The sequence below is a fragment of the Pygocentrus nattereri genome, chromosome 4 (assembly GCF_015220715.1).
Source record: "Pygocentrus nattereri isolate fPygNat1 chromosome 4, fPygNat1.pri, whole genome shotgun sequence".
Taxonomy (NCBI): domain Eukaryota; kingdom Metazoa; phylum Chordata; class Actinopteri; order Characiformes; family Serrasalmidae; genus Pygocentrus; species Pygocentrus nattereri.
This window is the reverse complement of record NC_051214.1, coordinates 50,208,613-50,278,090: the sequence shown is the minus strand read 5'-3', so window position 1 is coordinate 50,278,090 and position 69,478 is coordinate 50,208,613. Positions and strand designations below refer to the sequence as shown.

General features: G+C 43.5%; 5 protein-coding genes across 7 annotated transcripts; all 5 read right to left on the bottom strand.

Moving 5' to 3' along the window:
* Nucleotides 1-1,867: 1,867 nt before the first annotated feature.
* On the bottom strand, nucleotides 1,868-9,078 carry LOC108417426 (alpha-1-antitrypsin homolog). Its single transcript, XM_037537692.1, has 5 exons — nucleotides 9,010-9,078; nucleotides 7,436-8,110; nucleotides 7,066-7,336; nucleotides 2,302-2,449; nucleotides 1,868-2,164 (listed from the first exon to the last, which is right to left on the bottom strand). Exons 2-5 carry the CDS (start codon nucleotides 8,100-8,102, stop codon nucleotides 1,976-1,978), a joined length of 1,275 nt encoding a protein of 424 aa, XP_037393589.1. The 5' UTR covers nucleotides 8,103-8,110; nucleotides 9,010-9,078; the 3' UTR covers nucleotides 1,868-1,975.
* Nucleotides 9,079-18,519: 9,441 nt separating this feature from the next.
* LOC119263215 (alpha-1-antitrypsin homolog) lies at nucleotides 18,520-25,695 on the bottom strand. Its single transcript, XM_037537695.1, has 5 exons — nucleotides 25,627-25,695; nucleotides 24,054-24,728; nucleotides 23,684-23,954; nucleotides 18,954-19,101; nucleotides 18,520-18,816 (listed from the first exon to the last, which is right to left on the bottom strand). The coding sequence occupies exons 2-5, from the start codon at nucleotides 24,718-24,720 to the stop codon at nucleotides 18,628-18,630; spliced, it is 1,275 nt and encodes a 424-aa protein (XP_037393592.1). The 5' UTR covers nucleotides 24,721-24,728; nucleotides 25,627-25,695; the 3' UTR covers nucleotides 18,520-18,627.
* A 9,210-nt stretch (nucleotides 25,696-34,905) lies between these two features.
* LOC108417373 (alpha-1-antitrypsin homolog) lies at nucleotides 34,906-42,241 on the bottom strand. Its single transcript, XM_037537699.1, has 5 exons — nucleotides 42,149-42,241; nucleotides 40,740-41,414; nucleotides 40,370-40,640; nucleotides 35,340-35,487; nucleotides 34,906-35,202 (listed from the first exon to the last, which is right to left on the bottom strand). The coding sequence occupies exons 2-5, from the start codon at nucleotides 41,404-41,406 to the stop codon at nucleotides 35,014-35,016; spliced, it is 1,275 nt and encodes a 424-aa protein (XP_037393596.1). The 5' UTR covers nucleotides 41,407-41,414; nucleotides 42,149-42,241; the 3' UTR covers nucleotides 34,906-35,013.
* A 1,085-nt stretch (nucleotides 42,242-43,326) lies between these two features.
* On the bottom strand, nucleotides 43,327-62,966 carry LOC108417369 (alpha-1-antitrypsin homolog). 3 transcript variants are annotated; one of them, XM_037538244.1, is made up of 5 exons: nucleotides 62,953-62,966; nucleotides 46,675-47,349; nucleotides 46,305-46,575; nucleotides 43,765-43,912; nucleotides 43,327-43,624 (listed from the first exon to the last, which is right to left on the bottom strand). In XM_037538244.1, exons 2-5 carry the CDS (start codon nucleotides 47,339-47,341, stop codon nucleotides 43,436-43,438), a joined length of 1,275 nt encoding a protein of 424 aa, XP_037394141.1. In that variant the 5' UTR covers nucleotides 47,342-47,349; nucleotides 62,953-62,966; the 3' UTR covers nucleotides 43,327-43,435. The 3 variants fall into 3 exon arrangements, with proteins under 3 accessions (XP_037394141.1, XP_037394140.1, XP_037394142.1); XM_037538243.1 differs by lacking the exon at nucleotides 62,953-62,966 and adding an exon at nucleotides 48,242-48,288; XM_037538245.1 differs by lacking the exons at nucleotides 43,327-43,624; nucleotides 62,953-62,966 and adding an exon at nucleotides 43,650-43,672 and having other exon boundaries at nucleotides 46,675-47,356.
* On the bottom strand, nucleotides 56,229-63,029 carry LOC108418935 (alpha-1-antitrypsin homolog). Its single transcript, XM_037538246.1, has 5 exons — nucleotides 62,953-63,029; nucleotides 61,784-62,410; nucleotides 61,414-61,684; nucleotides 56,663-56,810; nucleotides 56,229-56,525 (listed from the first exon to the last, which is right to left on the bottom strand). The coding sequence occupies exons 2-5, from the start codon at nucleotides 62,400-62,402 to the stop codon at nucleotides 56,337-56,339; spliced, it is 1,227 nt and encodes a 408-aa protein (XP_037394143.1). The 5' UTR covers nucleotides 62,403-62,410; nucleotides 62,953-63,029; the 3' UTR covers nucleotides 56,229-56,336.
* Nucleotides 63,030-69,478: the final 6,449 nt, after the last annotated feature.

The following is a 69,478-nucleotide window of genomic DNA, read 5'->3' as shown; positions in this document are numbered from 1 at the left end:
TTTACCCAAGAACCATATTTCCTAGGCGAGTGGTAATAAAACATCAACCACAGGGCTCCTCAACACTGTGTGCTCCTCCCTGAACTCTGTTCTTCTTATACCAGTAACTGCAGGTTACCGTAGGTACAGCACTAACTGGGCTCCTATGAAATACAGTCTGTGACCTGATGCAACTTTAACAGTTTGGAGCTCAATAATCTTTATAAATGCTTGAATGTACCCGGACGTGTGTGTAATTGATTGCTTTACATGCAAAGCTGGATGTTGTTGGGGGGGGGTGTGAAGAAAATATCCTTGAACCCTATTTAATAAAAGTTTTGTAACAATCATTAGGTTGGAAAAGATTAAAAATAGAGTTATAAACACTAAACTGAGACAGACAGGCCTATAAGCATTTAACTGAGGCAGGCAGACAGGGACCGGAAAAAGCAGGCCCGATATTTCCATATATGGGATAGCATGAACTCTACTCTGGACACAAAGCAGAAAGGGTCAGAAAGAGTGAGAAACACTGCCTTTACAGTAGAAGTTAGCTGGGAATGGGAAGCCTAGCTGATAAGGGTTGGTAAGAACCGGTCTTTGAACCAAATTAATAGGAAAGTGTTACAAACCACGGACACAGGGAGGACAGGGAGGCCTGACAAAACAAGGCAGAAAACAAGAAATAAGAAATAAGGGTTCATAAGAACCTGCGATGGACTGGCGACCTGTCCAGGGTGTTTCCTGCCTTCCGCCCGAAGACTGCTGGGATAGGCTCCAGCACCCCCCCGCGACCCTGACGGAGAAGCGGCTTAGAAAATAGATGGATGGATGGATGGATGGATGGGTTCATAAGAAGGCTAGAAAAAACAGTTCTACTGGTATCCAAGGTGATTTCAGGATGTATCAAAAATAGGTGTAGCGATGATCTCACCCCCGGGAGGGGTGATAAGGTCGCTCATCTTTGGGTATAAGATGTAATGTGTGTGTAGTGTCTGCACATTTTGGCTTTTGAGGGTCATTTTGTCACATTGGAACTAATAAAGACGCCTTTTCTCTCCTTCCAGCCGAACCTGCGGCTGGAGTTTGGTTTTTCATCTGACTTTGACTTTTTATGAGACTGACTCTTCACTTTTCTTTAACTTTTGCTTTTTTCTGAATTTCTACAAACACCATTTCATTTTATAGTAAATGAGTTTGGGCTGGTTTATGTTTATGAACAGACGCCTACAGATCAACATAGTAAAGGAGCTCATCTGTGATCCTGAGTTTAAAGCCAGTTTTTATTCAACTTAAACTTGGAACTAAGTTGTAAATAAATCTGAAACTAAAACTTTGCTTGTGTGTAAAAAGTGATTTCAGAGCCACTCGGTTCTCCCTGATGGAAACTGTTTACCTTCGGTGTTTTGTGCTTCTGATCATTTTAATAGACGTCAGCGTCACTAATTAATGACGTTCTATTAAAAGACTGGTTTACCAAGAGAGACGCTGGAGGACTTTCACCTGAAATGAGTTCATGAAGCCAGTCTGGTCATAAAAATGATAACAGGACATCAGAGCCAGAATTACTCTTTTAGTACTTTTACTTTATACTTAAGTACATTTGAAGGGAAATACTTTAGTACTTTTACTCAAGTGGAGGTCTAAAGGGAGGAACTTTTAAGAGTGGAGCTAAATCGTACATATACATTACTGTAGCACGTACAAGATCATGATAGTGAAGCACAAACCTGAACACACTTAGAGAAAATAAACAGTAACAGCAGGCAGTTGTGGTTTCTAGAACAAAGCCTTAAATAATCTTGACGTGTCAATTATTAATCATTAATCATTTCTAGGCTGTTCTATTCTTTCATTTTTCAGAAAGTATTATTCAAGTACAACTTCATACACAGCCAGTTTGACTTTATTTGATTCTGTTTGTTGAAATGAAAGTGTTTCAATAGCATTTCAACAGTCATCTAGGTCTGCTGGTGTGGGTGGGACTTGGCTGCCTCTATGCAGTGGGATTGGTTATCTTGCCCATGAAGAGGATGCTCCTGGTGCTCTCCTCCACAATGAAGACCAGGAAGGGTCTGTTGAGGTTCACGGTGGGAGGGATTGAATAAGGTACCATCTCTATGGTGGTGGCAGCAGCAGCTTCTGTGCCCTTCTCATCAACTTTGAGGACGGCCTGATGGAGGACCTGTAGGGAAGTCATGAATCTGTGTGAGGTGAAGGATCTGTAGATCTGCAATGCATGTCACAAATGCACTGTACCTTCATCTAGGCTGCATTAAGTTTGCCTACAAGCTTATGATGAACATCTTTAGATTCCTCTACCTTGGAAGCCTTCAGGTTGGTCTCCTCACTGATCCCGGAGAAGTCTGCACTGTCTGAGAACGCACTGACTATTCCCATTTCCTCCAGAGTGTCCGCGAGTGAAAAGGAGGCAGAGATGGAGAACTTGGGCAGGAAGAGTTCCACATAACTGCACAGCAGAACAGAAGAATATTTCAAACTTCTTAAAAGTCACTTTATCACAGAACCATCATTTTGGGATTCTTGGCAACTAGACAAGTAATCTAAAGGTTAGAATTTGAAAATGACAGGATTTATTTTAATCTTGACTTACAAATGATCTACTCCTGAATGGCTGTCTGGCTCCCTGCACTACTTACTGGGAAGTGGTGGTGGGGGCACTGGAGCTTAGAACCTGCATGTTCTTAGCATGGTTTTATTAAAACAATGTGTTTGTTAAGATGCTACTCTAATAATTACATTACATTAAAAACTCAAGTGCTTCTCAAGTCTCTTCCCATTCGGTCCCCTCTAATGGCAAAGAACTCCTTATGGCATAAAACAAAAGCTCCTTATGAAGAGATTTTTGGGAGAGGTTTTGAGTGGTTAGAATCCCCCAGGTAAAACTGTTATGTGATAAATAATGAAGGCTCAGGTTCTCTACTAGAATTAAAAGCCAACACAGAGACTATTTTTGCATCATGTATAGTGAAAAGCAGATGTCTCTTAACTGGCTACAGATGGCTTGAAGCAAAGCTATTGAATAAAATCAATGGCTCATGAAATACTTGGATTTCAACCCTTCAAAATTTCTCTTAGTAGGCAGCCTTTAATTACGCCTTTACTGCTGCTGCAATATTGCCAACTCTCAGAAGTGACTGTACAAGATTTGTAATGTTATATGATCAGAATCAGAATCCTTTATTGATCCCAGAGGGCAATTGCAGTTGTTACAGTTGCAACCATTTATGTAAAAGAATAAACACTTTAATAATTTAAAACAAAGAGAAATTTGCAATATGTACACAAGATTTAAGTACTTATGAATATAGTAAAGTGGCGGTGACCGTGATGATAAATATTAAACATCTAATACAAAGCAGTTCAATTATTGTCCCTCTGAATTATTGCACACAATTATTATTATTATTATTACACATATGAACAGTTTGGTATTGAGTTTTGTGCAGATGATCCACACTGTGAATCACACACTGAGGGAGGAGTTATAGAGTTTGATGGCCACAGGTAAGAATGACCTCCTGTGGTGCTCTGCGGTCATTTCGGTAGAGTGAGTCTTGCACTGAATGAGCTCCTGTGTCTCATCACCGTGTCGTAGAGTGGGTGGGAGCCATGTAGAGGGTGTCAGTGTTCTTAGCCCAGTCCAGTCCTCAGGTCCACCACCAGTTCCTTTGTCTTTGTCACATTGAGCACACCATGCGACAAAGTCCTTCACTGTTGCCCTGAACTCATCCTCTTCACCCCTGCTGATACATCCAACTATTGCAGAGTCATCAGAAAACTTCTGAAGGTGGCAAGTCTCTGTGCAGTAGCTGAAGTCCGTGGTGTAGAGGGTGAAGAGGAAGGGAGAGAGGACAGTACCTTGTGGAACTCCAGTGTTGCTGACCACTCTGTCCGACACACAGTGCTGCAGGTGTACATACTGTGGTCTGCCTGTTAGGTAGTCAACAATCCAGGACACAAGGGGGGCATCTACCTGCATCACTGTGAGCTTATCACCCAGAAGACCAGGCCAGACGGTGTTAAATGCGCTGGAGAAGTCAAAAAACATGACCCTTACAGAGCTGGCTGGCTTATCCAGGTGAGCGTAGACTCGGTTGAGCAGGTAGATGATGGCGTCTTCAACTCCCAGGCGGGGCTGATAGGCAAACTGGAGGAGCTCCATAAAAGGCTAGACTATGGATTGGAGCTGATCCAACACGACCCTGTCCATGGTCTTCATGACATGAGATGTCAGTGCCACTGGCCTGTAGTCCTTGGTGTCACTGGGTTGCAGCGTCTTTGGAACAGGAACAATGCAGGACATCTTCCACATCATACTGACCCTCTGGAGACTCAGATGTTGAAGACATGTTGCAGTCCTCCACAAAGCTTAGGCTTTAAGCACCCTGGGGACCCCATCAGTAGCCTTGTTTGTGTGGAGTCTCTTCAGTTGTCTTCTCACCTGGTCAGCAGTGATACTCACTGTAGAGGTGACAGTTGGGGAGAAGGGTGTAGGTGGGAGATGGCCCATCACAGGAGGGGGCAGGCTATCGGGAGTGGGAGTGGAATAGGCTGCTAAGGACCGGCAGCAGAGGAGTCAAGATGGGGGAGGACAGATTAAGAGACCCTTATTAATCCCACAATGGAGAAATTTCACCTTCGCATTTAACCCATTCATGAAGTGAAACACAACATACACTCACGCATACCCAGGCACAGGCACAGGCACAGGCACAGGCACAGGCACAGGCACAGGCACAGGCACAGGCACAGGCACAGGCACCCCAATCCGCAGCACCCGGGGAGCAGTTGGGAGTTAGGTGTCTCAGTCATGTGCTGTCAGCTCTGGGGATTGAACCAGTGACCTTCCAGTCATGAGGCTGGTTCCCTAACCTCCAGCCCATGACTGCCCCCAAGAGCCTGCAGTGTCAAATCTGTTAAAGAACAGATTTAGCTTGTTGGCCCCGTCTACGCTGTCTGCTACTCCTCTGTTGTTGCTGGACCTGAAGCTGGTGATGGTCCTCATTCCTTTCCAGACCTTCCTCATGTTGTTCTGCAGGAGTTTCCACTCCAGCTTTCTCCTATATTTGTCCTTCGCCACCGTGATCACTGTCTTCAGTTCCCTTTGGATCGTTCTCACCTCCACCCTGTCTCCAGCTCTGAAGGCCCTCTTCTTCTTGTTGAGGAGAGCCTTAATGTCATTTGTTACCCAAAACTTGTTGTGTCCTTAACAGTAGCATACAGCAGGTCCCGTGTTCTTTCCTCTCTGGTGGGACAGTCCACATACTGAGTGAAGTTTGGTAGTGCCTTAGCCATATTGACGTGGTTAAAGTCGCCTGATATGGGAATAAAGGCACTCGGCTGTTGCGTTTGGAGATGCGCTATAGTTGAATAAATGAGGTCACACGCTGATGTCAGGATGGCAGAGGGGAGGATGTAAACAGTCACGATAATAGCATGTGAGTACTTGGGTGGCAAATAAAATGGCCCTGAGTCTAACAGCCAACAGCTCAATGTCCGGGCAACAGGTACGTTCCCTGGCCAGCCTGAACAGTCTGGAAGCCATCGATGGAAATGTTGTCGTCCAAGATAACCTGGTGTAGCCATTTATCTGAAAAGCACATTAAACTACACTCCCGGTACTCCCTCTGACTCCTGGCCAGTGCTGTCAGCTCGTCCATCTTAGCCAGCAACCTCACGTTGCCCATGACGACGGAGGGGAGACGCGGCTTATATCCCCTCTTCTCCATAAGCCTCCGCCATCTCCCCCTCACTTTCCCCGTGCGTTGGTTTATTCCCCATCCCCTGTGTGTCCGTCTACAAAGCTCTTCAGGGATGTTCATTGTCCTGGTCGCCATGCCGACCGGCTTCAGTGCGATCAGTTGATCCCAGGTGTAAACAAAGCAGCCATGTTGCTGTGCAGCAGTGCACCAGGAGAGTGAAAAAAGCACTTTCACGGCGAAAAAAACAGACCATATAAACAATCTATTAAAAAGATAAATAAAAGTTAAGAAGAAAAATGAAAAAACAAAAATGAGAGCTACTGTAACAGGCAGCATGCACACACGCCCATGCGCACTGTATATTTACTGCTTAGCTTGGTTTTTAGTGAACCTGTTGAGAACCTGTTGAAGCCTAACATAAAGCCTGAATATTACTGGAAAAGCCTGTTGGCCTGATAATAATCTCCTATGATGGTTGTTAAAAAACTATGTTACATCTTTATCCATAAAAATATTTGTTTTTTATTGTCTCTCTTATATAAGTACCCAAAAAAGTGAACAAATAAACATGCTAAATAAAACATACTGCTGAAAACAAACCAGTCAATTGCTCTTTTGCTACCATTCAATCAAAGTTTAATGCTGCCGTTTCCACATTTTGTGTTATGCTGATGCCACACTGGTGTTAGAAGTGGGATCGTACCCCCATGCGGTCTGGAGAGGAATGGAGTTTCCCCAAACTCAAAGACAAATGGTGGAAAAGACTGAACCTGGCAGAGGATGGTAGAAGACAAAGCAGCACAGAGAGGGCAGGGGAACACATCCCATGACAGAACACATCCCACAGCAGAGAGTTGGGGCTCCAACACACACAAGCAGCACCCTCACATGTTTATGGTGTGTTGGTTAACGGAGGAAACAGAAAGCAGCTGTGGAAGTGTAGAAGCTGCAGCTTGTTCCCAATAGCATAAGAATGGACCCTGCAAGCTGTGAGGTGTTCTGCCACAAGTGGGGAGGAAGTCTGAGTTCTGAGTCTCTTCATTGCTGGAGAAGGATACAGCCCTGAGAGCCGGACTGGGGGCCTTTGATCTTTTGTATTATTTATTTTGATATGAATATTTCCATTGTGCTTTTTTTTTCAGTAAATGAATTCATGGATTCTAATGTAAACAAAACAAATTTACTCTTGCTTCCAGCATGTCATACCCAATACAATTTTCCAATAAACAACGATAACATGATTTCCTTCAAATATATAAGCAATAAATTGACAAGAAATAAAATAGGAAATGAATGTTACTTGTAGGAAGTTTCTTTGTAACGTTCTTACTGAAATTAAAAGGCTGGTGACTGAGGTTACCTTCCATGTAATTTGTCATGCCAGTACTCGAGGTGTTCCTTGTTGATGTTCTTCTCCAGCTCCTGCATTTTTCCCTCATCAGGTAGAACAATCATCATGGAAGTGTTGCCTTTGTAGGGGACCATGATGATCGAAGTGAAATTCTTCCAGTCCCTGTAATGCTCGTAATAGCTTTCTTTATTCATCATGTCCACCGTCACTGTGGTGTTCTCATCCACATGGAACTCGGCTTTTTTAGTGTATTTTATGTTAAAAGGCTTTTTCCATTTACCTAAGAGGGCAGAATTCAAGGCATGTTATCTTATAGTAAAACATGATATAATTGAGAAGGACATTGATTTCTGATGGAATGTTTAGGTATCTACTGTACCTCTGAAATATATAAAGTTGATGAGCATCATCACAGTGTCTGGGTCCAGTTCCTTGACCATGTCAGTGATCATATCTTTGGTCTTCTTGGCGATGTACTTGTTGACTTCTTGCACAGCGACTTCAGGTTTGGAGAAGTCCACACTGAAGGCCTCTCCTTGGTAGTAATGCTGAGCATCCTTTAGAAACTTGTCTAGAGGTTTGAAGCCTTCTCGGACGGCTACAGCACTTCCTGCCTCCAGCAGCATGGTGTCCTGGCTGTGGCTCAGCATGTGAAGAAGGTGCTCATAACCTTCATTGACCTGATCAGGAGTGAGAGGGCTGTAGCCCAGGGTGCTGAAGATCTGTGAGTGGGTTTCACCTTTGGCTCCCAGGGCCAGCATGGACAGAGCCATGGAGATGCTCAGTGGAGAGAAGAAGATGTTCTTGCCTTGGTATTCTGGATGGGCGGCCAGCTTCTTGTAGAGGGAGAAGGTAAAGTCAGCATTGTGAGGGGCGAGTCTGCGGGACAAGTCGTCATCTCCATCGTGGCTGGGGTGAGGTTCATCCTTGCCATGGTGGAGATGTTTGTCGTGATCTGCTGAATGGTCCTCATGATCATGTGGGGCCGCCAAGGACACCATCAGCAGGAGGGAAACCAGGAGGCAGAAAGAGATCTTTCCACACATTTTATCTCCTGGACAGAGAGAAACACACTTATACTGTATTTGAACAATAGAGCAGGTTGAGGCTGTATTTTGGTACCAGATGCATCTTTACAGACTACAATGCAATGTAAACTTCTTTGCCTGTATGATTCCATAAAAATAACAATAACAATACTATCATCACTTTAGATGAAGGTAAAAATGCTATGAGTGAGAACAGCATTGCAGTAATCAGGTTGGGGCAGAAGGACTAGCCAGTAAGGTGATGTTCAAGTTTTCCACATTGGCACTAGTAAAATATGCTTTAGCTTGTAATGCACGCTCTTAAATATATGTATTATAATAGCAAAGTTCAATTGAATTACATTACAAAAATCAAGAACGTGATAACTTTGTTTTCTAAACAAAGTTCATCTCAGTGTTCACAGCAGTGATTAAGAAATATTCAATAAAAACTTTTTTTTTCTCAAAATGTTAGCTTTACAGGAGAAGAGAAGCATGCTTTTAAAATGTAAAGTGTAATTGTATAATTTCAAGTAATTTTATTCACTATTTTACTATTTATTTACTATAGAAATTTACTATTTCTGCTTGACCAATACAAAGGAATGCAGATTAAATGATACAGAAAAATAAAATGAAAATGAAAGGTTTTTGATTTTTATGGACAGTGATGATATGCTATGCTTTATATTTTTGTTGTTTCATATTTGATTCATTTGGTTCAAAGTCTTAACATTCTTTTCTGTGCCACTGAGTTCAAAAGATTAAGGTCAAATTAAAATATCCAGATCTAACACTGGCCTTAACATCTCAAGTACCTATTTACATGCTATGGAAAATGTAAAGTGCTGTTAATATAATGTAAGTTTAATGTAATATATTTTATATGTTTGTTGTTATTGTTTAGTGAAATAAGGCTACTTACATGCAAGGAACTCTCAGCACGACATCGACTGAAGTGGAGAAACTAATTGAAATCCTTTAAATATTAACCCATTCTAAACCCCAATGCCCCAACATCCACCCCCACCCTACTCCCCCACTCTCCACCCCTTATCGTAAATCAAACACTACTGTTTACTCATGGACTTCGAACAGTGATATAACATGTAACAGTTGCACAAAGTACGACATCTTCATAATTGTAATAATAATAATTTGTGTAGTATGTGTTTATTAGCTGAGAAAAGTGTTAATATTTCAATAAACAAAATGTATAGAATATAAATGTATTATATATATATATTATTACCTCTCCATGGATCACCACCTTATCGTGGTGGAGAGGTTTGTGTGCTTGAATGATCCTAGGAGCTATGTTGTCTGGAGCAAAAGCTCCTGGTAGGGTCTCCCATGGCAAACTGGTCCTAGGTGACAGGTCAGACAAAGTGTGATCCATAATCACCCCTATGAAAAGACAAAAACAGGACTTGTGCACCCTGCCCGGAACAGGGTTACCGGGGCCTCACCCTGGAGCCAGGCCTGGGGGAGGGGCTTGCCAGCGAGCGTCTGGTGGCCGGGCATTTACTCATGGTGCCCGGCCGGGCCCAGCCCGAAGGAGTTACATGAGTCCCCCCTCCCATCGACCCACCACCAATGGGAGGGGCAGTAATAGGGGTTTGGTGCTTTGTGGATCGGGCAGTATCCGAAGGCGTGGGCCTTGGCGTTCTGATCCTCGGTTGCTGAAACTGGCTTTTGGAACTTGGAACGTTACCTCACTGGCGGGGAAGGAGCCTGAGTTGGTGCGCGAGGTTGAGAGATACCGGCTAGATATAGTCGGGCTCACCTCAACACACAGCTTGGGCTCTGGGTCCAATCTCCTTGAGAGGGGCTGGACTTTATTCTTTTCTGGAGTTGCCCATGGTGAGAGGCGGCGGGCAGGTGTGGGCTTTCTCATAGCCCCTCGACTCGGTGCCTGTATGTTGGGGTTTTCTCCGGTGGACGAGAGGGTAGCTTCCCTACGCCTTCGGGTTGGGGAACCAGTCCTGGCTGCTGTCTGTGCTTATGCACCGAACAGCAGTTCAGAGTACCCAGCCTTCCTAGAGTCCTTGGGAAGGGTGCTTGAAAGTGCTCCTCCTGGAGACTCTATTGTCCTACTGGGGGACTTTAACGCTCACGTGGGCAATGACAGTGAGACCTGGAGGGGTGTGATTGGGAGGAATGGCCTCTCTGATCTGAACCCAAGTGGTGTTCAGTTTTTGGACTTCTGTGCAAACCACAGTTTGTCCATCACGAACGCCATGTTTGAACACAAGGATGTCCATAAGTGCACATGGCACCAGGACACCCTAGGCTGCAGCTCAATGATTGACTTTGTAGTCGTGTCATCGGACTTGCGGCCATGTGTTTTGGACACTCGGGTAAAGAGAGGAGCTGTGCTGTCAACTGATCACCACCTGGTGGTGAGTTGGATCAGGTGGTGGGGGAAGATGCCGGTCAGACCAGGCAAGCCCAAACGCATAGTGAGGGTTTGCTGGGAACGTCTAGCAGAAGAACCTGTCAGATCTTCAACTCACACCTCCGTCAGAACTTTGACCAGATATCGGGGGAGGTGGGGGACATTGACTCAGAATGGGCCATGTTCCGTTCCTCTATTGTTGAAGCGGCTGACTGTAGTTGTTGCTGTAAGGTAGTTGGTGCCTGTCGGGGCGGTAATCCTCAAACCTGGTGGTGGACACCCCGGGTGAGAGATGCCATCAAGCTGAAGAAGGAGTCTTACCAGGCATGGTTGGCCTGTTGGACACCAGAGGCAGCTGGCAGGTATCGACAGGCCAAGCGATCTGTGGCTTCAGTCATCGCCAAGGCAATAAACCATGTATGGGAGGAGTTTGGTGAGGCCTTGGAAAGTGACTTTAAGTCGGCTCCGAAAAGATTCTGGCAAACCGTCAGGCGACTCAGAAGGGGAAAGCAGTGTGCCATTAGCACTGTATATAGTGGAGATGGTGTGCTGCTGACTTCGACTGAAGACATCACTGGGCGGTGGAAGGAATACTTTGAGGACCTTCTCAATCCCACCGACACGTTCTCCAGTGAGGAGGCAGAGTCTTGGGACATGGGAATAGGCTTGTCCATTACTGAGGCCGAAGTCGCTAAGGTAGTCAAGAAGATCCTTGGTGGCAAGGCTCCAGGGGTGGATGAGATCCGCCCTGAGTTCCTCAAGGCTCTGGATGTTGTGGGACTGTCTTGGCTGACACGCCTTTTCAACATTGCGCGGACATCGGGGGCGGTGCCACTGGATTGGCAGACTGGGGTGGTGGTGCCTCTTTTTCCTCGGATCCAGGAGGAGCAGTGCGGGTTCCGCCCTGGTCTTGGAACACTGGACCAACTCTTCACCCTCTCCAGGATCCTGGAGGGTTCATGGGAGTTTGCCCAACCAGTCCACATGTGCTTTGTGGATCTGGAGAAGGCATTCGACTGTGTTCCCCGGGGTATTCTGTGGGAGGTGCTTCGGGAGTTCTCTTTGCTACGAGCCATTCAGGCCCTGTACAAACAAAGCTGGAGTTTGGTTCACATAGCCAGCAGTAAGTCAGACTCGTTCCCAGTGAGAGTTGGACTCCGTCAGGGCTGCCCTTTGTCACCGATTCTATTCATCATTTTTATGGATAGAATTTCTAGGCGCAGTCAGGGGATGGAGGGTGTCCGGTTTGGTGACCTCAGGGTCACATCGCTGCTGTTTGCAGATGATGTGGTCCTATTGGGGACATCAGGCCGCAAACTTCAGCTTTCGCCGGATCGGTTTGCAGCCGAATGTGAAGCGGCTGGAATGAGAATCAGTACCTCTAAATCCGAGACCATGGTTCTCAGGCGGAAAAGGATGGAGAGCCCTCTCTGGGTCAGGGATAGGCTCTTGCCTCAAGTGGAGGAGTTCAAGTATCTCGTGGTCTTGTTCACGAGTGATGGTACAAGGGAGCGGAAGATTGACAGGCGGATTGGTGCTGGGTCAGCAGTGATGCGGGCTCTTTACCGGTCTGTTGTGGTAAAGAAAGAGCTGAGCCATAAGGCAAGGCTCTCGATTTACCGGTCGATCTACGTTCCCACCCTCACCTATGGTCATGAGCTTTGGGTAATGACCAAAAGAACTAGATCGCGAATACAAGCGGCTGAAATGAGTTTCCTCTGCAGGGTGTCTGGACTCTCCCTTAGAGATAGAGTGAGAAGTTCGGTCATCCGGGAGGGACTCGGAGTAAAGCCGCTGCTTCTTCACGTCGAGAGGAGCCAGCTGAGGTGGTTCGGGCATCTGGTTAGGATGCCTCCTGGACGCCTCCCTCGGGAGGTGTCACAGGCAAGTCCACCTGGGAGGAGACCCCGGGGAAGACCCAGGACATGCTGGCGTGACTATATCGCCCAGCTGGCCTGGGAGCGCCTCGGAATCCCCCTTGGACAGCTAGTGGAAGTGGCTGGGGAAAGGGAGGTCTGGGCCTCATTGCTAAGGATGCTGCCCCCGCGACCCGGACCCCGGAGCAGTGGAAGATAATGGATGGATGGATGGATGGATATATATATATATATATATATATATATATATATATATATATATATATATACATACACTGTGTGCATCATTACTAGGCAAGTGAGTATTTTAACCATCTTATAATTTTTAGGCATATTTTCTAACTCCAAGCTGGATAAACTTGAATGCTTAATGGATTTAAGCATAGCAGGTGATGTGTATCTGTGTAATGAAGGTGTGTGGAGGGTGTGGCCTAAGGAGGTCAACACCCTAAATCAAGGTGTGTTTATAATTATTAGGCAGCTTTTCTTTTCAGGCAAAATGGGCCAAAAAAGAGATTGAACTGACTCTGAAAAGTTAAAAATTACCAAAAGTCTCTCAGAGGGATGCAGAACTCTTGAAATTGCTGAGATATTTGGGCGTGATCACAGAACCATCAAACGTTTTGTTGCAAATAGTCAACAGGGTCGCAAGAAACTTGCTGAGAAAAAAAGACGCAATTTAACTGCCAAGAATTTGAGAAGAATCAAGCGTGAAGCTACCAGGAATCCATTATCTTCCAGTTCTGTCATATTCCAGAACTGCAACCTAGCTGGAATATCAAGAAGTACAGGATGTTCAGCGCTCAGAGACGTGGCCAAGGTAAGGAAGGCTGAAACCCGACCACCACTGAACAAGACACAAGCTGAAGTGTCTAGACTGGTCCTAGAAATATCTGAAGACAGATTTTTCAGAGGTTTTATGGACTGATGAAATGAGAGGGACTCTTTACGGACCAGATGGATGAGCTCATGGCTGGATCAGTAACGGGACAGAACTCCACTTCGAGTCAGACGCCAAGAAAGGTGGAGGTGGGGTACTGGTATGGGCTGGTATTATTATAGATGAGCTGGTTGGACCTTTTCGGGTTGAAGATGGGCTCAAAATCAACTCCCAAGCCTACTGCCAGTTTTTAGAAGACACTTTCTTTAAGCAGTGGTCCAGGAAGAATCTGCATCTTTCAAAAAGACGATGATTTTTATGCAGGGCGATGCTCCATCACATGCATCCAAGTACTCCTCTGCATGGCTCGCCAGTAAAGGCATTAAAGATGAAAATCTTATGACATGGCCCCCTCTCTGAACAGGGTCTGGGAGGCTGCGGCTGCTGCTGTACAAATGAATGGAAGGCTTATCACTGTTATTGAAGAGAAGGGCGGCTATACTGGTCACTGATTTATTTTTTTATTTCTCAGAAATGTTCATTGGAAAGCTTTGAGTTGTTTGTTTATAATTCTCACTTGAACAGATGAAAATAAAGTGAGATGGGAAAACGTGTGTTTTTCATTTAGCTGCGTAATAATTCTGCACCATCATAGTTTCCCAATAAATGTGCACATATAGAAATTCTCCTTAGAAAGCCAAAACCTCACTTTTACTTTCTTAAACATTCATGTTTGAGGTTTATTAACAATTTGGATTAACCGAGAGCGCTGTAGCTGTTCAGTAATAAAAATAATCCTCAGAATAAGACTTGCCTAGTAATTGTGCACACAGTGTATATATAATGATTTTCTGGATGTTACCAGACATTTCCAAGCCTCTCCTCGAGGAAGTCCAGTATTATATGTAGTTAAAAATCAGCTCCTGGTTTGACCAATCAGTGCTCAGTAAATTAAGCTCATGATGTAATTGATGATATTAACGAGTCTCTGTGGCGGCTGTGAAGGTGTCCAGGAAAAATATGGACCTGAGAAATTCTTGTTACTTTTTATTGTTTTTCTGTTTGTTTGAATTATGAATACGACTTTATTCTAATGTATATTGTGATAAACTCACTGCTGAGGGAAACTGGTTAAACATTTGCTTAGATGCCTAAAACTTTCGCACAGTACTGTACATATATATATATAATTTGTTAGAGTGAATATACTTAAATATGTTGCACTGATAGGTGCCTATTTCTCCTAGCAGTCTTTGTTTGGTGAGCATGGCTGTCAGCGTTAGTCTAATCAAGTGGGGCAGTTAAAAACACTGTTTATGGTCAACATGCTATCAATAACTAGCCGGGGGAATGATCATGTTGGCCCCATGCTGAGAGTAACCAACAAAAAAATGATGCATTTACATTTATCAACATGTTTAGTAATGTCGTTTATGATGTGGGTGTTGCTAGTTTCTAATCAGCTGTTGTAGCCACTCTTGATTGCAAGGCAATATAATGAGTCAAGTCAAAAAAACGTAATAAAAGTTACATTTGGTACTATTAGAGCAGAAATTAGAGATTAAATGTTTGGCACGACACCAGCCAGAGGATTTTAACATCATTCAGTGTGGAAAGGACAAAATGAGGTTCAAGAGAAAAACATTTCTGCTTGCTTGCTGTGCTATCGCTTGAATTCATTCCATGGCTTGGTGGATTTTGAGAGATAAGTTTTTGAAAAGTTTGCCCAGATGAAAGATTGTCATGGCTCTTGTCTGTTTGAGCAGTGAAAGTCATTGGTGAGTCATTCTGCATTATTACCAGGCATGTTATTCCTAGTGCCTGGAAGGCGATGTATTTCCCTGCTCTGATATGTTAGAGTTGATATGTATTTACAGACCACAATGATCATACACTGCTGGATAACTTTGGATTTGTAATGCCATGCTGTATAACCAGGCTGTGAGATCTAATGTCATTATCATATCACTCTTGTTCTCCACTTCTATTCCTGCATTATGCTAATTTGTGGACTTTTGATTTCTTTGATGGAATTCAGAAATGAGAAATGAAGTATCTGTAGTCATTCTAAGTTACATTTTGTATAGGTAGAATTCATAATATGGTTACTCCTTAAATTTTTAGGAGAATACTTGGAATGCTTTTGGAATACTTTGGAATATCCAATGGAGACACCATCAGTGCTTGTTTATTTATTTATTTATATTTAAATAAGCATATGGCATATAGAACCTTTTTGAAAATGGTCTGTCTATATGAGGTCAAGCTTATATACTATATAACTACAGAACCATATACAACACAAGAACAATTTCAGGATGCAATGTTCTGTGTGTTCATGGTTTTATACAGAAGCAATGTCTTTACCCAAGAACCATATTTCCTAGGCGAGTGGTAATAAAACATCAACCACAGGGCTCCTCAACACTGTGTGCTCCTCCCTGAACTCTGTTCTTCTTATACCAGTAACTGCAGGTTACCGTAGGTACAGCACTAACTGGGCTCCTATGAAATACAGTCTGTGACCTGATGCAACTTTAACAGTTTGGAGCTCAATAATCTTTATAAATGCTTGAATGTACCCGGACGTGTGTGTAATTGATTGCTTTACATGCAAAGCTGGATGTTGTTGGGGGGGGGGTGTGAAGAAAATATCCTTGAACCCTATTTAATAAAAGTTTTGTAACAATCATTAGGTTGGAAAATATTAAAAATAGAGTTATAAACACTAAACTGAGACAGACAGGCCTATAAGCATTTAACTGAGGCAGGCAGACAGGGACCGGAAAAAGCAGGCCCGATATTTCCATATATGGGATAGCATGAACTCTACTCTGGACACAAAGCAGAAAGGGTCAGAAAGAGTGAGAAACACTGCCTTTACAGTAGAAGTTAGCTGGGAATGGGAAGCCTAGCTGATAAGGGTTGGTAAGAACCGGTCTTTGAACCAAATTAATAGGAAAGTGTTACAAACCACGGACACAGGGAGGACAGGGAGGCCTGACAAAACAAGGCAGAAAACAAGAAATAAGAAATAAGGGTTCATAAGAACCTGCGATGGACTGGCGACCTGTCCAGGGTGTTTCCTGCCTTCCGCCCGAAGACTGCTGGGATAGTCTCCAGCACCCCCCCGCGACCCTGACGGAGAAGCGGCTTAGAAAATAGATGGATGGATGGATGGATGGATGGATGGGTTCATAAGAAGGCTAGAAAAAACAGTTCTACTAGTATCCAAGGTGATTTCAGGATGTATCAAAAATAGGTGTAGCGATGATCTCACCCCCGGGAGGGGTGATAAGGTCGCTCATCTTTGGGTATAAGATGTAATGTGTGTGTATTGTCTGCACATTTTGGCTTTTGAGGGTCATTTTGTCACATTGGAACTAATAAAGACGCCTTTTCTCTCCTTCCAGCCGAACCTGCGGCTGGAGTTTGGTTTTTCATCTGACTTTGACTTTTTACGAGACTGACTCTTCACTTTTCTTTAACTTTTGCAAGAACGCGTTTTCAATCTTTTTAACTCGCTACCCACTTTTTACATTAGAGAACAGATTAAAACCAAAACTTTGATTTAACTTTAATTAATTAGTAACGTTTTTCCACATCGTCGTGAACTTCAGAGCGGGGACAGGGAGCTGTTTGGTCCCGACAAAGTGTAGCAAAGAGATGAAATGCCGCCACGGCTGTCTGGCACCTACCTCATCGCTCAGATCGCAGGGGTATCCCGGCTTGTTCAAAGCTTCATATACTGAAAAGCACAATGTACTTTGCTTTGTTTAGATTGCTTTGCCTTAGCAAGAGTTATTATAGAATATTCTGCCACCAAATGAATTGCAGTCTGGAGCCCTGTGATGAATAGGACCATGCGCTCTGATATGTTTGATTTCCCAACTGTTTTGAGTAACTGATGTAATTTTCCTGTAAATTTTATTATTATTATTATTATTATTAATGTATTTATTTCTGTTCACAACCTGCCTGATTTTATTTGGCTGACAAAACATTAACAATGTACAGGTTCAATAAAATGCAAATTTTATTTCCAGTTATAAAAGAAAGTGGATGAAGAAGCCCCCCCATATAGACAGGAGAGGACAGTAACTGAGTACCTGAGTATCTGAGTAAATGTAATTGGTTTCTGTACTTTAGTATTTTTGGTGTATCTGTACTGAAGTTTCTCCGTTCTGGGCGACTTTTTCCTTTCACTCCACTACATTTCAGAGTCTAATATCCGACTTTTTCCTCCTACATTTTGAGAAATCTGTCGTTCCTTTTGGTTTCTGTGTGTATAAAAACGTAACATGTCAAAACGAAAGAAGCGCAAAGCCAGAGCACCAATCAGGGCCCAGCGGTCACTTTGTTTAGAGCTGGTTTTGACCTGTTGGTCATACCGACCCAGTGCAGCACGCGGTTCAACGTCAGCGCAGCAGCGTAAAACTTTGGGAGAGTCTGTTCAACATAAATGATGAACTAACCTAACTTTGTGTAAATAGAGCACAATATAGAAATATGTCCACATATGCAGTCGAGACTGACGCGGCTTTTTTCTGAATTTCTACAAACACCATTTCATTTTATAGTAAATGAGTTTGGGCTGGTTTATGTTTATGAACAGACGCCTACAGATCAACATAGTAAAGGAGCTCATCTGTGATCCTGAGTTTAAAGCCAGTTTTTATTCAACTTAAACTTGGAACTAAGTTGTAAATAAATCTGAAACTGAAACTTTGCTTGTGTGTAAAAAGTGATTTCAGAGCCACTCGGTTCTCCCTGATGGAAACTGTTTACCTTCAGTGTTTTGTGCTTCTGATCATTTTAATAGACGTCAGCGTCACTAATTAATGACGTTCTATTAAAAGACTGGTTTACCAAGAGAGACGCTGGAGGACTTTCACCTGAAATGAGTTCATGAAGCCAGTCTGGTTATAAAAATGATAACAGGACATCAGAGCCAGAATTACTCTTTTAGTACTTTTACTTTATACTTAAGTACATTTGAAGGTAAATACTTTAGTACTTTTACTCAAGTGGAGGTCTAAAGGGAGGAACTTTTAAGAGTGGAGCTAAATCGTACATATACATTACTGTAGCACGTACAAGATCATGATAGTGAAGCACAAACCTGAACACACTTAGAGAAAATAAACAGTAACAGCAGGCAGTTGTGGTTTCTAGAACAAAGCCTTAAATAATCTTGACGTGTCAATTATTAATCATTAATCATTTCTAGGCTGTTCTATTCTTTCATTTTTCAGAAAGTATTACTCAAGTACAACTTCATACACAGCCAGTTTGACTTTATTTGATTCTGTTTGTTGAAATGAAAGCGTTTCAATAGCATTTCAACAGTCATCTCGGTCTGCTGGTGTGGGTGGGACTTGGCTGCCTCTATGCAGTGGGATTGGTTATCTTGCCCATGAAGAGGATGCTCCTGGTGCTCTCCTCCACAATGAAGACCAGGAAGGGTCTGTTGAGGTTCACGGTGGGAGGGATTGAATAAGGTACCATCTCTGTGGTGATGGCAGCAGCAGCTTCTGTGCCCTTCTCATCAACTTTGAGGACGGCCTGATGGAGGACCTGTGGGGAAGTCATGAATCTGTGTGAGGTGAAGGATCTCTAGATCTGCAATGCATGTCACAAATGCATTGTACCTTCATCTAGGCTGCATTAAGTTTGCCTACAAGCTTATGATGAACATCTTTAGATTCCTCTACCTTGGAAGCCTTCAGGTTGGTCTCCTCACTGATCCCGGAGAAGTCTGCACTGTCTGAGAACGCACTGACTATTCCCATTTCCTCCAGAGTGTCCGCGAGTGAAAAGGAGGCAGAGATGGAGAACTTGGGCAGGAAGAGTTCCACATAACTGCACAGCAGAACAGAAGAATATTTCAAACTTCTTAAAAGTCACTTTATCACAGAACCATCATTTTGGGATTCTTGGCAACTAGACAAGTAATCTAAAGGTTAGAATTTGAAAATGACAGGATTTATTTTAATCTTGACTTACAAATGATCTACTCCTGAATGGTTGTCTGGCTCCCTGCACTACTTACTGGGAAGTGGTGGTGGGGGCACTGGAGCTTAGAACCTGCATGTTCTTAGCATGGTTTTATTAAAACAATGTGTTTGTTAAGATGCTACTCTAATAATTACATTACATTAAAAACTCAAGTGCTTCTCAAGTCTCTTCCCATTCGGTCCCCTCTAATGGCAAAGAACTCCTTATGGCATAAAACAAAAGCTCCTTATGAAGAGATTTTTGGGAGAGGTTTTGAGTGGTTAGAATCCCCCAGGTAAAACTGTTATGTGATAAATAATGAAGGCTCAGGTTCTCTACTAGAATTACAAGCCAACACAGAGACTATTTTTGCATCATGTATAGTGAAAAGCAGATGTCTCTTAACTGGCTACAGATGGCTTGAAGCAAAGCTATTGAATAAAATCAATGGCTCATGAAATACTTGGATTTCAACCCTTCAAAATTTCTCTTAGTAGGCAGCCTTTAATTACGCCTTTACTGCTGCTGCAATATTGCCAACTCTCAGAAGTGACTGTACAAGATTTGTAATGTTATATGATCAGAATCAGAATCCTTTATTGATCCCAGAGGGCAATTGCAGTTGTTACAGTTGCAACCATTTATGTAAAAGAATAAACACTTTAATAATTTAAAACAAAGAGAAATTTGCAATATGTACACAAGATTTAAGTACTTATGAATATAGTAAAGTGGCGGTGACCGTGATGATAAATATTAAACATCTAATACAAAGCAGTTCAATTATTGTCCCTCTGAATTATTGCACACAATTATTATTATTATTATTACACATATGAACAGTTTGGTATTGAGTTTTGTGCAGATGATCCACACTGTGAATCACACACTGAGGGAGGAGTTATAGAGTTTGATGGCCACAAGTAAGAATGACCTCCTGTGGTGCTCTGCGGTCATTTCGGTAGAGTGAGTCTTGCACTGAATGAGCTCCTGTGTCTCATCACCGTGTCGTAGAGTGGGTGGGAGCCATGTAGAGGGTGTCAGTGTTCTTAGCCCAGTCCAGTCCTCAGGTCCACCACCAGTTCCTTTGTCTTTGTCACATTGAGCACACCATGCGACAAAGTCCTTCACTGTTGCCCTGAACTCATCCTCTTCACCCCTGCTGATACATCCAACTATTGCAGAGTCATCAGAAAACTTCTGAAGGTGGCAAGTCTCTGTGCAGTAGCTGAAGTCCGTGGTGTAGAGGGTGAAGAGGAAGGGAGAGAGGACAGTACCTTGTGGAACTCCAGTGTTGCTGACCACTCTGTCCGACACACAGTGCTGCATACTGTGGTCTGCCTGTTAGGTAGTCAACAATCCAGGACACAAGGGGGGCATCTACCTGCATCACTGTGAGCTTATCACCCAGAAGACCAGGCCAGACGGTGTTAAATGCGCTGGAGAAGTCAAAAAACATGACCCTTACAGAGCTGGCTGGCTTATCCAGGTGAGCGTAGACTCGGTTGAGCAGGTAGATGATGGCGTCTTCAACTCCCAGGCGGGGCTGATAGGCAAACTGGAGGAGCTCCATAAAAGGCTAGACTATGGATTGGAGCTGATCCAACACGACCCTGTCCATGGTCTTCATGACATGAGATGTCAGTGCCACTGGCCTGTAGTCCTTGGTGTCACTGGGTTGCAGCGTCTTTGGAACAGGAACAATGCAGGACATCTTCCACATCATACTGACCCTCTGGAGACTCAGATGTTGAAGACATGTTGCAGTCCTCCACAAAGCTTAGGCTTTAAGCACCCTGGGGACCCCATCAGTAGCCTTGTTTGTGTGGAGTCTCTTCAGTTGTCTTCTCACCTGGTCAGCAGTGAAACTCACTGTAGAGGTGACAGTTGGGGAGAAGGGTGTAGGTGGGAGATGGCCCATCACAGGAGGGGGCAGGCTATCGGGAGTGGGAGTGGAATAGGCTGCTAAGGACCGGCAGCAGAGGAGTCAAGATGGGGGAGGACAGATTAAGAGACCCTTATTAATCCCACAATGGAGAAATTTCACCTTCGCATTTAACCCATTCATGAAGTGAAACACAACATACACTCACGCATACCCAGGCACAGGCACAGGCACAGGCACAGGCACAGGCACAGGCACAGGCACCCCAATCCGCAGCACCCGGGGAGCAGTTGGGAGTTAGGTGTCTCAGTCATGTGCTGTCAGCTCTGGGGATTGAACCAGTGACCTTCCAGTCATGAGGCTGGTTCCCTAACCTCCAGCCCATGACTGCCCCCAAGAGCCTGCAGTGTCAAATCTGTTAAAGAACAGATTTAGCTTGTTGGCCCCGTCTACGCTGTCCGCTACTCCTCTGTTGTTGCTGGACCTGAAGCTGGTGATGGTCCTCATTCCTTTCCAGACCTTCCTCATGTTGTTCTGCAGGAGTTTCCACTCCAGCTTTCTCCTATATTTGTCCTTCGCCTCCGTGATCACTGTCTTCAGTTCCCTTTGGATCGTTCTCACCTCCACCCTGTCTCCAGCTCTGAAGGCCCTCTTCTTCTTGTTGAGGAGAGCCTTAATGTCATTTGTTACCCAAAACTTGTTGTGTCCTTAACAGTAGCATACAGCAGGTCCCGTGTTCTTTCCTCTCTGGTGGGACAGTCCACATACTGAGTGAAGTTTGGTAGTGCCTTAGCCATATTGACGTGGTTAAAGTCGCCTGATATGGGAATAAAGGCACTCGGCTGTTGCGTTTGGAGACGCGCCATAGTTGAATAAATGAGGTCACACGCTGATGTCAGGATGGCAGAGGGGAGGATGTAAACAGTCACGATAATAGCATGTGAGTACTTGGGTGGCAAATAAAATGGCCCTGAGTCTAACAGCCAACAGCTCAATGTCCGGGCAACAGGTACGTTCCCTGGCCAGCCTGAACAGTCTGGAAGCCATCGATGGAAATGTTGTCGTCCAAGATAACCTGGTGTAGCCATTTATCTGAAAAGCACATTAAACTACACTCCCGGTACTCCCTCTGACTCCTGGCCAGTGCTGTCAGCTCGTCCATCTTAGCCAGCAACCTCACGTTGCCCATGACGACGGAGGGGAGACGCGGCTTATATCCCCTCTTCTCCATAAGCCTCCGCCATCTCCCCCTCACTTTCCCCGTGCGTTGGTTTATTCCCCATCCCCTGTGTGTCCGTCTACAAAGCTCTTCAGGGATGTTCATTGTCCTGGTCGCCATGCCGACCGGCTTCAGTGCGATCATTTGATCCCAGGTGTAAACAAAGCAGCCATGTTGCTGTGCAGCAGTGCACCAGGAGAGTGAAAGAAGCACTTTCACGGCGAAAAAACAGACCATATAAACAATCTATTAAAAAGATAAATAAAAGTTAAGAAGAAAAATGAAAAAACAAAAATGAGAGCTACTGTAACAGGCAGCATGCACACACGCCCATGCGCACTGTATATTTACTGCTTAGCTTGGTTTTTAGTGAACCTGTTGAGAACCTGTTGAAGCCTAACATAAAGCCTGAATATTACTGGAAAAGCCTGTTGGCCTGATAATAATCTCCTATGATGGTTGTTAAAAAACTATGTTACATCTTTATCCATAAAAATATTTGTTTTTTATTGTCTCTCTTATATAAGTACCCAAAAAAGTGAACAAATAAACATGCTAAATAAAACATACTGCTGAAAACAAACCAGTCAATTGCTCTTTTGCTACCATTCAAGCAAAGTTTAATGCTGCCGTTTCCACATTTTGTGTTATGCTGATGCCACACTGGTGTTAGAAGTGGGATCGTACCCCCATGCGGTCTGGAGAGGAATGGAGTTTCCCCAAACTCAAAGACAAATGGTGTAAAAGACTGAACCTGGCAGAGGATGGTAGAAGACAAAGCAGCACAGAGAGGGCAGGGGAACACATCCCATGACAGAACACATCCCACAGCAGAGAGTTGGGGCTCCAACACACACAAGCAGCACCCTCACATGTTTATGGTGTGTTGGTTAACGGAGGAAACAGAAAGCAGCTGTGGAAGTGTAGAAGCTGTAGCTTGTTCCCAATAGCATAAGAATGGACCCTGCAAGCTGTGAGGTGTTCTGCCACAAGTGGGGAGGAAGTCTGAGTTCTGAGTCTCTTCATTGCTGGAGAAGGATACAGCCCTGAGAGCCGGACTGGGGGCCTTTGATCTTTTGTATTATTTATTTTGATATGAATATTTCCAGTGTGCTTTTTTTTCAGTAAATGAATTCATGGATTCTAATGTAAACAAAACAAATTTACTCTTGCTTCCAGCATGTCATACCCAATACAATTTTCCAATAAACAACGATAACATGATTTCCTTCAAATATATAAGCAATAAATTGACAAGAAATAAAATAGGAAATGAATGTTACTTGTAGGAAGTTTCTTTGTAACGTTCTTACTGAAATTAAAAGGCTGGTGACTGAGGTTACCTTCCATGTAATTTGTCATGCCAGTACTCGAGGTGTTCCTTGTTGATGTTCTTCTCCAGCTCCTGCATTTTTCCCTCATCAGGTAGAACAATCATCATGGAAGTGTTGCCTTTGTAGGGGACCATGATGATCGAAGTGAAATTCTTCCAGTCCCTGTAATGCTCGTAATAGCTTTCTTTACTCATCATGTCCACCGTCACTGTGGTGTTCTCATCCACATGGAACTCGGCTTTTTTAGTGTATTTTATGTTAAAAGGCTTTTTCCATTTACCTAAGAGGGCAGAATTCAAGGCATGTTATCTTATAGTAAAACATGATATAATTGAGAAGGACATTGATTTCTGATGGAATGTTTAGGTGTCTACTGTACCTCTGAAATATATAAAGTTGATGAGCATCATCACAGTGTCTGGGTCCAGTTCCTTGACCATGTCAGTGATCATATCTTTGGTCTTCTTGGCGATGTACTTGTTGACTTCTTGCACAGCGACTTCAGGTTTGGAGAAGTCCACACTGAAGGCCTCTCCTTGGTAGTAATGCTGAGCATCCTTTAGAAACTTGTCTAGAGGTTTGAAGCCTTCTCGGACGGCTACAGCACTTCCTGCCTCCAGCAGCATGGTGTCCTGGCTGTGGCTCAGCATGTGAAGAAGGTGCTCATAACCTTCATTGACCTGATCAGGAGTGAGAGGGCTGTAGCCCAGGGTGCTGAAGATCTGTGAGTGGGTTTCACCTTTGGCTCCCAGGGCCAGCATGGACAGAGCCATGGAGATGCTCAGTGGAGAGAAGAAGATGTTCTTGCCTTGGTATTCTGGATGGGCGGCCAGCTTCTTGTAGAGGGAGAAGGTAAAGTCAGCATTGTGAGGGGCGAGTCTGCGGGACAAGTCGTCATCTCCATCGTGGCTGGGGTGAGGTTCATCCTTGCCATGGTGGAGATGTTTGTCGTGATGTGCTGAATGGTCCTCATGATCATGTGGGGCCGCCAAGGACACCATCAGCAGGAGGGAAACCAGGAGGCAGAAAGAGATCTTTCCACACATTTTATCTCCTGGACAGAGAGAAACACACTTATACTGTATTTGAACAATAGAGCAGGTTGAGGCTGTATTTTGGTACCAGATGCATCTTTACAGACTACAATGCAATGTAAACTTCTTTGCCTGTATGATTCCATAAAAATAACAATAACAATACTATCATCACTTTAGATGAAGGTAAAAATGCCATGAGTGAGAACAGCATTGCAGTAATCAGGTTGGGGCAGAAGGACTAGCCAGTAAGGTGATGTTCAAGTTTTCCACATTGGCACTAGTAAAATATGCTTTAGCTTGTAATGCATGCTCTTAAATATATGTATTATAATAGCAAAGTTCAATTGAATTACATTACAAAAATCAAGAACGTGATAACTTTGTTTTCTAAACTTTGTTCATCTCAGTGTTCACAGCAGTGATTAAGAAATATTCAATAAAAACTTTTTTTTTCTCAAAATGTTAGCTTTACAGGAGAAGAGAAGCATGCTTTTAAAATGTAAGTGTAATTGTATAATTTCAAGTAATTTTATTTACTATTTTACTATTTATTTACTATAGAAATTTACTATTTCTGCTTGACCAATACAAAGGAATGCAGATTAAATGATACAGAAAAATAAAATGAAAATGAAAAGTTTTTGATTTTTCTGGACAGTGATGATATGCTATGCTTTATATTTTTGTTGTTTCATATTTGATTCATTTGGTTCAAAGTCATAACATTCTTTTCTGTGCCACTGAGTTCAAAAGATTAAGGTCAAATTAAAAAATCCAGATCTAACACTGGCCTTAACATCTCAAGTACCTATTTACATGCTATGGAAAATGTAAAGTGCTGTTAATATAATGTAAGTTTAATGTAATATATTTTATATGTTTGTTGTTATTGTTTAGTGAAATAAGGCTACTTACATGCAAGGAACTCTCAGCACGACATCGACTGAAGTGGAGAAACTAATTGAAATCCTTTAAATATTAACCCATTCTAAACCCCAATGCCCAAACATCCACCCCCACCCTACACCCCCACTCTCCACCCCTTATCGTAAATCCAACACTACTGTTTACTCATGGACTTCGAACAGTGATATAACATGTAACAGTTGCACAAAGTACGACATCTTCATAATTGTAATAATAATAATTTGTGTAGTATGTGTTTATTAGCTGAGAAAAGTGTTAATATTTGAATAAACAAAATGTATAGAATATAAATGTATTATATATATATATATATATATATATATATATATATTATTATCTCTCCATGGATCACCACCTTATCGTGGTGGAGAGGTTTGCGTGCTTGAATGATCCTAGGAGCTATGTTGTCTGGAGCAAAAGCTCCTGCTAGGGTCTCCCATGGCAAACTGGTCCTAGGTGACAGGTCAGACAAAATGTGATCCATAATAACCCCTATGAAGACACAAAAACAGGACTTGTGTACCCTGCGCGGAACAGGGTTACCGGGGCACCACCCTGGAGCCAGGCCTGGGGGAGGGGCTCGCCAGCGAGCTTCTGGTGGCCGGGCATTTACTCATGGTGCTCGGCTGGGCCCAGCCTGAAGGAGATACATGAGTCCCCCCTCCCATCGACCCACCACCAATGGGAGGGGCAGTAATAGGGGTTCGGTGCGTTGTGGATCGGGCAGTGTCCGAAGGCGTGGGCCTTGGCGTTCTGATCCTCGGTTGCTGAAACTGGCTTTTGGAACTTGGAACGTTACCTCACTGGCGGGGAAGGAGCCTGAGTTGGTGCGCAAGGTTGAGAGATACCGGCTAGATATAGTCCAATCTCCTTGAGAGGGGCTGGACTTTATCCTTTTCTGGAGTTGCCCATGGTGAGAGGCGGCGGGCAGGTGTGGGCTTTCTCATAGCCCCTCGACTTGGTGCCTGTATGTTGGGGTTTTCTCCGGTGGACGAGAGGGTAGCTTCCCTACGCCTTCGGGTTGGGGAACCAGTCCTGACTGCTGTCTGTGCTTATGCACCGAACAGCAGTTCAGAGTACCCAGCCTTACTGGGGGGTCCTTGGGAAGGGTGCTTGAAAGTGCTCCTCCTGGAGACTCTATTGTCCTACTGGGGGACTTTAACGCTCACGTGGGCAATGACAGTGAGACCTGGAGGGGTGTGATTGGGAGGAATGGCCTCTCTGATCTGAACCCGAGTGGTGTTCAGTTTTTGGACTTCTATGCATACCACAGTTTGTCCATCACGAACACCATGTTTGAACACAAGGATGTCCATATGTGCACATGGCACCAGGACACCCTAGGCCGCAGTTCAATGATTGACTTTGTAGTTGTGTCATCGGACTTGCGGCCATGTGTTTTGGACACTCAGGTAAAGAGAGGAGCTGAGCTGTCAACTGATCACCACCTAGTGGTGAGTTGGATCAGGTGGTGGGGGAAGATGCCGGTCAGACTAGGCAAACCCAAACGTATAATGAGGGTTTGCTAGGAACGTCTAGCAGAAGAACCTGTCAGATTGATCTTCAACTCACACCTCCATCAGAACTTTGACCAGATATCGGGGGAGGTGGGGGACATTGACTCAGAATGGGCCATGTTCCATTCCTCCATTGTTGAAGCGGCTAACTGTAGCTGTGGTCGCAAGGTAGTTGGTGCCTGTCGGGGCGGTAGGTGAGAGATGCCGTCAAGCTGAAGAAGGAGTCCTACCGGGCATGGTTGGCCTGTGGGACACCAGAGGCAGCTGGCAGGTATTGACAGGCCAAGCGATCTGTGGCTTCAGTCGTCGCCAAGGCAAAAAAACTTGTATGGGAGGAGTTTGGTGAGGCCTTGGAAAGTGACTTTAAGTCGGCTCCGAAAAGATTCTGGCAAACCGTCAGGCGACTCAGAAGGGGAAAGCAGTGTGCCACTAGCACTGTATATAGTGGAGATGGTGTGCTGCTGACTTCGACTGAAGACATCACTGGGCAGTGGAAGGAATACTTTGAGGGCCTTCTCAATCCCACCCACACGTTCTCCAGTGAGGAGGCAGAGTCTGGGGACATGGGAATAGGCTTGTCCATTACTGAGGCCGAAGTCGCTAAGGTAGTTAAGAAGCTCCTTGGTGGCAAGGCTCCAGGGGTGGATGAGATCCGCCCTGAGTTCCTCAAGGCTCTGGATGTTGTGGGGCTGTCTTGGCTGACACGCCTTTTCAACGTTGCGTGGACATCGGGGGCGGTGCCACTGGATTGGCAGACTGGGGTGGTGGTGCCTCTTTTTAAAAAAGGGGCCCGGAGGATGTGTTCCAACTACAGGGGAATCACATTCCTCAGCCTCCCTGGTAAGGTCTATGCAGGGGTACTGGAGAAGAGAGTCCGGCTTATAGTCAAACCTCGGATCCAGGAGGAGCAGTGCGGGTTCCGCCCTGGTCATGGAACACTGGACCAACTCTTCACCCTCTCCACATGTGCTTTGTGGATCTGGAGAAGGCATTCGACTGGGTATTCTATGTGAGGTGCTTCAGGAGTACGGGGTACATGGCTCTTTGATATGAACCATTCAGGCCCTGTACAAACAAAGCCGGAGTTTGGTTCACATGGCCGGCAGTAAGTCAGACTCGTTCCCAGTGAGAGTTGGACTCCGTCAGGGCTGCCCTTTGTCACCAATTCATATTCATAATTTTTATGGATAGAATTTCTAGGCGCAGTCAGGGGATGGAGGGTGTCCCGTTTGGTGACCTCAGGGTCACATCGCTGCTGTTTGCAGATGATGTGGTCCTATTCGGGACATCAGGCCTTCAGCTTTCGCTGGATCGGTTTGCAGCCGAATGAGAAGCGGCCGGGATGAGACTCAGTACCTCTAAATCCGAGACCATGGTTCTCAGGCGGAAAAGGGTGGAGAGCCCTCTCTGGGTCAGGGATAGGCTCTTGCCTCAAGTGGAGGAGTTCAAGTGTCTCGGGGTCTTGTTCACGAGTGATGGTACAAGGGAGCGGGAGATTGACAGGCGGATTGGTGCTGGGTCAGCAGTGATGCGGGGTCTTTACCGGTCTGTTGTGGTAAAGAAAGAGCTGAGCCATAAGGCAAAGCTCTCGATTTACCGGTCAATCTACATTCCCACCCTCACCTATGGGCATGAGCTTTGGGTAATGACTGAAAGAATAAGATCACGCATACAAGCGGCCGAAATGAGTTTCCTCCACAGGGTGTCTGGACTCTCCCTTAGAGATAGGGTGAGAAGTTCGGTCACCCGGGAGGGACTCGGAGTAGAGCCGCTGCTTCTTCACGTCGAGAGGAGCCAGCTGAGGTGGTTCGGGCATCTGGTTAGGATGCCTCCTGGACGCCTCCCTCGGGAGGTGTCACAGGCAAGTCCACCTGGGAGGAGACCCCGGGGACGACCCAGGACACTCTGGCGTGACTATATCGCCCAGCTGGCCTGGGAGCGCCTCGGAATCCCCCTTGGAGAGCTAGTGGAAGTGGCTGGGGAAAAGGAGGTCTGGGCCTCATTGCTTAGGATGCTGCCCCCGCGACCTGAACCCCGGAGAAGCGGAAGATAATGGATGGATGGATGGATGTATATATATATATATATATATATATATATATACACACACTGTGTGCATAATTATTAGGCAACTGAGTATTTTGACCATCTTATAATTTTTAGGCATATTTTCTAACTCCAAGCTGGATAAACTTGAATGTTTAATGGATTTAAGCGTAGCAGGTGATGTGTATCTGTGTAATGAGGGAGGGTGTGGCCTAAGGAGGTCAACACCCTATATCAAGGTGTGCATAATTATTAGGCAGCTTTTTTCTTCAGGCAAAATGGGCCAAAAAAGAGACTGAACTGACTCTGAAAAGTTAAAAATGACTAAAAGTCTCTCAGAGGGATGCAGAACTCTTGAAATTGCTAAGATATTGGGGCGCGAACACAGAACCATCAAACGTTTTGTTGCAAATAGTCAACAGGGTCGCAAGAAACGTGCTGAGAAAAAAAGACGCAAATTAACTGCCAAGGATTTGAGAAGAATCAAGCATGAAGCTACCAGGAACCCATTATCTTCCAGTTCTGTCATATTCCAGAACCTAGCTGGAGCATCAAGAAGTACAAGATGTTCAGCGCTCAGAGACGTGGCCGAGGTAAGGAAGGCTGAAACCCGACCACCACTGAACAAGACACATAAGCTGAAGCATCTAGACTGCTCCAAGAAGAATCTGAAGACAGATTTTTCAGAGGTTTTATGGACTGATGAAATGAGAGTGACTCTTGATGGGCCCGTGGCTGGATCAGTAACGGGACAGAGCTCCACTTCGAGTCAGACGCCAGCAAGGTGGAGGTGGGGTACTGGCATGGGCCGGTATTATCAAAGATGAGCTGGTTGGACCTTTTCGGGTTGAAGATGGGCTCAAAATCAACTCCCAAGCCTACTGCCAGTTTTTAGAAGACACTTTCTTTAAGCAGTGGTCCAGGAAGAATCTGCATCTTTCAAAAAGACGATGATTTTTATGCAGGACGATGCTCCATCACATGCATCCAGGTACTCCTCTGCATGGCTCGCCAGTAAAGGCCCCTTCCTCACCTGACCTGAACCCAACTGAGAACCTGTGGGCAGTTCTTAAATGGGAGATTTACATTGAAGGATAACAGGACACCTCTCTGAACAGGGTCTGGGAGGCTATGGCTGCTGCTGGACAAAAAGTTGATCGTCAACAGAGAGCGCTGTAGTTGGTCATTAATAAAAATAATCCTCAAAAATAAGACTTGCCTAGTAATTGTGCACACAGTGTATATATAATGATTTTCTGGATGTTACCAGACATTTCCAAGCCTCTCCTCGAGGAAGTCCAGTATTATATGTAGTTAAAAAGCAGCTCCTGGTTTGACCAATCAGTGCTCAGTAAATTGTGCTCATGATGTAATTGATGATATTAACGAGTCTCTGTGGCGGCTGTGAAGGTGTCCAGGAAAAATATGGACCCAAAAATTCTTGTTACTTTTTATTGTTTTTCTGTTTATTTGAATTATGAATACGACTTTATTCTAATGTATATTGTGATAAACTCACTGCTGAGGTCAACTGGTTAAACATTTGCTTAGATGCCTAAAACTTTTGCACAGTACTGTACATATACATATATATATATATATATATATATATATATATATATATATATATATATATATATATATATATATATATATATGTAATTTGTTAGAGTGAATATACTTAAATATGTTGCACTGATAGGTGCCTATTTCTCATAGCAGTCTTTGTTTGGTGAGCATGGCTGTCAGCGTAAGTCTAATCAAGTGGAGCAGTTAAAAACACTGTTTATGGTCAACATGCTATCAATAACTAGCCGGGATGAACGATCTTGTTGGCCCCATGCTGAGAGTAACCAACAAAAAAATGGTGCATTTACATTTATCCACATGTTTAGTAATGACGTTTATGATGCAAGGCAATATAATGAGTCAAGTCAAAAAAACGTAATAAAAGTTACATTTGGTACTATTAGAGCAGAAATTAGAGATTAAATGTTTGGCACGACACCAGCCAGAGGATTTTAACATCATTCAGTGTGGAAAGGACAAAATGAGGTTCAAGAGAAAAACATTTCTGCTTGCTTGCTGTGCTATCGCTTGAATTCATTCCATGGCTTGGTGGATTTTGAGAGATATGTTTTTGACAAGTTTGCCCAGATGAAAGATTGTCATGGCTCTTGTCTGTTTGAGCAGTGAAAGTCATTGGTGAGTCATTCTGCATTATTACCAGGCATGTTATTCCTAGTGCCTGGAAGGCGATGTATTTCCCTGCTCTGATATGTTAGAGTTGATATGTATTTACAGACCACAATGATCATACACGCTGGATAACTTTGGATTTGTAATGCCATGCTGTATAACCAGGCTGTGAGATCTAATGTCATTATCATATCACTCTTGTTCTCCACTTCTATTCCTGCATTATGCTAATTTGTGGACTTTTGATTTCTTTGATGGAATTCAGAAATGAGAAATGAAGTATCTGTAGTCATTCTAAGTTACATTTTGTATAGGTAGAATTCATAATATGGTTACTCCTTAAATTTTTAGGAGAATACTTGGAATACTTTTGGAATACTTTGGAATATCCAATGGAGACACCATCAGTGCTTGTTTATTTATTTATTTATAGAAATAAGCATATGGCATATAGAACCTTTTTGAAAATGGTCTGTCTATATGAGGTCAAGCTTGTATACTATATAACTACAGAACCATATACAACACAATGTAAAGAACAATTTTAGGATGCAATGTTCTGTGTGTTCATGGTTTTATATAGAAGCAATGTCTTTACCCAAGAACCATATTTCCTAGGCGAGTGGTAATAAAACATCAACCACAGGGCTCCTCAACACTGTGTGCTCCTCCCTGAACTCTGTTCTTCTTATACCAGTAACTGCAGGTTACCGTAGGTACAGCACTAACTGGGCTCCTATGAAATACAGTCTGTGACCTGATGCAACTTTAACAGTTTGGAGCTCAATAATCTTTATAAATGCTTGAATGTACCCGGACGTGTGTGTAATTGATTGCTTTACATGCGAAGCTGGATGTTGTTGTGAGGGGGGGGTGTGAAGAAAATATCCTTGAACCCTATTTAATAAAAGTTTTGTAACAATCATTAGGTTGGAAAAGATTAAAAATAGAGTTATAAACACTAAACTGAGACAGACATGCCTATAAGCATTTAACTGAGGCAGGCAGACAGGGACCGGAAAAAGCAGGCCCGATATTTCCATATATGGGATAGCATGAACTCTACTCTGGACACAAAGCAGAAAGGGTCAGAAAGAGTGAGAAACACTGCCTTTACAGTAGAAGTTAGCTGGGAATGGGAAGCCTAGCTGATAAGGGTTGGTAAGAACCGGTCTTTGAACCAAATTAATAGGAAAGTGTTACAAACCACGGACACAGGGAGGACAGGGAGGCCTGACAAAACAAGGCAGAAAACAAGAAATAAGAAATAAGGGTTCATAAGAACCTGCGATGGACTGGCGACCTGTCCAGGGTGTTTCCTGCCTTCCGCCCGAAGACTGCTGGGATAGTCTCCAGCACCCCCCCGCGACCCTGACGGAGAAGCGGCTTAGAAAATAGATGGATGGATGGATGGATGGATGGATGGGTTCATAAGAAGGCTAGAAAAAACAGTTCTACTAGTATCCAAGGTGATTTCAGGATGTATCAAAAATAGGTGTAGCGATGATCTCACCCCCGGGAGGGGTGATAAGGTCGCTCATCTTTGGGTATAAGATGTAATGTGTGTGTATTGTCTGCACATTTTGGCTTTTGAGGGTCATTTTGTCACATTGGAACTAATAAAGACGCCTTTTCTCACCTTCCAGCCGAACCTGCGGCTGGAGTTTGGTTTTTCATCTGACTTTGACTTTTTACGAGACTGACTCTTCACTTTTCTTTAACTTTTGCAAGAACGCGTTTTCAATCTTTTTAACTCGCTACCCACTTTTTACATTAGAGAACAGATTAAAACCAAAACTTTGATTTAACTTTAATTAATTAGTAACGTTTTTCCACATCGTCGTGAACTTCAGAGCGGGGACAGGGAGCTGTTTGGTCCCGACAAAGTGTTGCAAAGAGATGAAATGCCGCTATGGCTGTCTGGCACCTACCTCATCGCTCAGATCGCAGGGGTATCCCGGCTTGTTCAAAGCTTCATATACTGAAAAGCACAATGTACTTTGTTTTGTTTAGATTGCTTTGCCTTAGCAAGAGTTATTATAGAATATTCTGCCACCAAATGAATTGCAGTCTGGAGCCCTGTGATGAATAGGACCATGCGCTCTGATATGTTTGATTTCCCAACTGTTTTGAGTAACTGATGTAATTTTCCTGTAAATTTTATTATTATTATTATTATTATTAATGTATTTATTTCTGTTCACAACCTGCCTGATTTTATTTGGCTGACAAAACATTAACAATGTACAGGTTCAATAAAATGCAAATTTTATTTCCAGTTATAAAAGAAAGTGGATGAAGAAGCCCCCCCATATAGACAGGGGTGGACAGTAACTGAGTAACTGAGTAAATGTAATTAGTTTCTGTACTTTAGTATTTTTGGTGTATCTGTACTGAAGTTTCTCCGTTCTGGGCGACTTTTTCCTTTCACTCCACTACATTTCAGAGTCTAATATCCGACTTTTTCCTCCTACATTTTGAGAAATCTGTCGTTCCTTTTGGTTTCTGTGTGTATGAAAACGTAACATGTCAAAACGAAAGAAGCGCAAAGCCAGAGCACCAATCAGGGCCCAGCGGTCACTTTGTTTAGAGCTGGTTTTGACCTGTTGGTCATACCGACCCAGTGCAGCACGCGGTTCAACGTCAGCGCAGCAGCGTAAAACTTTGGGAGAGTCTGTTCAACATAAATGATGAACTAACCTAACTTTGTGTAAATAGAGCACAATATAGAAATATGTCCACATATGCAGTCGAGACTGACGCGGCTTTTTTCTGAATTTCTACAAACACCATTTCATTTTATAGTAAATGAGTTTGGGCTGGTTTATGTTTATGAACAGGCGCCTACAGATCAACATAGTAAAGGAGCTCATCTGTGATCCTGAGTTTAAAGCCAGTTTTTATTCAACTTAAACTTGGAACTAAGTTGTAAATAAATCTGAAACTGAAACTTTGCTTGTGTGTAAAAAGTGATTTCAGAGCCACTCGGTTCTCCCTGATGGAAACTGTTTACCTTCAGTGTTTTGTGCTTCTGATCATTTTAATAGACGTCAGCGTCACTAATTAATGACGTTCTATTAAAAGACTGGTTTACCAAGAGAGACGCTGGAGGACTTTCACCTGAAATGAGTTCATGAAGCCAGTCTGGTTATAAAAATGATAACAGGACATCAGAGACAGAATTACTCTTTTAGTACTTTTACTTTATACTTAAGTACATTTGAAGGGAAATACTTTAGTACTTTTACTCAAGTGGAGGTCTAAAGGGAGGAACTTTTAAGAGTGGAGCTAAATCGTACATATACATTACTGTAGCATGTACAAGATCATGATAGTGAAGCACAAACCTGAACACACTTAGAGAAAATAAACAGTAACAGCAGGCAGTTGTGGTTTCTAGAACAAAGCCTTAAATAATCTTGACGTGTCAATTATTAATCATTAATCATTTCTAGGCTGTTCTATTTTTTCATTTTTCAGAAAGTATTACTCAAGTACAACTTCATACACAGCCAGTTTGACTTTATTTGATTCTGTTTGTTGAAATGAAAGTGTTTCAATAGCATTTCAACAGTCATCTCGGTCTGCTGGTGTGGGTGGGACTTGGCTGCCTCTATGCAGTGGGATTGGTTATCTTGCCCATGAAGAGGATGCTCCTGGTGCTCTCCTCCACAATGAAGACAAGGAAGGGTCTGTTGAGGTTCACGGTGGGAGGGATTGAATAAGGTACCATCTCTATGGTGGTGGCAGCAGCAGCTTCTGTGCCCTTCTCATCAACTTTGAGGACGGCCTGATGGAGGACCTGTGGGGAAGTCATGAATCTGTATGAGGTGAAGGATCTCTAGATCTGCAATGCATGTCACAAATGCACTGTACCTTCATCTAGGCTGCATTAAGTTTGCCTACAAGCTTATGATGAACATCTTTAGATTCCTCTACCTTGGAAGCCTTCAGGTTGGTCTCCTCACTGATCCCGGAGAAGTCTGCACTGTCTGAGAACGCACTGACTATTCCCATTTCCTCCAGAGTGTCCGCGAGTGAAAAGGAGGCAGAGATGGAGAACTTGGGCAGGAAGAGTTCCACATAACTGCACAGCAGAACAGAAGAATATTTCAAACTTCTTAAAAGTCACTTTATCACAGAACCATCATTTTGGGATTCTTGGCAACTAGACAAGTAATCTAAAGGTTAGAATTTGAAAATGACAGGATTTATTTTAATCTTGACTTACAAATGATCTACTCCTGAATGGCTGTCTGGCTCCCTGCACTACTTACTGGGAAGTGGTGGTGGGGGCACTGGAGCTTAGAACCTGCATGTTCTTAGCATGGTTTTATTAAAACAATGTGTTTGTTAAGATGCTACTCTAATAATTACATTACATTAAAAACTCAAGTGCTTCTCAAGTCTCTTCCCATTCGGTCCCCTCTAATGGCAAAGAACTCCTTATGGCATAAAACAAAAGCTCCTTATGAAGAGATTTTTGGGAGAGGTTTTGAGTGGTTAGAATCCCCCAGGTAAAACTGTTATGTGATAAATAATGAAGGCTCAGGTTCTCTACTAGAATTACAAGCCAACACAGAGACTATTTTTGCATCATGTATAGTGAAAAGCAGATGTCTCTTAACTGGCTACAGATGGTTTCAAGCAAAGCTATTGAATAAAATCAATGGCTCATGAAATACTTGGATTTCAACCCTTCAAAATTTCTCTTAGTAGGCAGCCTTTAATTACGCCTTTACTGCTGCTGCAATATTGCCAACTCTCAGAAGTGACTGTACAAGATTTGTAATGTTATATGATCAGATTCAGAATCCTTTATTGATCCCAGAGGGCAATTGCAGTTGTTACAGTTGCAACCATTTATGTAAAAGAATAAACACTTTAATAATTTAAAACAAAGAGAAATTTGCAATATGTACACAAGATTTAAGTACTTATGAATATAGTAAAGTGGCGGTGACCGTGATGAAAAAAAAATTAAACATCTAATACAAAGCAGTTCAATTATTGTCCCTCTGAATTATTGCACACAATTATTATTATTATTACACATATGAACAGTTTGGTATTGAGTTTTGTGCAGATGATCCACACTGTGAATCACACACTGAGGGAGGAGTTATAGAGTTTGATGGCCACAGGTAAGAATGACCTCCTGTGGTGCTCTGCGGTCATTTTGGTAGAATGAGTCTTGCACTGAATGAGCTCCTGTGTCTCATCACCGTGTCGTAGAGTGGGTGGGAGCCATGTAGAGGGTGTCAGTGTTCTTAGCCCAGTCCAGTCCTCAGGTCCACCACCAGTTCCTTTGTCTTTGTCACATTGAGCACACCATGCGACAAAGTCCTTCACTGTTGCCCTGAACTCATCCTCTTCACCCCTGCTGATACATCCAACTATTGCAGAGTCATCAGAAAACTTCTGAAGGTGGCAAGTCTCTGTGCAGTAGCTGAAGTCCGTGGTGTAGAGGGTGAAGAGGAAGGGAGAGAGGACAGTACCTTGTGGAACTCCAGTGTTGCTGACCACTCTGTCCGACACACAGTGCTGCAGGTGTACATACTGTGGTCTGCCTGTTAGGTAGTCAACAATCCAGGACGCAAGGGGGGCATCTACCTGCATCACTGTGAGCTTATCACCCAGAAGACCAGGCCAGACGGTGTTAAATGCGCTGGAGAAGTCAAAAAACATGACCCTCACAGAGCTGGCTGGCTTATCCAGGTGAGCGTAGACTCGGTTGAGCAGGTAGATGATGGCGTCTTCAACTCCCAGGCGGGGCTGATAGGCAAACTGGAGGAGCTCCATAAAAGGCTAGACTATGGATTGGAGCTGATCCAACACGACCCTGTCCATGGTCTTCATGACATGAGATGTCAGTGCCACTGGCCTGTAGTCCTTGGTGTCACTGGGTTGCAGCGTCTTTGGAACAGGAACAATGCAGGACATCTTCCACATCATACTGACCCTCTGGAGACTCAGATGTTGAAGACATGTTGCAGTCCTCCACAAAGCTTAGGCTTTAAGCACCCTGGAGACCCCATCAGTAGCCTTGTTTGTGTGGAGTCTCTTCAGTTGTCTTCTCACCTGGTCAGCAGTGATACTCACTGTAGAGGTGACAGTTGGGGAGAAGGGTGGAGGTGGGAGATGGCCCATCACAGGAGGGGGCAGGCTATCGGGAGTGGGAGTGGAATAGGCTGCTAAGGACTGGCAGTAGAGGAGTCAAGATGGGGGAGGACAGATTAAGAGACCCTTATTAATCCCACAATGGAGAAATTTCACCTTCGCATTTAACCCATTCATGAAGTGAAACACAACATACACTCACGCACACCCAGGCACAGGCACAGGCACAGGCACAGGCACAGGCACAGGCACAGGCACAGGCACAGGCACCCCAATCCGCAGCACCCGGGGAGCAGTTGGGAGTTAGGTGTCTCAGTCATGTGCTGTCAGCTCTGGGGATTGAACCGGTGACCTTCCAGTCATGAGGCTGGTTCCCTAACCTCCAGCCCATGACTGCCCCCAAGAGCCTGCAGTGTCAAATCTGTTAAAGAACAGATTTAGCTTGTTGGCCCCGTCTACGCTGTCCGCTACTCCTCTGTTGTTGCTGGACCTGAAGCTGGTGATGGTCCTCATTCCTTTCCAGACCTTCCTCATGTTGTTCTGCAGGAGTTTCCACTCCAGCTTTCTCCTATATTTGTCCTTCGCCTCCGTGATCACTGTCTTCAGTTCCCTTTGGATCGTTCTCACCTCCACCCTGTCTCCAGCTCTGAAGGCCCTCTTCTTCTTGTTGAGGAGAGCCTTAATGTCATTTGTTACCCAAAACTTGTTGTTTGGGTAACATTTAACAGTCCTGATTGGGACAGTGTAGTCCACACAGAAGTTAACGTAGTCCGTGATACACACGAGTCCATCGATGTCCTCTCTGTGTGTCTTACAGAGTCCTGGCCAATGAATTGCCTCAAAGGAATCCTGCAGTGCCTTGTAAGTCTCCTCAGACCATCTGCTCACTTTCTGTGTGGTCACCGGCTGACTCTTCACCCGTGGCATGTACCAGATTTACCAAGTTATGGTCTGACCTACCCAGAGGGGGGTGGGGGGGCAGCTATATGTGTCCTTAACAGTAGCATACAGCAGGTCCCGTGTTCTTTCCTCTCTGGTGGGACAGTCCACATACTGAGTGAAGTTTGGTAGTGCCTTAGCCATATTGACGTGGTTAAAGTCGCCTGATATGGAAATAAAGGCACTCGGCTTTTGCGTTTGGAGACGCGCTATAGTTGAATAAATGAGGTCACACGCTGATGTCAGGATGGCAGAGGGGAGGATGTAAACAGTCACGATAATAGCATGTGAGTACTTGGGTGGCAAATAAAATGGCCCTGAGTCTAACAGCCAACAGCTCAATGTCCGGGCAACAGGTACGTTCCCTGGTCAGCCCGAACAGTCTGGAAGCCATCGATGGAAATGTTGTCGTCCAAGATATCCTGGTGTAGCCATTTATCTGAAAAGCACATTAAACTACACTCCCGGTACTCCCTCTGACTCCTGGCCAGTGCTGTCAGCTCGTCCATCTTAGCCAGCAACCTCACGTTGCCCATGACGACGGAGGGGAGACGCGGCTTATATCCCCTCTTCTCCATAAGCCTCCGCCATCTCCCCCTCACTTTCCCCGTGCGTTGGTTTATTCCCCATCCCCTGTGTGTCCGTCTACAAAGCTCTTCAGGGATGTTCATTGTCCTGGTCGCCATGCCGACCGGCTTCAGTGCGATCAGTTGATCCCAGGTGTAAACAAAGCAGCCATGTTGCTGTGCAGCAGTGCACCAGGAGAGTGAAAGAAGCACTTTCACGGCGAAAAAACAGACCATATAAACAATCTATTAAAAAGATAAATAAAAGTTAAGAAGAAAAATGAAAAAACAAAAATGAGAGCTACTGTAACAGGCAGCATGCACACACGCCCATGCGCACTGTATATTTACTGCTTAGCTTGGTTTTTAGTGAACCTGTTGAGAACCTGTTGAAGCCTAACATAAAGCCTGAATATTACTGGAAAAGCCTGTTGGCCTGATAATAATCTCCTATGATGGTTGTTAAAAAACTATGTTACATCTTTATCCATAAAAATATTTGTTTTTTATTGTCTCTCTTATATAAGTACCCAAAAAAGTGAACAAATAAACATGCTAAATAAAACATACTGCTGAAAACAAACCAGTCAATTGCTCTTTTGCTACCATTCAATCAAAGTTTAATGCTGCCGTTTCCACATTTTGTGTTATGCTAATGCCACACTGGTGTTAGAAGTGGGATCGTACCCCCATGCGGTCTGGAGAGGAATGCCGTTTCCCCAAACTCAAAGACAAATGGTGGAAAAGATTGAACCTGGCAGAGGACGGTAGAAGACAAAGCAGCACAGAGAGGGCAGGGGGAACACATCCCATGACAGAACACATCCCACAGCAGAGAGTTGGGGCTCAACACACACAAGCAGCACTCTCACATGTTTATGGTGTGTTGGTTAACGGAGGAAACAGAAAGCAGCTGTGGAAGTGTAGAAGCTGCAGCTTGTTCCCAATAGCATAAGAATGGACCCTGCAAGCTGTGAGGTGTTCTGCCACAAGTGGGGAGGAAGTCTGAGTTCTGAGTCTCTTCATTGCTGGAGAAGGATACAGCCCTGAGAGCCGGACTGGGGGCCTTTAATCTTTTGTATTATTTATTTTGATATGAATATTTCCAGTGTGCTTTTTTTTTCAGTAAATGAATTCATGGATTCTAATGTAAACAAAACAAATTTACTCTTGCTTCCAGCATGTCATACCCAATACAATTTTCCAATAAACAACGATAACATGATTTCCTTCAAATATATAAGCAATAAATTGACAAGAAATAAAATAGGAAATGAATGTTACTTGTAGGAAGTTTCTTTGTAACGTTCTTACTGAAATTAAAAGGCTGGTGACTGAGGTTACCTTCCATGTAATTTGTCATGCCAGTACTTGAGGTGTTCCTTGTTGATGTTCTTCTCCAGCTCCTCCATTTTTCCCTCATCAGGTAGAACAATCATCATGGAAGTGTTGCCTTTGTAGGGGACCATGATGATCGAAGTGAAATTCTTCCAATCCCTGTAATGCTCGTAATAGCTTTCTTTACTCATCATGTCCACCGTCACTGTGGTGTTCTCATCCACATGGAACTCGGCTTTTTTAGTGTATTTTATGTTAAAAGGCTTTTTCCATTTACCTTAGAGGGCAGAATTCAAGGCATGTTATCTTATAGTAAAACATGATATAATTGAGAAGGACATTGATTTCTGATGGAATGTTTAGGTGTCTACTGTACCTCTGAAATATATAAAGTTGATGAGCATCATCACAGTGTCTGGGTCCAGTTCCTTGACCATGTCAGTGATCATATCTTTGGTCTTCTTGGCGATGTACTTGTTGACTTCTTGCACAGCGACTTCAGGTTTGGAGAAGTCCACACTGAAGGCCTCTCCTTGGTAGTAATGCTGAGCATCCTTTAGAAACTTGTCTAGAGGTTTGAAGCCTTCTCGGACGGCTACAGCACTTCCTGCCTCCAGCAGCATGGTGTCCTGGCTGTGGCTCAGCATGTGAAGAAGGTGCTCATAACCTTCATTGACCTGATCAGGAGTGAGAGGGCTGTAGCCCAGGGTGCTGAAGATCTGTGAGTGGGTTTCACCTTTGGCTCCCAGGGCCAGCATGGACAGAGCCATGGAGATGCTCAGTGGAGAGAAGAAGATGTTCTTGCCTTGGTATTCTGGATGGGCGGCCAGCTTCTTGTAGAGCGAGAAGGTAAAGTCAGCATTGTGAGGGGCGAGTCTGCGGGACAAGTCGTCATCTCCATCGTGGCTGGGGTGAGGTTCATCCTTGCCATGGTGGAGATGTTTGTGGTGATCTGCTGAATGGTCCTCATGATCATGTGGGGCCGCCAAGGACACCGTCAGCAGGAGGGAAACCAGGAGGCAGAAAGAGATCTTTCCACACATTTTATCTCCTGGACAGAGAGAAACACACTTATTCTGTATTTGAACAATAGAGCAGGTTGAGGCTGTATTTTGATATCTTTCCAGACTGCAATGCAATGTAACTTTCTTTCCCTGCACAACTCCATAAAAATAACAGTAATGTAAAAGCCACAGTCTGTAACGCTGCTGTTACTGTCATCACTCTGAATGAAGGTCTAGATGAAAAAATGCTGTGAGTGAGAACAACAATGCAGTAATCCGTTTGGGGGCTGAAGAACAAACAATCAAGTTTGCTTAATGAAATATGATTTAATTTATAATCCACACTCATGTACACATAAAGAATAAAAATGAATTGAATTACATCACAAAAGAACATTGTAATTAGAAATGTTTGCAAAGAAATGTGTAAAATTTTTGTTGGTCGATGTATCATTAAATTATAAACGTAAAGGACAGCAGCTCTAACGGAAGAGAAAGATAAAAAATCAAGAAAACGGAAATACGGGTTTTGCTTTTTTTGGACAGTGATGACATGCTGAGCTTTTAATTTTTGATATATTTTACATTTAGTTTATTTGGGCATCGAGTACAGTGCAGAAGTTTAAATTAAATAATAAAAAGATCTAGATCAAACACTGACCTTCTCAAATATTCAGTTACATTTTGGGGAAAATGTACAGTGTTGTTAAAATAAATGTAGGTTTAATGTAATAAATTCTATATGTTAGATGTTATTGATTAGTGAAATAATGTTACTTACATGCAGGGAGCTCTCAGCTGGGGTGGAGAAACTGATGGAACAGAATTCTTCAAATGTAAACCTATTCTCAAACGCAATGCCCCAAAGACCATCGTCCACCCACACCGTCCACCCCCTAACCACAAATCTATAACTACTGTTTGATTAAGGGCTTCAAACAGTGATGCAACATGAAACAGTTGCACACAGTACCAGATAAAAGTGCTGACACACCAAGTCTTTATGTTAGGCCCCCTTTGCCTTGATGCAGGGTTGAGATGTAGTGAAATAAGTGCAGAGAAATGTATTCAGAATACAGAAATTCAGTCTTCATGTTATGTTTTGTACAGGCAGAATTCAGAACCTTTTACATTTGTACGATTTTTTTTTGCATGATACACATTAATAAATAATAATCCAAAGTAATAAAAAATTATTAATACAGAGCAATAATAATAAATAGTTACCCACAAAACATAAAAATACAAAGCTTCTACCTGTCGCTGCAGGTGAGTTAATTTATTACTCTCAGATGAATCATTTTGGTCTTGAGCCCTGATGAATATGCGTGTTTGCTTTGTGGGTTGTTTTTGTTCCTCTGTAGGTTTAGTTCTAGTTTGTTCATCTTCCTCAGTGCTTTTGTTTCGTTGTTTCCGCTTTGCTTTTTTCCTTTGATTGACTTTCTTTGTTTCTTTCTTTGTTTCTTTCACAACGGACCTTTACAATCTACTTATTTCAGCAAATTAATTATTCTACAGTCTTACAAAAGATGGTTCTTCAGGGGTTCTTTAGTAAGGACAGTGGTTCTATATAGAACCAGGCACTCAAAGAACCATTTGCATGATTAAAGGGTTCTTTACATGGTGAAATGGTTCTTCCATGTGTTGGATATAGCCCTTTAAAGCACCGAAAACAGTTCTTCTACCGTTACAAGCTTGATATCATAACTATAGCAGAAACGTTTTTGGTGCTATATAGAATCTTTTTCAAAAAGGTTCTATTTAGAACCATGTGCAACACATTCTCCATCAATCTGAAGAACAATCTAAGATTAGCTCAGCCAGTGTGCGTGTAAGTTCCTGTAGTTACTGACTAATAAGCCGTAGTATGTAATAAGCCTGAGATCTTAAGGGATTTACAAATAAATAGCCTTCTGACTAAGGTTACCTGTTGTGGACTCAAAAAACGTGACTCTTAACTTCATACACAGCCAGTTTGACTTTATTTGATCTGCTGTTTGTTGAAAGTGTTTCAATAGCATTTCAACAGTCATCTAGGTCTGCTGGTGTGGGTGGGACTTGGCTGCCTCTATGCAGTGGGATTGGTTATCTTGCCCATGAAGAGGATGCTCTTGGTGCTGTCCTCCACAATGAAGACCAGAAAGGGTCTGTTGAGGTTCACGGTGGGAGAGATTGATAAAGGTACTAACTCTATGGTGGTGGCAGCAGCAGCTTCTGTGCCCTTCTCATCAACTTTGAGGACGGCCTGATGGAAGACCTGCGTGGATGTCACAAATCCATGTGAGGTGAAGGATTATCTCTAGATCTGCAATGCATGTCACAAATGCACTGTACCTTCATCTTGGCTGCATTAAGTTTGCCTACAAGCTTATGATGAACATCTTTAGATTCCTCTACCTTGGAAGCCTTCAGGTTGGTCTCCTCACTGATCCCGGAGAAGTCTGCACTGTCTGAGAACGCACTGACTATTCCCATTTCCTCCAGAGTGTCCGCGAGTGAAAAGGAGGCAGAGATGGAGAACTTGGGCAGGAAGAGTTCCACATATCTGCACAGCAGAACAGAAGAATATTTCAAACTTCTTAAAGTCACTTTATCACAAAATCATCATTTTGGGATTCATGACATCTGGTCAGAAGGTACCAGGTTAGAACCCTCCTGTTAGAACCGATATGTGATAAATGATGAAGACTCAGGCTCTCCACTAGAATTACAAGCCTTTACAGAGGCTGCTAGGTTTTGTCACTCAACATGGCCCCAAAACGTCTAATCTGATAGGACGTGGCCATTTGACTGGCATGCAAAACAACCAATCACAGAAATGTCTCTTAATGGCTCATAAAATGCTCAAACATCAACCCTTCAAAATTTCACTTTGCAGCCGGATTTTGGTTGTGTCTTTACCGCTGCTGGGATATTTCCAACTCCCACAAGTGACAGTAAAAGATTTGCAGTTTTGTATAACTGCGACGCTGCGTTTTTAACGAAGCTTTCATCAAACGTTTGAATCTTGAAGCCTAACATAAAGCCTAAATATTACTGGAAAAGCCTGTTGGCCTGATAATAATCTCCTGTGATGGTTGTTAAAACCTTATCTTATCTTATCTTATCTAAAATCTTATCTTATCTTATCTTATCTAAAATCTTATCTAAAATCTTATCTTTGGCCGTAAACATATTTGCTTTTTAATTCTATCTGTCTTATGTAAGTACCCACAAAAGTGAACAAATAAATATGTGAAACTATTGTTTGCTAAAACCAAAGCACTCAATTAATATCATTTGGACTATCAGGCCAGTATTGGTAGTTTAATGACCAGCTAGTCATGCACTGGGTGGCCATTTACCAAACACTGAAGAATCCCTGTTAAAGCAGCAGTATGTGCGTATTGATTTTTTAAAATTAAAAAAACAAAAGAGTAGACTTTGAGAATAAAGTTGTAATATTTTGAGATAAAAAGTTGTAATATTTAGAAAACAGCATCGCAATATTTCAAGAAAAAAGTTGTCATTAAGGTAATACCAGAAGTATTGTGGCCAAAGGCTTTGCATAGGGAAGGCAACACCTTCACGTGTTAAAATGAGTGACGTTGAGGAGTTGGTAGTTATAATATCATATCATATCGGTTTCACTGATAAAGAAATGCTCCGTCTCCCTGTCTCTCCTGACACTTCAGCACCAGACTGTTATAGCATAAGAACACTGAAACAGCTGTGCAAGAACCTGCATTTATTTAGAGTAAAGAACCAGACAGACTCGGAGGAAAGTGTCGGTTTAGCTCAAGGAGAATCTCAGCTATCAGTGGCTACGTCTCTGTTCCACTGAAAGAGGGCATGAAGTTCCACAGACAATGAGAATGATAATCAAAATGATCGATCCACAGGGAAACAGGAGTGGGACAGAAACCGAGACCCCAATGCATTATGGCAAGCCCCTGCAGTGAGCCCACTTTATCCTCAAAATATGACGACTTTTTTTTCTCTCAATATTGTGACTTTATTCTTAAAGTCTGCTGTTTTTATTTTCATTAACAGTGGCTCTAAAACGCTGTTGTAGTTTTTGCTACTGGCTCTTGTGGAAAGTCTTTAAGTTGTAAATAAGTTGTTGCTTTTGATTTTAATTTTATTTTATTTATCTTATTTTGCCAATTGGTACAGTGACTATATTGAGTGATACTTGTTAGATGAAACAAACACTCAACGGACTTTCAGTATCATGTTTTGGCTTGAGGTTAAAGTTACGGTTAAGATTAGGTTTTGGGCTGAGAAGTTGGTTAAAGTGCTATGGGACTGGGATAGTGCCCCCCTGAGGCCTGGAGAGGAATGACACTTGAACAAACCTGGCAGTGGACTGCAGAAGAAGCAACACAGAGAGGGCAGAGGTGAAGATGGCAGAACAAGAAGCAGTGCACAAGGCTTATATGCTAAAGCCGGCTTTAGGACAGAGGCCAATGAGGTGGAGAAGTGTGGCGGCCTATCAGCAATCAACACGGTCCTCCAGCAAAGCTTTGAGCAGGAACTGGTGGCATGGTTGGTATGTTGGTCAACAGAGGAAACAGCGAGTGGCTGTGGGCGCATAGCTTCCAAATGATTGACCATTCAAGCTGTAAGAACTTCTGCCATGAATGGGAAAGAGAATGCAGCACCCAGGCCGAGAGATGACCAGGGCTCTTTGCTCTTCTGTATTGTTTATTTTGATATAAATATCTTCACTGCACATTTTTTCAACCCATTCATAATAAAATCTGATATAAACAAAACTAATACACCCTTGCCTAAGTGTTATACCCAAGACAATATTCTAATCTACAATCAATGTGATTTGCTTCAAATAAATAAATAATAAATTCACAAGAAATAAAATAGGAAATGAATGTTACTTGTAGGAAGTTTCTTTGTAACGTTCTTACTGAAATTAAAAGGCTGGTGACTGAGGTTACCTTCCATGTAATTTGTCATGCCAGTACTTGAGGTGTTCCTTGTTGATGTTCTTCTCCAGCTCCTGCATTTTTCCCTCATCAGGTAGAACAATCATCATGGAAGTGTTGCCTTTGTAGGGGACCATGATGATCGAAGAGAAATTCTTCCGGTCCCTGTAATACTCGTAATAGCTTTCTTTATTCATCATGTCCACCGTCACTGTGGTGTTCTCATCCACATGGAACTCGGCTTTTTTAGTGTATTTTATGTCAAAAGGCTTTTTCCATTTACCTTAGAGGGCAGAATTCAAGGCATGTTATGTTATAGTAAAACATGATATAATTGAGAAGGACATTGATTTCTGATGGAATGTTTAGGTGCCTACTGTACCTCTGAAATATATAAAGTTGATGAGCATCATCACAGTGTCTGGGTCCAGGCTCTTGACCACGTCAGTGATCATATCTTTGGTCTTCTTGGCGATGTACTTGTTGACTTCTTGCACAGCGACTTCAGGTTTGGAGAAGTCCACACTGAAGGCCTCTCCTTGGTAGTAATGCTGAGCATCCTTTAGAAACTTGTCTACAGGTTTGAAGCCTTCTCGGCTGGCTACAGCACTTCCAGCCTCCAGCAGCATGGTGTCCTGTCTGTGGCCCAGCATGTGAAGAAGGTGCTCATAACCTTCATTGACCTGATCAGGAGTGAGAGGGCTGTAGCCCAGGGTGCTGAAGATCTGTGAGTGGGTTTCACCTTTGGCTCCCAGGGCCAGCATGGACAGAGCCATGGAGATGCTCAGTGGAGAGAAGAAGATGTTCTTGCCTTGGTATTCTGGATGGGCAGCCAGCTTCTTGTAGAGGGAGAAGGCAAAGTCAGCATTGTGAGGGGCGAGTCTGCGGGAGAATTCGTCATCTCCATCGTGGCTGGGGTGAGGTTCATCCTTGCCATGGTGGAGATGTTTGTCGTGATCTGCTGAATGGTCCTCATGATCATGTGGGGCCGCCAAGGACACCGTCAGCAGGAGGGAAACCAGGAGGCAGAAAGAGATCTTTCCACACATTTTATCTCCTGGACAGAGAGAAACACACTTATACTGTATTTGAACAATAGAGCAGGTTGAGGCTGTATTTTGGTACCAGATGCATCTTTACAGACTACAATGCAATGTAAACTTCTTTGCCTGTACGATTCCATAAAAATAACAATAACAATACTATCATCACTTTAGATGAAGGTAAAAATGCTTTGAACAGCATTGCAATAATCAGGTTGGGGCAGAAGGACTAGCCAGTAAGGTGATGTTCAAGTTTTCCACATTGGCACTAGTAAAATATGCTTTAGCTTGTAATGCACGCTCTTAAATATATGTATTATAATAGCAAAGTTCAATTGAATTACATTACAAAAATCAAGAACGTGATAACTTTGTTTTCTAAACAAAGTTCATCTCAGTGTTCACAGCAGTGATTAAGAAATATTCAATAAAAACTTTTTTTTTCTCAAAATGTTAGCTTTACAGGAGAAGAGAAGCATGCTTTTAAAATGTAAGTGTAATTGTATAATTTCAAGTAATTTTATTTACTATTTTACTATTTATTTACTATAGAAATTTACTATTTCTGCTTGACCAATACAAAGGAATGCAGATTAAATGATACAGAAAAATAAAATGAAAATGAAAGGTTTTTGATTTTTATGGACAGTGATGATATGCTATGCTTTATATTTTTGTTGTTTCATATTTGATTCATTTGGTTCAAAGTCATAACATTCTTTTCTGTGCCACTGAGTTCAAAAGATTAAGGTCAAATTAAAAAATCCAGATCTAACACTGGCCTTAACATCTCAAGTACCTATTTACATGCTATGGAAAATGTAAAGTGCTGTTAATATAATGTAAGTTTAATGTAATATATTTTATATGTTTGTTGTTATTGTTTAGTGAAATAAGGCTACTTACATGCAAGGAACTCTCAGCAGGACATCGACTGAAGTGGAGAATCTAATTGAAATCCTTTAAATATTAACCCATTCTAAACCCCATTGCCCCAACATCCACCCCCACCCTACACCCCCACTCTCCACCCCTTATCGTAAATCCAACACTACTGTTTACTCATGGACTTCGAACAGTGATATAACATGTAACAGTTCCACAAAGTACGACATCTTCATAATTGTAATAATAATAATTTGTGTAGTATGTGTTTATTAGCTGAGAAAAGTGTTAATATTTGAATAAACAAAATGTATAGAATATAAATGTATTATATATATATATATATATATATATATATATATATATATATATATATATATATTATTATATCTCCATGGATCACCACCTTATCGTGGTGGAGAGGTTTGTGTGCTTGAATGATCCTAGGAGCTATGTTGTCTGGAGCAAAAGCTCCTGCTAGGGTCTCCCATGGCAAACTGGTCCTAGGTGACAGGTCAGACAAAGTGTGATCCATAATCACCCCTATGAAGACACAAAAACAGGACTTGTGTACCCTGCGCAGAACAGGGTTACCGGGGCCCCACCCTCGAGCCAGGCCTGGGGGAGGGGCTCGCCAGCGAGCTTCTGGTGGCCGGGCATTTACTCATGGTGCTCGGCTGGGCCCAGCCTGAAGGAGATACATGAGTCCCCCCTCCCATCGACCCACCACCAATGGGAGGGGCAGTAATAGGGGTTCGGTGCGTTGTGGATCGGGCAGTGTCCGAAGGCGTGGGCCTTGGCATTCTGATCCTCGGTTGCTGAAACTGGCTTTTGGAACTTGGAACGTTACCTCACTGGCGGGGAAGGAGCCTGAGTTGGTGCGCAAGGTTGAGAGATACCGGCTAGATATAGCCCAATCTCCTTGAGAGGGGCTGGCCTTTATCCATTTCTGTAGTTGCCCATGGTGAGAGGCGGCGGGCAGGTGTGTGCTTTCTCATAGCCCCTCGACTTGGTGCCTGTATGTTGGGGTTTTCTCCGGTGGACGAGAGGGTAGCTTCCCTACGCTTAAGCAGTTCAGAGTACCCAGCCTTCCTAGAGTCCTTGGGAAGGGTGCTTGAAAGTGCTCCTCCTGGAGACTCTATTGTCCTACTGGGGGACTTTAACGCTCACGTGGGCAATGACAGTGAGACATGGAGGGGTGTGATTGGGAGGAATGGCCTCTCTGATCTGAACCCGAGTGGTGTTCAGTTTTTGGACTTCTGTGCATACCACAGTTTGTCCATCACGAACACCATGTTTGAACACAAGGATGTCCATAAGTGCACATGGCACCAGGACACCCTAGGCCGCAGTTCAATGATTGACTTTGTAGTTGTGTCATCGGACTTGCGGCCATGTGTTTTGGACACTCAGGTAAAGAGAGGAGCTGAGCTGTCAACTGATCACCACCTAGTGGTGAGTTGGATCAGGTGGTGGGGGAAGATGCCGGTCAGACTAGGCAAACCCAAACGTATAATTAGGGTTTGCTGGGAACGTCTAGCAGAAGAACCTGTCAGATTGATCTTCAACTCACACCTCCATCAGAACTTTGACCAGATATCGGGGGAGGTGGGGGACATTGACTCAGAATGGGCCATGTTCCATTCCTCCATTGTTGAAGCGGCTGACTGTAGCTGTGGCCGTAAGGTAGTTGGTGCCTGTCGGGGCGGTAGGTGAGAGATGCCGTCAAGCTGAAGAAGGAGTCCTACCGGGCATGGTTGGCCTGTGGGACTCCAGAGGCAGCTGGCAGGTATTGACAGGCCAAGCGATCTGTGGCTTCAGTCGTCGCCAAGGCAAAAAAACTTGTATGGGAGGAGTTTGGTGAGGCCTTGGAAGTGACTTTAAGTCGGCTCCGAAAAGATTCTGGCAAACCGTCAGGCGACTCAGAAGGGGAAAGCAGTGTGCCACTAGCACTGTATATAGTGGAGATGGTGTGCTGCTGACTTCGACTGAAGACATCACTGGGCAGTGGAAGGAATACTTTGAGGGCCTTCTCAATCCCACCGACACGTTCTCCAGTGAGGAGGCAGAGTCTGGGGACATGGGAATAGGCTTGTCCATTACTGAGGCCGAAGTCGCTAAGGTAGTTAAGAAGCTCCTTGGTGGCAAGGCTCCAGGGGTGGATGAGATCCGCCCTGAGTTTCTCAAGGCTCTGGATGTTGTGGGGCTGTCTTGGCTGACACGCCTTTTCAACATTGCGTGGACATCGGGGGCGGTGCCACTGGATTGGCAGACTGGGGTGGTGGTGCCTCTTTTTAAAAAAGGGGACCGGAGGATGTGTTCCAACTACAGGGGAATCACATTCCTCAGCCTCCCTGGTAAGGTCTATGCAGGGGTACTGGAGAAGAGAGTCCGGCTTATAGTCGAACCTCGGATCCAGGAGGAGCAGTGCGGGTTCCGCCCTGGTCATGGAACACTGGACCAACTCTTCACCCTCTCCACATGTGCTTTGTGGATCTGGAGAAGGCATTCGACTGGGTATTCTATGTGAGGTGCTTCAGGAGTACGGGGTACATGGCTCTTTGATATGAGCCATTCAGGCCCTGTACAAACAAAGCCGGAGTTTGGTTCACATGGCCGGCAGTAAGACAGACTCATTCCCAGTGAGAGTTGGACTCCGTCAGGGCTGCCCTTTGTCACCAATTCATATTCATAATTTTTATGGATAGAATTTCTAGGCGCAGTCAGGGGATGGAGGGTGTCCCGTTTGGTGACCTCAGGGTCACATCGCTGCTGTTTGCAGATGATGTGGTCCTATTCGGGACATCAGGCCGCGAACTTCAGCTTTCGCTGGATCGGTTTGCAGCCGAATGAGAAGCGGCCGGGATGAGACTCAGTACCTCTAAATCCGAGACCATGGTTCTCAGGCGGAAAAGGGTGGAGAGCCCTCTCTGGGTCGGGGATAGGCTCTTGCCTCAAGTAGAGGAGTTCAAGTGTCTCGGGGTCTTGTTCACGAGTGATGGTACAAGGGAGCGGGAGATTGACAGGCGGATTGGTGCTGGGTCAGCAGTGATGCGGGCTCTTTACCGGTCTGTTGTGGTAAAGAAAGAGCTGAGCCATAAGGCAAAGCTCTCGATTTACCAGTCAATCTACGTTCCCACCCTCACCTATGGGCATGAGCTTTGGGTAATGACTGAAAGAATAAGATCACGCATACAAGCGGCCGAAATGAGTTTCCTCCAAAGGGTGTCTGGACTCTCCCTTAGAGATAGGGTGAGAAGTTCGGTCATCCGGGAGGGACTCGGAGTAGAGCCGCTGCTTCTTCATGTCGAGAGGAGCCAGCTGAGGTGGTTCGGGCATCTGGTTAGGATGCCTCCTGGACGCCTCCCTCGGGAGGTGTCACAGGCAAGTCCACCTGGGAAGACCCAGGACATGCTGGCATGACTATATCGCCCAGCTGGCCTGGGAGCGCCTCGAAATCCCCCTTGGAGAGCTAGTGGAAGTGGCTGGGGAAAGGGAGGTCTGGGCCTCATTGCTTAGGATGCTGCCCCCGCGACCTGAACCCCGGAGAAGCGGAAGATAATGGATGGATGGATGGATGTATATATATATATATATATATATATATATATATATATATACACACACTGTGTGCATAATTATTAGGCAACTGAGTATTTTGACCATCTTATAATTTTTAGGCATATTTTCTAACTCCAAGCTGGATAAACTTGAATGTTTAATGGATTTAAGCGTAGCAGGTGATGTGTAAGACGCAAATTAACTGCCAAGGATTTGAGAAGAATCAAGCGTAAGGCTACCAGGAACCCATTATCTTCCAGTTCTGTCATATTCCAGAACCTAGCTGGAGCATCAAGAAGTACAAGATGTTCAGCGCTCAGAGACGTGGCCGAGGTAAGGAAGGCTGAAACCCGACCACCACTGAACAAGACACATAAGCTGAAGCATCTAGACTGCTCCAAGAAGAATCTGAAGACAGATTTTTCAGAGGTTTTATGGACTGATGAAATGAGAGTGACTCTTGACGGGCCTGTGGCTGGATCAGTAACGGGACAGAGCTCCACTTTGAGTCAGACGCCAGCAAGGTGGAGGTGGGGTACTGGCATGGGCCGGTATTATCAAAGATGAGCTGGTTGGACCTTTTCGGGTTGAAGATGGGCTCAAAATCAACTCCCAAGCCTACTGCCAGTTTTTAGAAGACACTTTCTTTAAGCAGTGGTCCAGGAAGAATCTGCATCTTTCAAAAAGACGATGATTTTTATGCAGGACGATGCTCCATCACATGCATCCAGGTACTCCTCTGCATGGCTCGCCAGTAAAGGCCCCTTCCTCACCTGACCTGAACCCAACTGAGAACCTGTGGGCAGTTCTTAAATGGGAGATTTACATTGAAGGATAACAGGACACCTCTCTGAACAGGGTCTGGGAGGCTATGGCTGCTGCTGCACAAAAAGTTGATCGTCAACAGAGAGCGCTGTAGTTGGTCATAAACATAATATGTTTAATAAAAATAATCCTCAAAAATAAGACTTGCCTAGTAATTGTGCACACAGTGTATATATAATGATTTTCTGGATGTTACCAGACATTTCCAAGCCTCTCCTCGAGGAAGTCCAGTATTATATGTAGTTAAAAATCAGCTCCTGGTTTGACCAATCAGTGCTCAGTAAATTGTGCTCATGATGTAATTGATGATATTAACGAGTCTCTGTGGCGGCTGTGAAGGTGTCCAGGAAAAATATGGACCCAAAAATTCTTGTTACTTTTTATTGTTTTTCTGTTTATTTGAATTATGAATACGACTTTATTCTAATGTATATTGTGATAAACTCACTGCTGAGGTCAACTGGTTAAACATTTGCTTAGATGCCTAAAACTTTCGCACAGTACTGTACATATATATATATATATATATATATATATATATATATATATATATATATATATATATATATAATTTGTTAGAGTGAATATACTTAAATATGTTGCACTGATAGGTGCCTATTTCTCCTAGCAGTCTTTGTTTGGTGAGCCTGGCTGTCAGCGTTAGTCTAATCAAGTGGGGCAGTTAAAAACACTGTTTATGGTCAACATGCTATCAATAACTAGCCGGGGGAATGATCATGTTGGCCCCATGCTGAGAGTAACCAACAAAAAAATGATGCATTTACATTTATCAACATGTTTAGTAATGTCGTTTATGATGTGGGTGTTGCTAGTTTCTAATCAGCTGTTGTAGCCACTCTTGATTGCAAGGCAATATAATGAGTCAAGTCAAAAAAACGTAATAAAAGTTACATTTGGTACTATTAGAGCAGAAATTAGAGATTAAATGTTTGGCACGACACCAGCCAGAGGATTTTAACATCATTCAGTGTGGAAAGGACAAAATGAGGTTCAAGAGAAAAACATTTCTGCTTGCTTGCTGTGCTATCGCTTGAATTCATTCCATGGCTTGGTGGATTTTGAGAGATAAGTTTTTGACAAGTTTGCCCAGATGAAAGATTGTCATGGCTCTTGTCTGTTTGAGCAGTGAAAGTCATTGGTGAGTCATTCTGCATTATTACCAGGCATGTTATTCCTAGTGCCTGGAAGGCGATGTATTTCCCTGCTCTGATATGTTAGAGTTGATATGTATTTACAGACCACAATGATCATACACTGCTGGATAACTTTGGATTTGTAATGCCATGCTGAATAACCAGGCTGTGAGATCTAATGTCATTATCATATCACTCTTGTTCTCCACTTCTATTCCTGCATTATGCTAATTTGTGGACTTTTGATTTCTTTGATGGAATTCAGAAATGAGAAATGAAGTATCTGTAGTCATTCTAAGTTACATTTTGTATAGGTAGAATTCATAATATGGTTACTCCTTAAATTTTTAGGAGAATACTTGGAATGCTTTTGGAATACTTTGGAATATCCAATGGAGACACCATCAGTGCTTGTTTATTTATTTATTTATTTATTTATAGAAATAAGCATATGGCATATAGAACCTTTTTGAAAATGGTCTGTCTATATGAGGTCAAGCTTGTATACTATATAACTACAGAACCATATACAACACAATGTAAAGAACAATTTTAGGATGCAGTGTTCTGTGTGTTCATGGTTTTATATAGAAGCAATGTCTTTACCCAAGAACCATATTTCCTAGGCGAGTGGTAATAAAACATCAACCACAGGGCTCCTCAACACTGTGTGCTCCTCCCTGAACTCTGTTCTTCTTATACCAGTAACTGCAGGTTACCGTAGGTACAGCACTAACTGGGCTCCTATGAAATACAGTCTGTGACCTGATGCAACTTTAACAGTTTGGAGCTCAATAATCTTTATAAATGCTTGAATGTACCCGGACGTGTGTGTAATTGATTGCTTTACATGCAAAGCTGGATGTTGTTGGGGGGGGGTGTGAAGAAAATATCCTTGAACCCTATTTAATAAAAGTTTTGTAACAATCATTAGGTTGGAAAAGATTAAAAATAGAGTTATAAACACTAAACTGAGACAGACAGGCCTATAAGCATTTAACTGAGGCAGGCAGACAGGGACCGGAAAAAGCAGGCCCGATATTTCCATATATGGGATAGCATGAACTCTACTCTGGACACAAAGCAGAAAGGGTCAGAAAGAGTGAGAAACACTGCCTTTACAGTAGAAGTTAGCTGGGAATGGGAAGCCTAGCTGATAAGGGTTGGTAAGAACCGGTCTTTGAACCAAATTAATAGGAAAGTGTTACAAACCACGGACACAGGGAGGACAGGGAGGCCTGACAAAACAAGGCAGAAAACAAGAAATAAGAAATAAGGGTTCATAAGAACCTGCGATGGACTGGCGACCTGTCCAGGGTGTTTCCTGCCTTCCGCCCGAAGACTGCTGGGATAGTCTCCAGCACCCCCCCGCGACCCTGACGGAGAAGCGGCTTAGAAAATAGATGGATGGATGGATGGATGGATGGGTTCATAAGAAGGCTAGAAAAAACAGTTCTACTGGTATCCAAGGTGATTTCAGGATGTATCAAAAATAGGTGTAGCGATGATCTCACCCCCGGGAGGGGTGATAAGGTCGCTCATCTTTGGGTATAAGATGTAATGTGTGTGTAGTGTCTGCACATTTTGGCTTTTGAGGGTCATTTTGTCACATTGGAACTAATAAAGACGCCTTTTCTCTCCTTCCAGCCGAACCTGCGGCTGGAGTTTGGTTTTTCATCTGACTTTGACTTTTTATGAGACTGACTCTTCACTTTTCTTTAACTTTTGCTTTTTTCTGAATTTCTACAAACACCATTTCATTTTATAGTAAATGAGTTTGGGCTGGTTTATGTTTATGAACAGACGCCTACAGGTCAACATAGTAAAGGAGCTCATCTGTGATCCTGAGTTTAAAGCCAGTTTTTATTCAACTTAAACTTGGAACTAAGTTGTAAATAAATCTGAAACTAAAACTTTGCTTGTGTGTAAAAAGTGATTTCAGAGCCACTCGGTTCTCCCTGATGGAAACTGTTTACCTTCAGTGTTTTGTGCTTCTGATCATTTTAATAGACGTCAGCGTCACTAATTAATGACCTTCTATTAAAAGACTGGTTTACCAAGAGAGACGCTGGAGGACTTTCACCTGAAATGAGTTCATGAAGCCAGTCTGGTTATAAAAATGATAACAGGACATCAGAGCCAGAATTACTCTTTTAGTACTTTTACTTTATACTTAAGTACATTTGAAGGTAAATACTTTAGTACTTTTACTCAAGTGGAGGTCTAAAGGGAGGAACTTTTAAGAGTGGAGCTAAATCGTACATATACATTACTGTAGCACGTACAAGATCATGATAGTGAAGCACAAACCTGAACACACTTAGAGAAAATAAACAGTAACAGCAGGCAGTTGTGGTTTCTAGAACAAAGCCTTAAATAATCTTGACGTGTCAATTATTAATCATTAATCATTTCTAGGCTGTTCTATTCTTTCATTTTTCAGAAAGTATTATTCAAGTACAACTTCATACACAGCCAGTTTGACTTTATTTGATTCTGTTTGTTGAAATGAAAGTGTTTCAATAGCATTTCAACAGTCATCTAGGTCTGCTGGTGTGGGTGGGACTTGGCTGCCTCTATGCAGTGGGATTGGTTATCTTGCCCATGAAGAGGATGCTCCTGGTGCTCTCCTCCACAATGAAGACCAGGAAGGGTCTGTTGAGGTTCACGGTGGGAGGGATTGAATAAGGTACCATCTCTATGGTGGTGGCAGCAGCAGCTTCTGTGCCCTTCTCATCAACTTTGAGGACGGCCTGATGGAGGACCTGTAGGGAAGTCATGAATCTGTGTGAGGTGAAGGATCTGTAGATCTGCAATGCATGTCACAAATGCACTGTACCTTCATCTAGGCTGCATTAAGTTTGCCTACAAGCTTATGATGAACATCTTTAGATTCCTCTACCTTGGAAGCCTTCAGGTTGGTCTCCTCACTGATCCCGGAGAAGTCTGCACTGTCTGAGAACGCACTGACTATTCCCATTTCCTCCAGAGTGTCCGCGAGTGAAAAGGAGGCAGAGATGGAGAACTTGGGCAGGAAGAGTTCCACATAACTGCACAGCAGAACAGAAGAATATTTCAAACTTCTTAAAAGTCACTTTATCACAGAACCATCATTTTGGGATTCTTGGCAACTAGACAAGTAATCTAAAGGTTAGAATTTGAAAATGACAGGATTTATTTTAATCTTGACTTACAAATGATCTACTCCTGAATGGCTGTCTGGCTCCCTGCACTACTTACTGGGAAGTGGTGGTGGGGGCACTGGAGCTTAGAACCTGCATGTTCTTAGCATGGTTTTATTAAAACAATGTGTTTGTTAAGATGCTACTCTAATAATTACATTACATTAAAAACTCAAGTGCTTCTCAAGTCTCTTCCCATTCGGTCCCCTCTAATGGCAAAGAACTCCTTATGGCATAAAACAAAAGCTCCTTATGAAGAGATTTTTGGGAGAGGTTTTGAGTGGTTAGAATCCCCCAGGTAAAACTGTTATGTGATAAATAATGAAGGCTCAGGTTCTCTACTAGAATTAAAAGCCAACACAGAGACTATTTTTGCATCATGTATAGTGAAAAGCAGATGTCTCTTAACTGGCTACAGATGGCTTGAAGCAAAGCTATTGAATAAAATCAATGGCTCATGAAATACTTGGATTTCAACCCTTCAAAATTTCTCTTAGTAGGCAGCCTTTAATTACGCCTTTACTGCTGCTGCAATATTGCCAACTCTCAGAAGTGACTGTACAAGATTTGTAATGTTATATGATCAGAATCAGAATCCTTTATTGATCCCAGAGGGCAATTGCAGTTGTTACAGTTGCAACCATTTATGTAAAAGAATAAACACTTTAATAATTTAAAACAAAGAGAAATTTGCAATATGTACACAAGATTTAAGTACTTATGAATATAGTAAAGTGGCGGTGACCGTGATGATAAATATTAAACATCTAATACAAAGCAGTTCAATTATTGTCCCTCTGAATTATTGCACACAATTATTATTATTATTATTACACATATGAACAGTTTGGTATTGAGTTTTGTGCAGATGATCCACACTGTGAATCACACACTGAGGGAGGAGTTATAGAGTTTGATGGCCACAGGTAAGAATGACCTCCTGTGGTGCTCTGTGGTCATTTCGGTAGAGTGAGTCTTGCACTGAATGAGCTCCTGTGTCTCATCACCGTGTCGTAGAGTGGGTGGGAGCCATGTAGAGGGTGTCAGTGTTCTTAGCCCAGTCCAGTCCTCAGGTCCACCACCAGTTCCTTTGTCTTTGTCACATTGAGCACACCATGCGACAAAGTCCTTCACTGTTGCCCTGAACTCATCCTCTTCACCCCTGCTGATACATCCAACTATTGCAGAGTCATCAGAAAACTTCTGAAGGTGGCAAGTCTCTGTGCAGTAGCTGAAGTCCGTGGTGTAGAGGGTGAAGAGGAAGGGAGAGAGGACAGTACCTTGTGGAACTCCAGTGTTGCTGACCACTCTGTCCGACACACAGTGCTGCAGGTGTACATACTGTGGTCTGCCTGTTAGGTAGTCAACAATCCAGGACACAAGGGGGGCATCTACCTGCATCACTGTGAGCTTATCACCCAGAAGACCAGGCCAGACGGTGTTAAATGCGCTGGAGAAGTCAAAAAACATGACCCTTACAGAGCTGGCTGGCTTATCCAGGTGAGCGTAGACTCGGTTGAGCAGGTAGATGATGGCGTCTTCAACTCCCAGGCGGGGCTGATAGGCAAACTGGAGGAGCTCCATAAAAGGCTAGACTATGGATTGGAGCTGATCCAACACGACCCTGTCCATGGTCTTCATGACATGAGATGTCAGTGCCACTGGCCTGTAGTCCTTGGTGTCACTGGGTTGCAGCGTCTTTGGAACAGGAACAATGCAGGACATCTTCCACATCATACTGACCCTCTGGAGACTCAGATGTTGAAGACATGTTGCAGTCCTCCACAAAGCTTAGGCTTTAAGCACCCTGGGGACCCCATCAGTAGCCTTGTTTGTGTGGAGTCTCTTCAGTTGTCTTCTCACCTGGTCAGCAGTGATACTCACTGTAGAGGTGACAGTTGGGGAGAAGGGTGGAGGTGGGAGATGGCCCATCACAGGAGGGGGCAGGCTATCGGGAGTGGGAGTGGAATAGGCTGCTAAGGACCGGCAGCAGAGGAGTCAAGATGGGGGAGGACAGATTACGACACCCTTATTAATCCCACAATGGAGAAATTTCACCTTCGCATTTAACCCATTCATGAAGTGAAACACAACATACACTCACGCACACCCAGGCACAGGCACAGGCACAGGCACAGGCACAGGCACAGGCACAGGCACAGGCACAGGCACCCCAATCCGCAGCACCCGGGGAGCAGTTGGGAGTTAGGTGTCTCAGTCATGTGCTGTCAGCTCTGGGGATTGAACCAGTGACCTTCCAGTCATGAGGCTGGTTCCCTAACCTCCAGCCCATGACTGCCCCCAAGAGCCTGCAGTGTCAAATCTGTTAAAGAACAGATTTAGCTTGTTGGCCCCGTCTACGCTGTCCGCTACTCCTCTGTTGTTGCTGGACCTGAAGCTGGTGATGGTCCTCATTCCTTTCCAGACCTTCCTCATGTTGTTCTGCAGGAGTTTCCACTCCAGCTTTCTCCTATATTTGTCCTTCGCCTCCGTGATCACTGTCTTCAGTTCCCTTTGGATCGTTCTCACCTCCACCCTGTCTCCAGCTCTGAAGGCCCTCTTCTTCTTGTTGAGGAGAGCCTTAATGTCATTTGTTACCCAAAACTTGTTGTGTCCTTAACAGTAGCATACAGCAGGTCCCGTGTTCTTTCCTCTCTGGTGGGACAGTCCACATACTGAGTGAAGTTTGGTAGTGCCTTAGCCATATTGACGTGGTTAAAGTCGCCTGATATGGGAATAAAGGCACTCGGCTGTTGCGTTTGGAGACGCGCTATAGTTGAATAAATGAGGTCACACGCTGATGTCAGGATGGCAGAGGGGAGGATGTAAACAGTCACGATAATAGCATGTGAGTACTTGGGTGGCAAATAAAATGGCCCTGAGTCTAACAGCCAACAGCTCAATGTCCGGGCAACAGGTACGTTCCCTGGTCAGCCTGAACAGTCTGGAAGCCATCGATGGAAATGTTGTCGTCCAAGATAACCTGGTGTAGCCATTTATCTGAAAAGCACATTAAACTACACTCCCGGTACTCCCTCTGACTCCTGGCCAGTGCTGTCAGCTCGTCCATCTTAGCCAGCAACCTCACGTTGCCCATGACGACGGAGGGGAGACGCGGCTTATATCCCCTCTTCTCCATAAGCCTCCGCCATCTCCCCCTCACTTTCCCCGTGCGTTGGTTTATTCCCCATCCCCTGTGTGTCCGTCTACAAAGCTCTTCAGGGATGTTCATTGTCCTGGTCGCCATGCCGACCGGCTTCAGTGCGATCAGTTGATCCCAGGTGTAAACAAAGCAGCCATGTTGCTGTGCAGCAGTGCACCAGGAGAGTGAAAGAAGCACTTTCACGGCGAAAAAACAGACCATATAAACAATCTATTAAAAAGATAAATAAAAGTTAAGAAGAAAAATGAAAAAACACGAATGAGAGCTACTGTAACAGGCAGCATGCACACACGCCCATGCGCACTGTATATTTACTGCTTAGCTTGGTTTTTAGTGAACCTGTTGAGAACCTGTTGAAGCCTAACATAAAGCCTGAATATTACTGGAAAAGCCTGTTGGCCTGATAATAATCTCCTATGATGGTTGTTAAAAAACTATGTTACATCTTTATCCATAAAAATATTTGTTTTTTATTGTCTCTCTTATATAAGTACCCAAAAAAGTGAACAAATAAACATGCTAAATAAAACATACTGCTGAAAACAAACCAGTCAATTGCTCTTTTGCTACCATTCAATCAAAGTTTAATGCTGCCGTTTCCACATTTTGTGTTATGCTAATGCCACACTGGTGTTAGAAGTGGGATCGTACCCCCATGCGGTCTGGAGAGGAATGGAGTTTCCCCAAACTCAAAGACAAATGGTGGAAAAGACTGAACCTGGCAGAGGACGGTAGAAGACAAAGCAGCACAGAGAGGGCAGGGGAACACATCCCATGACAGAACACATCCCACAGCAGAGAGTTGGGGCTCCAACACACACAAGCAGCACCCTCACATGTTTATGGTGTGTTGGTTAACGGAGGAAACAGAAAGCAGCTGTGGAAGTGTAGAAGCTGCAGCTTGCTCCCAATAGCATAAGAATGGACCCTGCAAGCTGTGAGGTGTTCTGCCACAAGTGGGGAGGAAGTCTGAGTTCTGAGTCTCTTCATTGCTGGAGAAGGATACAGCCCTGAGAGCCGGACTGGGGGCCTTTAATCTTTTGTATTATTTATTTTGATATGAATATTTCCTGTGTGCTTTTTTTTTCAGTAAATGAATTCATGGATTCTAATGTAAACAAAACAAATTTACTCTTGCTTCCAGCATGTCATACCCAATACAATTTTCCAATAAACAACGATAACATGATTTCCTTCAAATATATAAGCAATAAATTGACAAGAAATAAAATAGGAAATGAATGTTACTTGTAGGAAGTTTCTTTGTAACGTTCTTACTGAAATTAAAAGGCTGGTGACTGAGGTTACCTTCCATGTAATTTGTCATGCCAGTACTTGAGGTGTTCCTTGTTGATGTTCTTCTCCAGCTCCTCCATTTTTCCCTCATCAGGTAGAACAATCATCATGGAAGTGTTGCCTTTGTAGGGGACCATGATGATCGAAGTGAAATTCTTCCAATCCCTGTAATGCTCGTAATAGCTTTCTTTATTCATCATGTCCACCGTCACTGTGGTGTTCTCATCCACATGGAACTCGGCTTTTTTAGTGTATTTTATGTCAAAAGGCTTTTTCCATTTACCTTAGAGGGCAGAATTCAAGGCATGTTATCTTATAGTAAAACATGATATAATTGAGAAGGACATTGATTTCTGATGGAATGTTTAGGTGTCTACTGTACCTCTGAAATATATAAAGTTGATGAGCATCATCACAGTGTCTGGGTCCAGTTCCTTGACCATGTCAGTGATCATATCTTTGGTCTTCTTGGCGATGTACTTGTTGACTTCTTGCACAGCGACTTCAGGTTTGGAGAAGTCCACACTGAAGGCCTCTCCTTGGTAGTAATGCTGAGCATCCTTTAGAAACTTGTCTAGAGGTTTGAAGCCTTCTCGGATGGCTACAGCACTTCCAGCCTCCAGCAGCATGGTGTCCTGGCTGTGGCCCAGCATGTGAAGAAGGTGCTCATAACCTTCATTGACCTGATCAGGAGTGAGAGCGCTGTAGCCCAGGGTGCTGAAGATCTGTGAGTGGGTTTCACCTTTGGCTCCCAGGGCCAGCATGGACAGAGCCATGGAGATGCTCAGTGGAGAGAAGAAGATGTTCTTGCCTTGGTATTCTGGATGGGCGGCCAGCTTCTTGTAGAGGGAGAAGGCATCGTGGCTGGGGTGAGGTTCATCCTTGTCGTGGTGTAGATGTTTATGGTGATCTGCTGAATGGTCCTCATGATCATGTGGGGCAGCCAAGGATACCGTCAGCAGGAGGGAAACCAGCAAACAGCAAAAGATCTTTCCACACATTTTATCTCCTGGACAGAGAGAAACACACTTATTCTTTACTTGAAAAATAGAGCAGTATGAGTCCATATATACATCTGCTATCACTGTCACTGAGTGAGAACTGCATTGCAATAATGAGGTTTTTGGTAGAAGAACAAACAATTAAAGTGTTGATCAAGTTTTGTCCATTGACACTAATGAAATATGGTTTAGTTTATAATCCACACTTATACATATGTATTATAATCACAAAGGTAAACTGCATTACATCACAAAAATCAAGAATTTGACGAGATTCTTTTCTGAACAAAGTTCGCCTCAGTGTAAGCAGCAGCAATCAAGAAGCATTTAATAAAACCTTCCAAGTTTTTTTAAAAATCTAGCTTTACAAGAGAAGATAAACATGTTTTACTTTAAATGTAAGTCCATCAATTTTTTTTTTAAAAAGTAATTTTGTACTGTTTCTGTTGGTCCATTCAAAGGACAGCAGACCAATAGATGCAGAGGAGAAAAAAAGAAAAGAAAATGGAATATATACATATATAAATATATATGAAATAAGGCTACTTACATGCAGGGAGCTCTAAGCAGGAGATGTAGTGGAGAAATCGGTCGAAATCCTTTAAATATTAACCCTTTTTCATCTTTAGCGAGCCAAACCTCCACCCTCTTACCATAAATCCAACACTGCAGTTTACTCATGGTCTTGAAAGAGTGATGCAACATGGAACAGTTGCACACACTATTCGACAAAAGTGATGACACGCCAACTTTCTATGTTAGGGTGTTCAGCAGCCCCCCCTTGCCTTGATGCAGTCAGATTTCAGATGAAATGGAATATAAGTATTGGGGAAATGTATTCAAAATTTCAGAAATTAAATATCTGTATTTAGTCAGTTACATTTTGTAATTGTTTTTTACTAATATAAATATATAATATTTTTCACATTTTTAGGAGAATACTTTTAGAATACTTACCCAATAAAAAAACCCAATATTCAAAAGAAACACCATCCGTGCTTGTTTAATTATTATAAATATTAACATATGCGATATACGTTATATTGCCAAAAGTTTTCACTCACTCATCCAGATCACTGAATTCTGGTGTTCCAGTCACTTCCATGGCCACAGGTGTATAAAGCCGAGCCCCTAGGCCTGCAGACTGCTTCTACAGACATTAGTGAAAGAATGGGTCGCTCTCAGGAGCTCAGTGAATTCCAGCGTGGTGCCGTGATCGGACGCCACCTGTGCAGCAAGTCCAGTCGTGAAATTTCCTCACTACTAAATATTCCACAGTCAGCTGTCAGTGGGATTATAACAAAGTGGAAGCGATTGGGAACGACAGCAACTCAGCCATGAAGTGGTCGGCCACGTAAATTGACTGAGCGGTCAGCGGATGCTGAGGGGCATAGTGCGCAGAGGTCACCGACTTTCTGCAGAGTCCATCACTATAGACCTCCAAACTTCATGTGGCCTTCAGATCAGCTCAAGAACAGCGTAGAGAGCTTCATGGAATGGGTTTCCATGGACGAGCAGCTGCATCCAAGCCTTACATCACCAAGCGCAATGCAAAGCGTGGAATGCAGTGGAGTAAAGCGCCGCCACTGGACTCTAGAGCAGCGGAGACGAGTTCTCTGGAGTGACCAATCACGCTTCTCCGTCTGGAAATCTGATGGACGAGTCTGGGTTAGGCGGTTGCCAGGAGACGGTACTTGTCTGTCTGCATTGTGCCGAGTGTAAAGTTTGGTGGAGGGGGGATCATGGTGTGGGGTGTTTTTCAGGAGTTGGGCTCGGCCCCTTAGTTCCAGTGAAAGGAACTCTTAAAGCTTCAGCACCAAGAGATTCTGGACAACTTCATCTTCCCAACTTTGTGGGAACAGTTTGGGCCCCTTCCTGTTCCAACATGACTGCACACCAGTGCACAAAGCAGGTCCATAAAGACGTGGATGAGCCAGTTTGGTGTGGAAGAACTTGACTGGCCTGCACAGAGTCCTGACCTCAACCCCATAGAACACCTTTGGGATGAATTAGAGCGGAGACTGTGAGCCAGGCCTTCTCGTCCAACATCAGTGTCTGACCTCACAAATGTGCTTCTGGAAGAACAGTCAAAAATTCCCATAAACACTCCTAACCCTTGTGGAAAGCCTTCCCAGAAGAGGTGAAGCTGTTATAGCTGCAAAGGGTGGGCCGCCATCATATTAAACCCTATGGATTAAGAACGGGATCTCACTCTAGTTCATATGCGTGGGAAGCCAGATGAGCGAATACTTTTGGAAGTATAGTGTAGATCCTTTTTCAATATGGTTCTATATAGCACCAAAAAAGGTTTTGTCTATATGTTGTCAAGCTTGTATACAATATAAGTACAGAATACATCACATCCATCATCAACAAACCATTTCAGGATGTAAAGTGTTCTGTGTGTTCATGGTTTTATATAGAAGCATTGTCTTTACTAAAGAACCCTTGAAGAACTATATTTCCTAAGAGAGTGGTAACAAGACATCAACCACAGAGCTCAACACTGTGTGCTCTTCTCTGAACTCTGTTCTTCTTATTCCAGAAACTGCAGATCCAAAGACTCCTCTGTGAAGACTGTGATGTTTCATGAAGGTATGGGACAAACTGGAGTCTTATGAAATACAGTTTGTGACCTCTTGCAGCTTTAGCAGTTTAGAGCTGACTAATCTTTAGAGATAACTGTCCACCCAGCCATCAATAGATCAATGACACTTCCAATGCTGAATCGTAAAAGCTCCTTTTAATCAGAAGCAGACGTGCATGAACACTGGTTAAAAAACAAGTTCCACTCATGCAGTTAATAACTGGAATGGAGTTTGAGTATGTGTCCAGACTTGTTGGAGAACCAAACACACAACAATGCAGGAGTCCAAACTTAATTACGATTAGTGGAAAACTCCTTCACAGCTGTCAGAATGCAGTAACGTCAGCTGACGTCTACTGAATGAGAAATGGATGGAGGTGGAAATAACTGTAACCAAAACACTATATAAGACATGCTACCTGGAGATGTTGAAATAGCTCACAAGCAATAAACTAGTTACAAAAAAAGATAAACACACCGAGCCGTCAGGGTCTGTAGGGTCTGTTGGGTCACTGTGGATGATCTCCACCACCAACAGTAACTCCAGTGAATGAACTTCTACTCTCTGCCAAGCACTCACTTTCAGATAATGACAGCTTTTGAGAGAGAAAATGAAAAGTGTTCCTCTGAAAGCAGCTGCAGCAGCTGTAAACCATGAACTGCGTTCAGTGGCTGTGAAATGCTGACACCATGACGAAGTTTATTCCTTTGTTACCTGCACACACATTCTACTCATTGACACCTGGCAAACCACTGGACCTGAGATAAGTTTGTTTTTGCTTTGAACTTGAACACTTGAGTTATTGCATTAGCGGATTCGTATTTCATACCCAGGACCTCAAACAGAGGGTGGAACTGCTGGGAATCATCTGATCAGGAGAGGATCACTGGTGCGAAGCTGCCATCCGTCAACCAACTACAGATTTAAAAACTGAGACTAACAGACTCCAGACTGTTCCCACAAAATTACTTAATCATTTAATGGTTTAGACGTACAACTGCATTCCCAAAAGACTTCCAAACTACTCACTGAACTCGCGTGAACTCTTGCTATCTCCCGTTACTGGGGACCCAAATCAATATGCTGCTGTTTTCTCTGCTGTTTGTGCTGACACGGTAAAGAAGCAGCAGGTAAACACGCTTAAGTGAGGCTCAGGGATTTGCAAATGTGACTGTGGTCATTTTTTAATGTACATAAACTCCCCTTAAATTTAAAAGCTTTGCTCCTCATTTGAGTGACTTTTAACCATTTTTCTTTCTTTATTTTCTTCTTTCCTGATCTCAGTTTTCATTGGTTGTTTAAGGAACAGGTTAAAATTTAATCGCTGACCAGTTTACACTAGATTACGCTCAGAGTCTGGTTGAAAAAGATGTTCGATAAACTTTGACTGGTCTGAAACATGATCAGGAGGATCATTGAGCACACCACTCAATTCTCTCTCCAACTGTCCACTCCAGCTGACCCAAAAATCTGCAAACTAGAGACTAACGAGCACAAACTCAGCCAAACTGATAATTGGGGCTAAAATTAAGGTAAAAGTCATGAAGTTTAACACTGTCTTTAGAAACAGCATGTTAATTACATTCATAACAAGGATGAGCCATTTGGGCATCACTATAGTTTCTCATTGTACTCGGTAGAGGTGTTTCAGTTGCTCTGAGCATTCCCTTAATGTACACTACTTACACACCATCAAATCAAATCAAATCAAATTTATTTGTAGCGCTTTTTACAACAGATGTTGTCACAAAGCAGCTTTACAGAATTTCGGAAAAGACAAAGTTTCAACAGGACTGTAAGAATGTACAGAAACCCCCCCGGTGGGCAAGCCAGGGGCAACAGTGGCAAGGAGAACCTCCCTCAGAACTGAGGAAGAAACCTTGGGAGGAACAAGGCTCACCAGGAGGGACCCGTCCTCCTCTGGTCAAACTACCTACAAGTGATTATATTAATAATATTAATAGCAGTAATATTAGTATTAGGAATAACTAGGAGTCTATGAGAACATCAGGGTAGGGTGGGCAGCTCGTCCAAGGCAGGTGGTGGTATCTGGGGCGTGGGCAGCTGGTCTGAAGTGGGTAGCAGGAGGGCTCAGCAGTCGGTCGTCCTTCAGTGTCCAGCCGGACATGTGGGTGATTGTATACTCGGAAAGAAAGCAGGGAGATGGAATTAGTTTTGTTCTATCCGTTTGTACATAAACAGGGAATGTTAACATTTCCAGAGTGTGGCTAACGACTCCGGCAGATCTGACTATGACAGCTTAACTAACAGGAGAGAACCAGAAGGACACACAGACACGGCAGCACTCTGAGACAGTCTGGCATCCCTCCACTCCACCGTCCACAAACCTGAGTGACCACGTGCGAGCAGCGGGACGACGGCACCAGTGTCTCAGTTTACTATAATTCCCTGTGTCCATGGACCCCTGGATCTGCTGCCTTTATCTAGGGGGGGACATTAGCTACCAAAAGCTAAACTGAACAAGTGAGTTTTCAGCCTAGTCTTAAAGATTGAGACTGTGTCTGAGTCCCGAACAGTTTCTGGAAGATCACATAACACATGTCATACGTGAAGTAGTTCAAATGAATTATTTCTTTCGTCACGTCATCTTGAGAAGTGTATGATAAGTACTTAGAACTGTAATCTGGAAGCAGTATAATAAACATAGAGTCTAATGTTACTATATTATTCTTGGACCAATAAAATATTTCAACTGTTTTCAACAGTAACAAATACATTCCAGGAGAATCAGACCTGGCATCACCACATATCTGCACCCCTTTCCAGCTGCTGTCTGCTCCACAATTTGTCTCATTAATGCTGTTTTCTGTTATATGTACACTCTATTACAGGAATGATGACTGGAAATAGTAATAGGTTGACGTTTTGGGAATCTTTACTGGTGAAATAACCAAATTGTTTTACATTTACGGCATTATCTCCTCCAGAGCGACTTACAGTTTGATCATTTTACACAGGAAGTTGTGTAGTTGGTGTTAGGAGTCTTGCCCAAGGACTCTTATTGGTATATTGTAGGGTGTTTGTCCTGGTCGGGGATTGAACCCCAGTTTACAGCATAGAAGGCAGAGGTGTTACCCACTACACTAACCAACCACTGTTTTCTGGAAGGCCTCTAACATCTGGGCAGGATTCCCATTTGTATGCATGTTCCTCTTACACTTGCAATCCACTTTGATTTGGCTGCGATTTTCTGATCAAATAACTCTCCACTGGAGTGGCGACCTGTCCAGGGTGTATCCTGCCTTCCGCCCGGTGACCGCTGGGATAGGCTCCAGCACCCCCCTGTGACCCTGATGGAGAAGCAGGTTGGAAAATGGATGGATGGATGGATGGATGGATGGATGGATGGATGGACTCTCCACACTGGTGACACCTGCAGTTCCATGAGATTTGACTTGATCCACTTCAGCTCACCCCGCTGCCCTGCCTTTCCTTGGCTTTACAGTCTGAATTGAATAAAACAAAAGACACATCTGTAGCATGAGGAGCTTCACCCACAGACCTTATGGAGGTGTCAAGCAAGGAAGCCGCCTATGTAGGTTAAAATAAAAACCTTAGTTCCAATTATATGTGTTGCTTGTTGAAAATAGGCAAGCCAATATATGAACGATGAGAAGAACGTTTGGTCACCCTTTTGTCTGAAACATGGGCATTTAAAGTGTGCAATTCATTCCAAGTCCAAGTCATTTTTAACCTTTCATACTGCAGTTTTACAGTTAATCATACTGTTAGTACTTTAATTCAAATCTGTCATATTAATGATGGAGCTGTTTAGACTGTTAGCTGTCTTTTAACCTCTTAGCTAGCTAAACAGATGTTCTAGTCAAGAAAACAAAAAATGGGTTCTTACTTCAGCAGTGCATTTGGTGCTCCATGCGAGCAGGATGGGATTCCAAGATTATTCCACTAACAGCACACGGGATTTTGTGTCGTTATTTCGTTCTCAGCACTGCAATGACACTGGCATGTCACTGCTGGATAGAGAACACCTTTGGTGTGGACAAACAAGGTAAGGGTGTCTAAAAAAAGCAAAGCATGTAAGTTATAGTTCTAAATACTTATTAACATTCATAATACTGGCAACATTTATGCAGTTAAATATACAGTATAATAAAATATGTACTAATAATATGAGGGCAGCATGGTGGGTAGTGCTGTCGCCTCACAGCGAGGAGGGCCTGGGTTCAACCGGGTCCTCTCTGTGTGGAGTCTGCATGTTCTCCCCGTGTCTGCGTGGGGTTCCTCCGGGTTCTCCGGTTTCCTCCCACAGTCCAAAGACATGCAGTCAGGCCAATTGGATGTGCTAAATTGCCCCTGGGTGTGAGTGACTGTCTGTGTCTGTCTGTCTGCCCTGCGATGGACTGGCGACCTGTCCAGGGTGTATCCTGCCTTCCGCCCGAAGACTTCTGGGATAGGTGCTAGCCCACCCCCTCCACCGCCACGAGCCTGAGGGAGAAGCGGCTTAGA

Excerpts from the sequence above, each read along its gene's own strand:
- LOC108417369 (XM_037538244.1), bottom strand. The coding sequence starts at position 47,341 with ATGTGTGGAAAGATCTCTTTCTGCCTCCTGGTTTCCCTCCTGCTGACG. Across the intron at positions 46,576-46,674 it reads CAACTTTATATATTTCAGAG|GTAAATGGAAAAAGCCTTTT; the intron begins GTACAGTAGGCA and ends CTGCCCTCTAAG. Across the intron at positions 43,913-46,304 it reads CATGACAAATTACATGGAAG|ATATGTGGAACTCTTCCTGC; the intron begins GTAACCTCAGTC and ends TCTGCTGTGCAG.
- LOC108417426 (XM_037537692.1), bottom strand. The coding sequence starts at position 8,102 with ATGTGTGGAAAGATCTCTTTCTGCCTCCTGGTTTCCCTCCTGCTGATG. Across the intron at positions 2,450-7,065 it reads CATGACAAATTACATGGAAG|TTATGTGGAACTCTTCCTGC; the intron begins GTAACCTCAGTC and ends TCTGCTGTGCAG. Across the intron at positions 2,165-2,301 it reads CCAACCTGAAGGCTTCCAAG|GTCCTCCATCAGGCCGTCCT; the intron begins GTAGAGGAATCT and ends ACTTCCCTACAG.
- LOC108417373 (XM_037537699.1), bottom strand. The coding sequence starts at position 41,406 with ATGTGTGGAAAGATCTCTTTCTGCCTCCTGGTTTCCCTCCTGCTGACG. Across the intron at positions 35,488-40,369 it reads CATGACAAATTACATGGAAG|TTATGTGGAACTCTTCCTGC; the intron begins GTAACCTCAGTC and ends TCTGCTGTGCAG. Across the intron at positions 35,203-35,339 it reads CCAACCTGAAGGCTTCCAAG|GTCCTCCATCAGGCCGTCCT; the intron begins GTAGAGGAATCT and ends ACTTCCCCACAG.
- LOC108418935 (XM_037538246.1), bottom strand. The coding sequence starts at position 62,402 with ATGTGTGGAAAGATCTTTTGCTGTTTGCTGGTTTCCCTCCTGCTGACG. Across the intron at positions 61,685-61,783 it reads CAACTTTATATATTTCAGAG|GTAAATGGAAAAAGCCTTTT; the intron begins GTACAGTAGACA and ends CTGCCCTCTAAG. Across the intron at positions 56,811-61,413 it reads CATGACAAATTACATGGAAG|TTATGTGGAACTCTTCCTGC; the intron begins GTAACCTCAGTC and ends TCTGCTGTGCAG.
- LOC119263215 (XM_037537695.1), bottom strand. The coding sequence starts at position 24,720 with ATGTGTGGAAAGATCTCTTTCTGCCTCCTGGTTTCCCTCCTGCTGATG. Across the intron at positions 19,102-23,683 it reads CATGACAAATTACATGGAAG|TTATGTGGAACTCTTCCTGC; the intron begins GTAACCTCAGTC and ends TCTGCTGTGCAG. Across the intron at positions 18,817-18,953 it reads CCAACCTGAAGGCTTCCAAG|GTCCTCCATCAGGCCGTCCT; the intron begins GTAGAGGAATCT and ends ACTTCCCCACAG.